The sequence below is a fragment of the Triticum aestivum genome, chromosome 3A (genome assembly GCF_018294505.1).
Source record: "Triticum aestivum cultivar Chinese Spring chromosome 3A, IWGSC CS RefSeq v2.1, whole genome shotgun sequence".
Taxonomy (NCBI): Eukaryota; Viridiplantae; Streptophyta; class Magnoliopsida; order Poales; family Poaceae; genus Triticum; species Triticum aestivum.
In genome coordinates, this window is record NC_057800.1 from 455,931,460 (window position 1) to 456,003,548 (window position 72,089).

Genomic DNA, 72,089 nt, shown 5'->3' on the forward strand with positions numbered 1-72,089 from the left:
GATCGGGTTCAGTTAACAGCCATCGATCGATCGCTCGGGTTCAGTAATGTGTAGCCTGCTGTGCAATTGCTCGGGTTCAGTTAGAGCCCAACGCTTCGCTCGGGTTCAGTTAGAGCCAACACCTCGCACACACGCGCGTACGTGTATGAGAGAGACGCGCATCGCTCGGCCCCCGACCTCCCACCATAACCGGGAACTCCCCGAAATTTTCCTCCCCCTCGCTTCTACTAATCTTACGAGTGCCAAAGGAGATGTTGGAATCATTAGCAATATCATTTCCAGAGCTATTAGAATTCATAAAGAGAACTATAGAAATGATCATTTATCTAATGAATTACCCTCTCTAGGAATTGATCAATCACAAGATGATGTTGAACATGGATACTCTGATGAGGATGATGATGATAGTGACTATGATCTCAATGATGCGATGAGACACTTTGCTCTTATGGCAAATCTTCACGGCTACATGGCTGGAGGAAAGGAATGGGTCCTTGATAGTGGATGTACTGATCATATGACCGAAGATAAAGACATGTTCCGTGAGCTTGCTGAAAACGACGGCCCTCGAAAGTATGTCACTTTTGGTGATAATTCAAAGGGTAAGGTGGTTGGCCTTGGTAAGGTGGCCATCTCACATGATAGCTCCATACAAAATGTCATGCTCGTTGAATCTCTTGGCTACAACTTACTTTCAGTATCTAGACTTGTTGATTTCGGTTTCAATGTCCTGTTTACTGAAGTAGACTGCCAAGTGTTTCGTAGAGATAATCATAAAATGGTCTTTACCGGTATACATAGAGAAGAACTTTACATTGTTGATTTCACTAAAAAGGCTCAACCTAAAACTTTCTTAATTGCTAAATCTTCTAAAGGCTGGTTGTGGCATAGAAGGCTAGGCCATGTGGGCATGCGAAACCTTGACAAACTCATTAACGGAAATCATATCCTTGGCGTTAACGATGTCATATTTGACAAGGATAGACTTTGTAGTGCTTGTCAAGAAGGGAAACAAGTTGGAGGAACTCATCGCGCTAAGAACATCATGACCACAAGAAGACCACTCGAGCTACTTCACATGGATCTCTTTGGTCCAAACGCCTACAAGAGTCTCGGTGGTAACTCATTTGGTCTGGTCATATTTGATGATTTTTCAAGATTTACGTGGGTATTCTTTCTTGATGACAAATCACAGGTCCAAAAGATCTTCAAAAACTTTGCTAGGAAGGCCCAAAATCAATTTGACATGAAGATCAAGAAGGTTCCGAGCGACAACGGAACAGAGTTCAAGAACGCAAATGTGGACACCTTTCTTGACGAATAAGGGATCACACATGAGTTCTCGGCTACGTACACACCTTAACAAAATGGAGTTGTTGAGAGGAAGAACCGGACTCTTATCGAGATGGCAAGAACGATGCTTGATGAGTACAAGATGCCAAAACACTTTTGGGCGGAAGCGGTTGAGACAGCTTGTCATGCAACAAATCGCTTGTATCTTCACAAGCTACTCGGCAAGACGGCATACGAGCTCCTCACCGGTAACAAACCCCAAGTTGGATACTTTCGAGTATTCGGCTCAAAGTGCTACATTCTTGATAACCATCGTCGTTCTAAATTTGCTCCTAAGTCTCATGAAGGTTTCCTACTTGGTTATGGCTCAAACTCTCACACATACCGTGTCTACAACAATTTCACCCGAAAGGTTGAAGAAACGGTAGATGTGAAGTTTGATGAATCTAACAGCTCGCAAGTAGAGCAATTGCCAATTGATGTAGGAGACAAAGATCCCTCGGAAGCAATCCAAGACTTGTCTATCGGCAAGATTCGTCCAATGGAGGTGAAGGAGAGTACCTCGTCCATCCAACTGGAAGCTTCTACCTCACGACAAGGTGAACGAAGAGTTGATACGGAAGCATCCACGAGGGGGACACACCAAGATGAAGAAAACGAGGAAGTGCACCAAGACAAACGTCAACAACCTCCTTCTCCACCACGACAAGAGAACGACAACGCTAACAATGAAGAAGGCCAAGAAGAAGAACAAGATGAAGAAGATGTTCAACCAAGACCCAAGCAAAAGCTTTCACGAGTTCAAGAAAGAATTGCTAAAGATCACCCCGTGGAGCAAATCTACAATGATATCCAAACCGGGAGAATCACTCGCTCAAAAACTCGTTTAGCTAACTTTTGTGAACACTATTCATTCATCTCTCGCATTGAACCTATGAAGGTTGAAGAAGCATTGGAAGATCCGGATTGGATAAACGCTATGCATGAAGAGCTACACAACTTTGAGAGAAATCAAGTGTGGACATTGGTTGAAAAGCCCGACAACAACCACAACATCATCGGTACCAAATGGGTGTTCCGCAAGAAGCAAGATGAAGATGGACAAGTGGTTCACAACAAAGCACGTCTCATCGCCCAAGGCTACACATAAGTCGAAGGTATGGACTATGGTGAGACATATGCTCCCGTTGCTAGACTTGAGTCCATTCGCATCTTACTTGCTTATGCTAATCACCATGATATCACCTTATACCAAATGGACATTAAAAGTGCTTTTCTGAATGGTGAAATAGAGGAGGAATTTTATGTTAAGCAACCTCCCGGATTTGTCAATCCTAAGAAACCTAATCATGTCTACAAACTTCACAAAGCCCTTTATGGTCTTAAACAAGCTCCTAGAGCATGGTATAAATGCTTGACCAAGTTCCTTATTGAAAAGGGTTTGAAATTGGAAAAATAGATTCTACTCTTTTTACTAAAAGGGTTAATGGAGAACTATTTGTATGCCAAATTTATGTCGATGATATTATATTTGGATCAACTAACCCTCATTTTAGTGAAAAGTTTGGGAAGCTAATGTCGGAGAAGTTTGAGATGTCTATGATGAGTGAACTCAAATTCTTTCTTGGTTTGCAAATCAAGCAAACTAAGGAAGGCACCTTTGTCTCTCAAACGAAGTACACCAAGGACTTATTCAAGAAGTTCAATATGCAAGAATGCAAAGGTATGACTACACCCATGCCTACTAGTGGACATCTTGATTTGACCAAAGATGGTGAACCGGTTGATCAAAAAGTTTACCGCTCTATGATTGGTTCATTGTTATATCTATGTGCTTCACGTCCCGATATCATGCTAAGTGTGTGCATGTGTGCACGATATCAAGCTGCTCCTAAGGAATGTCATCTTAAGGCCGTGAAGAGGATAGTGAGATACTTAATACATACACCAAATTTTGGAATTTGGTATCCAAAGGGGGCTTCCTTTGATCTTGTTGGCTACTCCGACTCGAACTATGCCGGTGACAAGGTTGATAGAAAGTCCACTCCGGGTACTTGTCAATTCCTTGGTAGATCTCTTGTGTCTTAGTCTTCCAAGAAACAAAACTCGGTATCCTTATCCACCGCCGAAGCGGAATACATTGCCGCTGGTTCATGTTGTGCTCAATTACTTTGGATGACCCAAACTCTTAAGGATGTGAAACATGTTCCATTACTTTGTGACAATGAAATTGCTATCAAGATTGCTCAAAATCCCGTGCAACACTCTTGAACTAAGCATATTGAAGTTCGTCATCATTTCATTCGAGATCATGTTGCTAAGGGTGACATAAACCTTAAGCATGTTCGCACCGATAAGCAATTAGCGGATATATTCACTAAACCACTTGATGAGAAAGTGTTTTGTAGGTTAAGAGGTGAATTGAACATCATTGATGCTTCAAACTTGGAGTAGGAACTCCATTGGATACATGCAAGACTTGAGCTTACGACTAATCACTTGATATTTCTCCTATGATGATTATCTTATGTCTTGAAAAATTGTGTCTTGCATGTTATCTAACCCTTGTAGGTACTTGGATGAATCTAATTCTATGAGATTGCAACTCACTCACATCTTGAGCAATCTCTACATCACCAAGTCTCTACACAATGGTGGTTGATGACAAGGAAGCCGGAAACCTCTCAAACATATCCTTTGACAAATTCTATGTTGAGTTTCATGATTGTCATGTTGGATACACAAGTGCTCTTCCTTGCGAAAACTAACCCATGTAGGTAGATGAACTCAAAATCCAAAGGGTGCTCCCAACTCTTGATGGGCTACATCAACCTTGAGCAACCCACACAAGTTCAACTACATAATCAAGATCAACACCGCCACCCAAGGTATGTTATTCCATCTTAGAGAAGCTTTACTCCAAGTCATGAGTCAAAGCAACTCGACAAGATGTGAATACATCAAGATACTTAAATGAAAAATGGTAACCCCATTTTGAGCTTAAACGATGAGTACGACCTATGATCAAGTGATCTCACTTGACTCCTAAGTCAATGTACTCTAACATAGGTGACTTTGTCACCGCCCAACTCTAGATGAAGTTCTCTTGTGTTCTTTTCTATGTTCTTCATCTAGATCTTTTAGTTTCCTTTCTTTCTGCATTTTCTACATCCAATTCATTGCAAATCTTTGTGAGATCTTATTTGTCTAGTGAGCTGAGGTGACAAGTGTTTTTCTTTGTGATGAACTCGGTCCCACCGGTTTCATGTTTCCGGTCTAACCGAAGATTTTTGGAGCAACCGAAGCATAAAACTCGGTGACACCGATTTCACTACAGGAAAAACATTTTGCCATTTATTCTTGCTTTATTCTTGATCCAGCTCCACTCAATGAATCTTGTCCTCTGCAAGCGTCACATTTACCTTAATGATTTGTACTATGATTCAAGGATCGAACCCATTCACAAAAAATTCCAGAAGACCCTTCTTGGAAATTGATGTCAAAGGGGGAGAGAGAGAGATCACATCAAAGCTTAATAATATCTCTAGGGGGAGAGATCTCTAGGGGGAGGGAATACTTTAGGAAAGAGTAATCTTCAAGGATCCCAGATGCTTGATGTTCAAGAGGAGAGATGCCACATGTCTTCTTGGGGGAAAGACATGTTCATATGTGCTTATTTACATTAGCTCTGTTCATTTGTTTCTTTGAGCTATGTCTTTCTGTTCCCTATCTTCTCCCAGTATCCCATGCTAGATTCAGGGGGAGCAAGACATCCAAGGGAAAGAAATTTATTAAATTCATTGCATATCTTTCTCTTTGGGGACATGTCAATATCTATCGTGGTACTCTGTACTCACTCTACATGTCATCCCAGTCTTGGTACTCTTGTGGTTTCTTTTGTTTTCTAGCTAGTGGGTGCATCTATGTTATCTAACCTTGTTTACGCAGGCTCATCCCATCCTAGCCAACTCAAGACCACAAGGTAATTATATGCATCATAGTCATGTGTATGAGAAATTGTTGCTGATGTACATACTGTTTGCAAGAAGGACTCATGGGCATGAAGGTACATTTCTCATATTTTCATCACTTGCTCTGATGCATATAGCCAAGATACATGTAACACATTGCTACTCTATCATGGTTATGCTCTCACATGCTTCTATATACCATATTCACATGTTTGCATACATGTAGGGGGAGCCTATGCTTGTTACATGTCTTTCCAAAGCTTTACTTGCTATTCTCTATATCTTTATCTAAAGCTTTGATGTATGTTGCCATCAATTACCAAAAAGGGGGAGATTGAAAGCACAAGTGCTCCCTAGGTGGTTTTGGTAATTAATGACAACATATCTCTTGTTCGACTAACACTTTTACCTAGTATGTTTCAGATAAGTTCAACAATGAAGTGGCATGGACTAGAGGATGTGGAACCCCTTCAAAATGCTAAGGACAAAGGATTGGCTCAAGCTCCAAGCTCAAGACTCTACATTTTCTATTTTAGTGATCCAAGATCACATTGAGTCTATAGGAAAGCCAATACTATTAAGAAGGGATGAGGTGTTTCTTAATGGCTTGCTTGCTCAAAGTGCTTAGTGATATGCTCCAAAGCCCTCAACCACTTTCTCACTTCCACATATGACCTAAACCAAAAGTCAAACTCGGCCCCACCGATTCTTTCTATCCGGAGCCACCGAGTTCAGTTGACATAGCCACTGCCAGAAACCCTAATCAGTTCGGTCTCACAGATGGGATCTCGGTCTCATCAAGATGGGCTTGCAAACTCTCTGTTACCTATTGCAATATTTTTGGTCCCACCGAGATATGCAATCGGCCCCACCGAATTTGCTTGGCCAACTCTCTGTTTCACTTATTACCCAAATCGGTCCCACCGAGTTTGAGTAATCGGTCAAACCGAATTTTGGATTTACCCTAACCCTAGCACATTGGTCCTACCGAGTTGATCCAGTCGGTCCCACCGAAAATCCTAACGGTCACTAGGTTTGCTAAATCGGTCCGACCGAGTTTCTCAATTCGGTCTCACCGAGATTGGTAAAATTGTGTGTAACAGTTAGATTTTGTGTGGAGGCTATATATACCCCTCCACCCACTCTTCACTCATGGAGAGAGCCATCAGAACATACCTACACTTCCAATACACATTTTCTAAGAGAGAACCACCTACTCATGTGTTGAGGCCAAGATATTCCATTCCCACCATATGAATCTTGATCTCTAGCCTTCCCCAAGTTGCTTTCCACTCAAATCTTCTTTCCACCAAATTCATATCCTATGAGAGAGAGTTGAGTGTTGGGGAGACTATCATTTGAAGCACAAGAGCAAGGAGTTCATCATCAACACACCATTTGTTACTTCTTTGAGAGTGGTGTCTCCTAGATTGGCTAGGTGTTACTTGGGAGCCTCCGACAAAGATTGTGGAGTTGAACCAAGGAGTTTGTAAGGGCAAGGAGATCGCCTACTTCGTGAAGATCTACCTCTAGTGAGGCAAGTCCTTCGTGGGCGATGACCATGATGGGATAGACAAGGTTGCTTCTTTGTGGACCCTTCGTGGGTGGAGCCCTCCGTGGACTCGCGCAACCGTTACCCTTCATGGGTTAAAGTCTCCATCAATGTGGTTGTACGATAGCACCACCTATCGGAACCACGACAAAACATCCGTGTCTCCAATTGTGTTTGAATTCTCCAAACCCTTCCACTTACATTCTTGCAAGTTGCATGCTTTACTTTCCGCTGCTCATATACCCTTTGCATGCTTGCTTGATATGTATTGTGCTTGTTAAACTTGTGCCAAAACTCCACTTCAACTTAAAGAAGTTAAAAACTGCAACTTTTGGTACTTAGTGTCTAATCACCCCCCCCCTCTAGACACCTCTTCTCGATCCTTTCACAAAGGATATAACGTATGTTGTCATAACGGTTCGGCCGATAAGATCTTCGTAGAAAATGTAGGAGCCAATATGGGCATCCAGGTTCCGCTATTGGTTATTGACCGAAGGTGTGTCTCGGTCATGTCTACATAGTTCTCAAACCCGTAGGGTCTGCACGCTTAACGTTCGATGACGATATTGTATTATATGAGTTATGTGATTTGGTGACCGAATGTTGTTCGGAGTCCCAGATGAGATCACGGACATGACGAGGAGTCTTGAAATGATCGAGAGGTAAATATTGATATATAGGACGATAGTATTCAGACACTGGAAGTGTTCCGGAGGATACCGGGTACATATCGGGTCATCGAAAGTGGTTCCGGGCATCCCCGGCAAAAGATATGGGCCTGATGGCCAAGAGGGGAAATGCGCTCGCCGCCAGGGGCTTGTGCGCCCCCCATATGGGCCGAACCAGAGGAGAAGGAAAGAGGCAAAGGGAGAAGGAAAGGGGGGGATTCTGCCTCCCCCTTCCTTCCCTCCTCCCTCCTCTTTCCTTCCCCCTCCGGTAAATAAGGAAGGGGGGCGCTGGCCTAGGAGGAACCCAAGTAGGATTCGGTCCTACTTGGGGCGCCTCCTGGCCTCTCCCCTCTCCCTCCCACCTATATATATGTGAGGGCGCCCCCTAGCACACCCCAGACAATTGTTAGTCGTGTGCGGCGCCCCCTCCACTGTTTACTCCCACGGTCATATCTTCGTAGTGCTTAGGCGAAGCCCTGCGAGGATCACTTCACCATCACCGTCACCATGCTGTTGTGCTGACGGAACTCATATCGTACCTCGACAACTTGCTGGATCAAGAAGACGAGGGATGTCACCGAGCTGAACATGTGCAGAACACGGAGGTGTCGTGCGTTCGGTACTTGATCGGTTGAAGCGCGAAGAAGTTCGACTACATCAACCACGTTGAGAAACGCTTCCTCTTATGGTCTATGAGGGTACGTAGACACACTCTCCCCTCGTTGCTATGCATCTCCATGGATAGATCATTGCGTGTGCGTAGAATTTTTTTGTTTTCCATGCAATGTTTCCCAACAGGAGGCCCCGGATGTTCTCTTTTTGTCAGAAACTAAACTTGATGAGAAGAGGATGGAGTGTTTTAGGTGGAAGTTGGTACTGACAAATATGGTGGTGAAAATGAGTGAAGGGCAGAGTGGAGGTCTAGCTTTGTTTTGGAGGAATGGCATTCAGGTTAAGGCAAAACTTAAATCTCGGTATCACATTGATGTAGCAATTATGGGCGATGATGGCTTTACATGGAGATTTACTGGGATGTATGGTGAACCACGACATGATAAGAAGGAAGCAACGTGGAAACTACTCAAAACTATTCAGCATCACAGTGACAAATCGTGGTTGTGCGCAAGGGATTTTAACGAGATTCTGATGGGATGGGAGAAGGAAGGAGGGGCGGCTCGGCCCCAACGTTGCATGGACAGGTTTAAGGAGACTCTAGAGGAGTGTGGACTGCATGATTTGGGGTTTGTCAGGGACCCGTACACTTGTAGAAATCACAGCCAAGATGAAGCAAACTATATAAGAGAAGGCTAGATCGGGAGGTGGCTTCCCAAACTTGGTGTGAACATTTTCCATCGTATACAGTTATACATGGGAATCCAAGGCATTCTGATCACGGACCTTTAATCATTGAGCTCGAGCATGGGAGTAACAGAAGTAGTGGGGTAGGTGGAGGAGATATGGACATCAAATTCGAAGCTAAGTGGTTGGAGGAGGAAGCATGTGAAGGGATTGTGGAGAATGCATGGAAAACCAGCAGTGACATACATGGGCGAGAGGTGTCGGAGGCTCTTAGAGATGTGGCCAAGGATCTAATAAATTGGAGCAAAAATGTTTTGGGTGATTTGAAGAAATGTATTGCTAGAGCAAAGAAAGAGTTGGAAAGATGGAGACGAGCCCCTATCTCAATGGAGCAAGCAAAAAGGGAGCAAATGTTGCGATACAAATTGGAGAAGCTTGAGCAGCAGCGTGACACATATTGGCGTCAAAGAGCACATGTGGGCTAGTTGCAGAAAGGAGATAGAAACACCAAATTTTACCACGCTTATGCTTCAGAGAGAAAGAGAAGAAACATAATTAAAAAACTGAAAGTGGAGGGGGAGAGTGGTGGATGGAGAGGAGGAGATGGCGGTGGTAGTGACACAATATTTCAATAATTTGTTTGCTTCTTGTGAAGGTCATCACATGAATGAGCTTTTGGAGAGGGTCATTCCTCGGGTAACACCGAATATGAAGAGTTAATTACACGATAGTACCACAATTGGGGCCGTGGTGGCGAACTGGTACCAGTTTTGAAAATTTTTACGTGTCAGTACCACGTTTGGACCGAACCGTTGCAAATCAGGATAAACTTCGTATTTGTACGTATTGACGCTGGAACTGACCGCCCGGGCCCGCGCGTCAGATGCCACGCTGGCGAATCGGCACTCGCCTGCTCGCTCAATAGGTGCGGTCCGGCCCGTGCTCCACTCTGCTCCTCCTCGCCGTCTCTGTTCGTCGACGAACCCTAGCTCCCTGCGCGTACAGCGATGGCGGCGGCGCCCCCGGGCGGTGGTGGCGGCAGCGGCGGTGGCGGCGACGGCGATGGCGGCGGCGCAAACCTTCCCCTCTTCGGCATCGGCGCGGCAGGAGGAATCGAGGGGAGATCTCCAATCGAGGGCGGCGATGGCTACTCGAGCTCTGAGTACTCCAGCGACGACGACGAGTTCATTGAGCCCGCACTGTCCATGGAGCAGCGGGTACGGCTGGCAAAGCAATGGGTGGCGAACCCTAGCAATAGCCATGAGCTGACCCACGGGCTCGGCGGCGTCCTGTAAGTTTCTGTTTCTGCCTCTTTTTTTCTTCTCATTTATTTGCTAATTAGGGTTATAGTGTACTGATTAGGCAAATTGCATGTGAATTGTAGTTTATATGAAGACATATGGAATGTTAGGATCCATTTTGACAATAATGATCTGTTAGAGAGGAAATTAAGCTCTTCAGATGTGACATATCTAAATATGGTTGCATTGATGGAAACCCAAGGCTTTAGTATTGATGATTCACTGATGTTTTACATGGAGACCCCAGGAGAGCAGGGCTTGGAATTGGTTGATAGTAATGTTAAACTACAGTTGATCAAGAGGCAGAATGAGGAGAGTTTGGTGCTTAATTTGCTATTTAGGGCTTGTCCACCAGCTGTCAGTGTACCACAGAAGGGTTTTGTACGGAAGCAAAATTTAGATATAACTGAATATTCTGAGCCTGTTGTTTTTGATCTTGCCGATCCTCCTGTTTATGCTGTTGATCAGCAAGGTGTTGCTTATGAAGGTCAGAGTAGCAGTTATATTGCAGCTGTAGGCCCTGCTGTTTTAACACAAGAGAGCAGGAGTGTTCTAAATCCCAAGTTAAAAGAAGTTGTGGAAGAAGAACAAGTTGGCTATGATGGCAGTTATGCATGTTCATCTGAAGGATCTGAAGGGCAGTATGATAGTGACATGGGGGATTTAAGGCCTAACTATAATGAGGAAATGCATGATGTTGAAGACATGGAGATGGAAGAGGAAAATAGACAGAGAGAGGAAGAAGTACAAGAGCAACATGAGGAAGAAACAGAGGATGAAGAATCAGAAGAAGAATTAGAGGATGAAGAACAAGTGCATTATGAGGGTGACACAGAGGTAGAGGAATTATTTGAGTTGGAGGATGATGACCCTATTGTTCCAGAAGAGGAGGAAAAAATATATGTGCCAGCAAAGAAGAAGCAGAAGTTGCAAGTAAGGAGGGGACCAACAACAAGGTCACATTCCAGTGTTTTAGAAGAAGTGCAACCTCATTGGAAACCATCATCAGATGAAGAAGATGATAGTTTATTGAAGGACAGTGAAGATGATGGGTTTGAGCCACTAGCATTTGTGCTACCTCAAAAAAGGAAGAGTAGGGCAAAGAAGAGGCCAGCTAGAGTATGGTACAATGAGGATTTGGAACAACCACACCAACAACTAAAACTGCATATGTGCTTCAAAGATCAACATCAATTCAAAGATGCTCTGTTGAGCTTGCACATCACTCAGTGCAGAGACTTCAAGTATCACAGGAACTCAAATCAGAGGATCATTGTGCATTGCAAGAATGAACATTGTAAGTTCTGCATTGTGGCAGCTGTTATAAAAGGGGAAAACACTTTTGTAATTAAGAAGATGAGGATACAACACACCTGCCCTAGTTCTACTGAAACAAGCAGGGTAAGTGCAAAGTGGCTTGCAAAGCAATATGAGCCACTATTCAGATCTGATGTCAGTACTAGCATACATACACTTATTGATGCCTGCATGGAAAAGTATGGTGTGGATGTGCCCAAGGCTATGGCATATAGGGCAAAAAACTTAGCTGTTGAGGCTGTGTTGGGAGATCATAGGAAGCAATACCCAAGGCTGAGAGACTATGCTCAGACTGTGATGGATACAAACCCTGGGAGTAGAGTTATAGTCACCACTGTAACTCCAAAAGCCACTGAAAAAATCCCACATCCAGGACCAAGATTCCATGCCATGTTTTACTGCATCAATGGAGCAAGGGAGGGATTTCTACAGGGCTGTAGACCATTCATTGGTTAGTTCATTTTATCTTGTACACTACTTTGATGTTGTTAGTTTCAATAGGTTGCACATATAAATGCATTTGACATGTTATGTTTACTTCCTGTTTTAGGTATTGATGGATGTTTTATCAAGCTGACCACTGGTGCACAAATCCTTGCTGCCACTGGTAGAGATGGCAATAACAACATATACCCACTGGCATTTGGCATTGTTGGACAAGAGGACAAAGCAAACTGGTGCTGGTTTCTACACCAACTGAAGATTTGTCTTGGAGGAGAAGTTGGACAGTATGGTCCATATACTATAATGTCAGACAGACAGAAGGTATGTTTATCCACCTTGCTTTGCCTGCTAAATATGTGTTTACATGTGTATTAGACAGTAGCTTAGCTGTTTAAATTGTGTGCACCAGGGGCTATTATATGCAGTGAATAGAGTTTTTCCTAACAGTCATCAAAGATTCTGCTTAAGACACATATATGCAAACTTCCAGAATGCTGGCTTTAGGGGGGAGGACCTTAAGAAGTGCATGGATAATGCCAGTTATGCATATAATGAACACAAATTTAATAAAGCAATGGATGATCTCAAAGCTGAGAGTGTGGAAGCTTGGCAGTGGCTTAGTGCAATACCCAAGAAAACATGGGCTAGGCATGCATTTGACACAAATAGCAAGACTGACTTGGTTGTCAACAATTTGTCAGAGGTGTTTAACAAGTACATCCTAGATCATAGGAAAAAACCAATAAGAACTATGTGTGATGGCATAAAGGATAAGCAGATGGTTAGGTGGCACAGGAATAGAGAGAGTGGAAGGGAAGCTAGATGGGAGATCACACCACATTACAGTGAGAAGTTGGAGATTGAAAAGGAAAGGGCCAGGTACTGCAAACCCATTCAAGCAGGTGTTAACTTGTGGCAAGTAACTAGTGGTGAGCAAACACATGCTGTCAATTTGGAAGTTGAAACCTGTGGTTGCAGAAAGTGGGACCTCAGTGGCATCCCATGTAACCATGCCATCTCAGCAATCAACAAGGCAAAAAGGTTTCCAGAGGACTTTGTAAGCAAATTCTTCAAGAAACCATATTATTTGGCAGCATATGAACCAATGATATATCCTGTCCCTGGTGAGCATGACTGGACAAAGACCCCAGGTCCAGACATAGAACCACCAGCATTTAAAGTGAAGAAAGGAAGAAGGAAAGAGAAGAGAATAAAGGGAAAATTTGAAGTTCCAAAGCCAAAGTCCACCTCAAGAATGGGGACAATAACTTGTAGCAATTGTGGATTACAAGGGCATAAATACACAAACTGCCTTAAACAGTTGAAACCTGAGTTGGCCTTAAGAAAGAACAAACATGTGGTAAGCCCCTTTGTACTAGTTCTTCATTTTGATGTTTCTGTAAATTACCTTTCTTATTTGTAGTATTATTAACTGTGTTTCCTTTGAATTGTTTTCCAAGCCTGCTGGAAGGAATTCACAAGCAAGAGGTGTTGCTCCTACAGCTCCTGCAACAACACCTAGAGCTGCTTCAGCAACAGCTAGATCTCCTGCACCAACAACTAGGGCTCCTACACCAACACCTAAAGCTCCTACACCAACACCAAGAGCTGCTCCACCTGCAACAACTAGGGCTCCTGCTCCAACACCAGGAGGAAGAACTGGAAGTGCTGCTGGTAGAGGTGGTGGAAGTGGTGCTGGTAGAGGTGCAGGAAGAAGGGCTGGTGGTGGAAGAGGATCTGGAAGAGCATCTTCTAGTGCTCAATCTTCTGCTGGGAGAGGTGCAAATTCTTCAAGGCCTTTCTCTGCCCCAAGGCAGTATGGTGCCTCAACTTCTAGTGCTCCTCCACCAACTGATGGCACACACACTGGATGGATGGCCTGGTTCAATGCTAGTAGAGGTGGCAGAAGGTGATGCAAACTTCTGTTGATTCTACAATGTGCACCTGCTACAATGTGGCATGTTATCTTTTGGTTTGATGCCACTACAATGTCTTGTATTCCTGCTACAATGTGCTTTATTTTGGTTTGATGCCACTGCAGTAACTTGTGCTGCTGCTACAATGTGATTTATTTTGGTTTGATGCCACTGCAGCAACTGTTGCTGATGATACATTGTGCTTTGTTTTGCTTTGATGACACAGCACCAACTTGTGCTCATGCTACAATGATATACTATTTAGAGTTTGATGCCACTACAATGTGTTTTCTTTTGGGTTTGATGCCACTAAAGCAACTTCTGCTGATGCCAATGGATATCTTGATGGTTCTGTTGGGGATAACTTGATGGTTGATGGATTGATGCCACTTGGGTGGATAACTTGATGGTTTACGGTGGCTCGGGGTCGACGGAACCACCTTAATCTAACCATTAGGGTTTATGGTGGCTAGGGGTCGACGGAACCAACTTAACCTAACCATTAGGGTTTATGGTGGCTAGGGGTCGACGGAACCAACTTAACCTAACCATGATGGTTTACGGTGGCTCGGGGTCGACGGAACCACCTTAATCTAACCATTATGGTTTATGGTGGCTAGGGGTCGACGGAACCAACTTAACCTAACCATGATGGTTTACGGTGGCTCGGGGGTCGACGGAACCACCTTAATCTAACCATTATGGTTTATGGTGGCTTAGGGGTCGACGGAACCAACTTAACCTAACCATGATGGTTTATGGTGGCTCGGGGTCGACGGAACCACCTTAATCTAACCATTAAGGTTTACGGTGGCTAGGGGTCGACAGAACCAACTTAACCTAACCAACATGGGCTTCCAATGCATGATATAACATAACCATATAATATTCCAGTGCTAACATAACCATCAAATAGTCTTCCAATGCTAACATAATCATCTAATATAAAAATATAAAACCTATTGCAAGAGAAATCATAACTTTTAGTCTACATCTCATGGCACAGAATATCTGATCCATCTTCCAATGCATGATATATCATCATTTCAAGTCTAGCCAACATAACACACAATACTTACTGGAGTTCAACATATTATAGGGTACACAGCAGGTCCATCACAAATACATAGTGGAGTTTGAGTTTAAATGCATAGTTCATCCTTTTCTCACAAAAGGATGAAAAGCATATCTACTACATACATACACAGACATAGTTCACAATTAGTAGAGCCATACACTACACAACCATCATGCCCAAAAGGTCAGCATTACCCACTAGTCTCATATTCATTTTCTTCACTTCTCTAAGATGGCCTGGATCCCCTTGATCTTCTCCTTCAGCTTCTCCTCTGCCTTCATCAGCTCAGCAATCTGAAGCTTCAACTCTAGCTTCTCTTGGGTGAGCTTCTCCTCAGACTTTGTGAGCTCTGCATTCTTCAACTCCAAGTTCATCTTATCTTCACTAAACAATTGCTTGTCTTTAATATGCTTCAACTTCAAGTTCTGGATGACTGTTGCTTGTGCTCTTGTCAGGTTCAGTAGCACTTCATAATTCTGCTTAAGCTTCTCAAACTCTGCATCTTTCTTTGCCATCTGTGCCTTCATATCAGCCAGCAGTTCACTTCTGCATTGCTGCTGATATGTAAGGTTATCCTGCAGATATCTGAAATCCACCACCCTGTCCTCCTGGAAGCTCATAAGTTCATGCACATCTTGGACTAACTTGTCATAGTTGGCCTCCAGCTTGTTCTTCTCTTCTGTCAGATGGTGGATAGTGAAAGAACTTTCAAGATTATCATTCACCCTAGCACTCTTGCTATCTTCAACCATGGCCCACAGCTTCAACAATGCATTTTGCATTGTTGGGGGCCACTGGTGATCAACCCATTCAACAAACCCACAATTCTGCCCTTCCTGCAAAAAGGCAAAAAGATAAAAAAAATAAACATGTTACTTCAGAAGCACAGGTAAATAACTAGTGCAAAGCAATAACACTGTACATTGGTAATAATAGCACCACTAAGCTACACTAGTAATTGAGATGTACCTACCCACTAAATAACAGCATGACAAATTACAGCACCACTCAGCTACAGCTTTGAACTAGATTTTGCTAATCGCTACAAAACAAGAGAGAGCAATCTCTAACTGCAAATTTGGTGAACTGCCAAAGCATATGCAGTACATACTATCCACCTAGATACTGTCAAACCAACAATAATATGACACTATCAACCTATATATGAATATGCCCTTAATAATCAGGCCTTGTACTCATGTTCACTCATGTTCAATATGGCACTGTCAAACCAACAATAATATGACACTATCAACCTATATATAATATCCCACTATCAGCATAGAATTCATACCGGCTCTGCACATGCTAGGAACCTTCTCCCTGTGTCTGTTCCTTCAAATGCGACAAGCCTCTCAGATGCCTTGCCGTGCTTCTCACATGGCGACATCGTTTCCAGCTCAAGCCCCTGGTAATCTGGATCTTCAACGCTGAAAGGGACCTGCCGAAGCTCGTACAATCAAAATGCCCAAATCAAAACCCAGCGAAATCAACCAAATCAAAAAGCCCCAAATCTGAAACCCTAACCCTAGACCTAGCTCAAGGAAAATCACCTGGTTAAGCCCGTCCGTGGATGAGGTCGAGTGCATGTACGGCAGGCTGGACGTGTCCTCACTGCTTTCGTCTTCGAAAACCATGGCGGGCGGCGGCGCTCCGCTCCGGCAAAGCTGCCGGCGGTGACGAGGGCGACGAGAGAGGAGCAAGGAGGGAGGCAGGAGCGAGGAGGAACAGAGTGGAGCACGGGCCGGTCCGGTTCGAGCCGGACCGCACCTATTGAGCGAGCGGGCGAGTGCCGATTCGCCAGCGTGGCATCTGACGCGCAGGCCCGGGCGGTCAGTTCCAGCGTCAATACGTACAAATACGAAGTTTAGCCTGATTTGCAACGGTTCGGTCCAAACGTGGTACTGACACGTAAAAATTTTCAAAACGAGTACCAATTCGCCACCACGGCCCCAATTGTGGTACTATCGTGTAATTAACTCAATATGAATGACCAACTCCTACGAACATATATGGAGATGGAAGTAAAGGAGGCGTTGGATAGTATCGGGGATCTCAAGGCACCTGGTCCTGATGGCATGCCTGCCATTTTTTATAAAAAAATATTGGGCTACAGTGGGTCCGAATGTGTCCCAAGAAATACTAAAAGTTCTCAATGGTGCCCCAATGCCTGATAGTTGGAATGAAACTTGTGTGGTGCTGATTCCAAAAGTACAGAATCCAGAAAGTATGGAAGACTTGAGGCCGATAAGTTTGTGTAATGTGGTTTATAAGTTAATATCCAAGGTGTTGGCTAATAGACTTAAAGGTATTCTTCCAGCGATAGTTGCTTCGAATCAGAGTGCCTTTGTTCCGGGTAGACTCATCACAGATAATATCCTTTTGGTTTATGAAGTGACAGATTATATGCATAAGAAGAGAAGAGGGAAGGAGGGATTAGCTTCTCTGAAACTAGATGTGAGCAAAGCTTATGATCACGTTGAGTGGCATTTCTTGGAGGCTATGATGAGGAAGATGGGATTTGCAGAGCAATGGATCCAACTGATTATGAATTGCTGCAAAACTGTTCGATGTAGGTTCCAGATAGATGGGAAACTAACAGACAAGGTGATCCCGAAGAGAGGTTTAAGGCAGGGAGACCCGATGTCTCCCTATCTATTTTTTTCTGTGCTGAGGCTTTTTCGAGTTTGCTTAACCACGCTGAGAGTAATGGTACTACGGAGGGTGTCTGGATATGTAACCAAGCCCCGAGCTTCAATCATCTACTATTTGCCGATGATTCGTTGATTCTGCTGAAAGTAACTCAGGAGAGTCCACATCATCTGCAAAACATTCTAAATTTGTATGAGGATTGTTCGGGGTAAACAATAAACATTGACAAGTCCTCTATCACTTTCAGTCGAAACATAACAGAGATAGCTAAGAGGGCCATGATGGCAACTTTAGGTGTAACTAAAGAAGGAAGAGGTGGTCGATATCTGGCGCTTCCGGTGTATGTTGGACAGTCCAAAGTTCGCACCTTTGCTTATCTAAAGGAGAGAATATGGCAGAAGCTCCAAGGATGGATGGAAAAGATGTTGTCCAAGGTAGGTAAAGAGGTGCTGATTAAAGCTTGTGCACAAGCAGTCCCTATTTTTGCCATGACTTGTTTTGATCTTACAAAGAGCTTTTGTGAGGAGCTGAATGGTATGATCTCGCATTTCTGGTGGGCTCAATAGGATAATCTGGCAAAAACACGTTGGCTGAGTTGGGAAACACTAATCAAAAGAATACGGAGGACTCAGATACAAGGAACTGCACACTTTCAATTTGTCAATGCTTTCTAAACATGGGTGGCCACTACTCTCAGATCTAGAGTCGTTATGTGTGCATGTCATGAAAGCACGATACTTCCCTGATTTTGATGTGTTACATGTTGTGCCAAAACCAGGAATCTCATATGCATGGCGAAGTATCCTACGAGGGGTGCAAGTGCTGAAGGAAGGTCTGGTGCGCCGTATCGGTGATGGGGAAGGCACAAATATCTGGGATGACCCTTGGCTACCCCAGGATGACTGTAGAAAGGTGGTTACACCAAGGGGACAGGTTGTGCTCCAGAAGGTTTCAGAACTGATCAATCCAATGACAGGTGGTTGGGATGAAAATCTAGTAAATGAAATCTTCTGGCCCCAGGATGCTAGAGCAATTCTTGCCTTACCACTCTATGAAGATTTTGAAGATTTCTGGGCATGGCATTTTGATTTGCACGGAAAGTTCTCAATTAAAATGGCATAGCACATGCTACGTGATATTAAAAACAAAGTAGCATGTAGACAGGAAGGAGAGGCGAGTGGAGGCTCGACGAGGTTTAGGTGGGGTGATATATGGGCAAGCAAATGTCCGCCAAAACTGAAGCACTTCCTATGGCGGCTTGCTCACAACAGTCTCCCGCATAAGCTTAGTATTGATCATCGGGGGATGGGGGTGGACACAGTTTGCCCAGTATGTTCGAGGCAGGATGAGGATGGGGCACATATTTTCTTGAAATGTAATTTTGTCAAGCCGCTGTGGAGAAAACTACAACTGGAGCAGACTAGAGTAGAGCTACTGCACAATAAAGGGCCAAAGGATTTGGTTAGTAAAATACTAGCTCTACCAGAAGAGAAAAAACTTGAATGTATTACTATATTGTGGGTGTGGTGGGATGTAGGAAATAAGAAGAACGCAAGAGAGCCAATGAGAAATAGCAGTTCTGTCATGAAGAGAGTACGAGCCTGGGTGCAAGATTACAAGCTATTTGGGGATAAGAAGGAGGTCCAAAGCGTGTCAGAAACTAGGTGGAAGTTGCCAGGTGAGAACGCCCTTAAAATTAATATTGATGGAAGTATGTCTCGAGAACAGGGTACTGGTGGCTGGGGCTTCATTATCAGAGATGCACAAGGTCAAGCAGTAGGTGCGGGAGCGAGATTCATGCAACATGTACAAGACCCTTTGAATGCGGAAGCGATGGCATGCTTTCAAAGCCTACAGGCTGCCCAGTCGTGGGGATTATCAGAGGTCCATGTGGAAACTGATGCGTCAACGCTTGTGCAAGCTCTAAGCACCACTGATCATGATATGGGAGTGAACGGAATTCTCTTCAGAGAGATTAAGTGTTTGCATGTTTAAATTTCAATTTCTTTCGCATTTCTTTTTGCCCACGGGCTTGTAATAAAGTTGCAGACGCTCTTACGATGTTCAGTGCAGGCTTGGGACTCCCTTCCCCAGCCGTACGGCCGTATGGAGCTCCTGATTTCGTGCACAACTTGATTGCCAGCGATCTTGCTGAGCTCTTTGGTTAATGGAATAAATATGGTTCCATCTCAAAAAAAACATTTACTAGGGCTAGTCTTTGCCTCATCAGCCTGGATAGACAGGCCACACCTGTCAGTTTTTCTATTATACACGGCTCAGTTTCAAATCAGTGTGATTTGTTACTCACTTGCCCCAGAGTTGGTGGTTTTTTGTGTTTTCGGCAAAAGCGGTGATAATCCGTTACCCTAGTCACAAATGTGGTGGTTTCAACAATTAACTCTAACGAAGAATATACATTTCTTGAAGATCTGAGGTCCCCCACCTCTTGGTGCCAAGATGTCATTTGGAGGCGAGGGGACCAAAAACTCTTCCAACGGCGACACTATTAGGGTTCTTGTGTTTTTCTTCGCTTGGAAAAGACACTACTAGGGATAAGCTTAGTAGTGACACGGGTAAAAGCCTAGCAGTTGCGCGGTTGCCGCACTACAGCTAACTGGTTAGTAGTAGCATGGGTCACGCCTTACACTACTACTAGTTACGTTAGCAGCAATGTGGGGTTTGACCCGCGCTACTATAACTAGACGCAGCGCGTGGTTGAACCCTGCGCCACTACTAACTCCGTGTATTTTCTTTCTGCGTATTTATACAGTACTTATACAACAATTGTAGATATTTTTATATAGTCCAATATATACATATATCATCGATACAACAATGTCTCATCATTGTCATAGTGATATAACAATGTCTCATCATTATAATGATATAACAATGTCTCATCACCATCGTAGTGATATAACAACTGATCATCATCATAATGATATAGTACTGTCTCAACATCATCATAAGTTAATCACTAGCTAATTTTTATCATCCTAGGTAAATAACTTTCGAGCACATGACAAGTACTAGGACCTACTCCTCTCTCCTAGGAAAATACAATAAAATAGAAAAAACCCTCCACCTCCATGATGGAGCACAGAGATCCACCGATCTCCAACTTATGGTCTACGCTCATTCACTATTTGCTTCCATTCTTCGATTTTGAGGCATCCATTTGGTTGATTTTCAGTCGAGTATGTATATTTGAAACTGGTCCTCAAAGGGGAAACAATTATCGTCTCACCTTCGACATCCATCAGTAGAGGCACAACAACATTTGGGAGCTTCTGTTGAAGAACATAATAGTAACATAGTTAGCAATTTAGTTTACTTAAGAAGAATGTATGAAAAAGATGGACCAGTAACACAATGGTAAAAATCTTACCATGATATTTCTACAAATGTTAGCAAGGCTCAACCTGTGGACTAGTGGCACATATCCTGTAGAATTTAGGCCAGCTCCATAAATGCTCTTAAAAGACAAAACATCATCAACAAAGGAGACAAGAGAATTCTTCTCCTCCCAGGTTAGCTCTAAGCCAGCAGTGTAATAGGTCTCGTCTACTATCTTCCATGTATTTCTTGACGATAGAAAATAAGTTGTCAATTACAATTAAACAAGTTAAGTAGGGGTAAATAACAACTATTTTTAAATAAGCAATATAGACTATTTAATAAATTTTAGAATCATGTCCAGATCCACCCAAATGTCTTTATCACGTTCAGGACCAGTGACTGCATCATATTGAGGAATGCTAGTATTGAAGGTTATTCTCATACCCTCCTCAAATCCATAAGCCTTGCATAATTCTCTCCAATTTGCACAACCAAAATGTGTGTGACCTACTTCATTGTAGATCTTAGCCTAAAGAATGAAATCATGTTTCGTCTGAAGGTAAGCTATCTTCGTATCCACCTTTTCTATGTCATTGAAAGAGAGCTTCTCTAGGACATAACTTCTTGCATAGTAGGGGATGCACTAGTCGAATTATAAAAACAACATAGAAATTACACGTTAAAGCAAAAAATCTTAAGCATGCTTAATTAAGAAGAAATATGTGTTGCTGAGGTTATATACCACAAAATATTGAAAGGCCTCCTTAAGCGTGAGGGAGAAGCACCTATCATTTTCCAAGTGAGGATTTTCGCACGCACACCTGTCGTCGGTACAGTCATCACACTCGAGGATCCTATCTTCGTCATCCATTTGTTGTGTTCATAATTCAAAGATTAAAAATCAGTGGCAAATACCAAAAAGTCAACACACAGATCACTATTCAACATGGGTTCACCGTCGGTCTGTCGAGTCTCTCTTGATCAACTCTCATCTCTGGTGATGTATATGGTGGTGTATATGGTGGACATTGATATTTCGACCATCGCTGATGGTCGCTACTCCTCCTTCCCCTAGTGCATTACCAAGGTCTAGCACAAGGACAAGAAGGAGAAGCGACCCCCACGACAACAACCGGGATCCTTTCCTCAAGAACATCGATCTACACTAGTACTAACAATGTTGGTGTATATATGGTGGACACTCCCTCACTGATATTTTGACCGTCGGTGATATCCCCATCAGACTGAAAGTAAACCCTAAGCATCGATCAAGATTACATTTATCGAAAGTCATGCTGAAATGTCTAGGCACTCGATATGTCCAACTTTTTAGAAAAAGTCATGGCGAAATCCATGAAAAAATTTCATCGCGGCCTTTGCTAAAAATAGGACATATTGAATGCCCGAAATTTTCCGGAATGGAAATTACGGTGATGGAGTTGTTGGTGAAGATGACGAAGTTGTTGGAATAGATCGTCGTCACATGATGATTGACCCGGCGGCGTTTCGGCGCCACCGGGAGAAAGGGGGAGAGAGCCCCCCTCTTTCTTCTTCTTCCTTGGCCTCCCCCTGGATGGGAGGAGAGTTCCCCTCTGGTCCATGGCCACCATGACGGTGGAGGGGCAGGAGCCCCTCCTAGATTGGACCTCTCTCTGTTCTCTTCTATTTTGCGTTCTCGTTTTTTGACCAAAAACCATTTCTTAAATTTTCGAAGATCCGTAACTCCGATTGCGCTGGGATTTTAACACGATTTTTTCCGGATATTATCTTTCTTGTGGCGAAAGAAGGGCAGCAACCGACCTTCAAGGTGCTCACCACCCACCACGACGCGCCTGGGGAGTCCCTGCGCCCTGGTGCCTTGTGAAGGATGCGGGCCTCCGTTTGCGTTGATTCCACCTCCCAAAAATCACATATATTCCAAAATAATTCTTCATAAAATTTTATTGCATTTGGACTTCGTTTGATATGGATATTCTGCAATACAAAAAACATGCAACAAATAGGAACTGGCACTGGGCACTGGATCAATATGTTAGTCCTAAAAATAATATAAAATGTTACCAAAAGTATATGAAAGTTGTAGAATATTAGCATGCAACAACAAAAAAATATAGATACGACGGAACGTATCAGCGCGCGCTGTGGGTTGCGGGGATGAGCCGAGCCAAAGCTTATTTGTGTCGATCAGGAATGGTTAATTAATCTTGGATTAACTAACGAGTCGCCTGCGGAAGTGCCATTGTCCGAGCCGTTGGACCGTGGGCTGTTCGCGGACTCAGTCGTGGGCCTGAGCCCAGACCCATCTACTCGACGGCCTATATAAGAAGGCTCTGGCCAATGGAGTGAATCATAACTCAGTTCACTCAATCCTTTCCGCACAACCCTAGCCGCCATCCATTGTTCCTCTCTCTGTGCTGCTTCCGGCGATCCCATCCCGACAACCGCGTGCACGGTTGGTCGGGAGAGCAGGTGCCTCCGGAACCCTGTCATTCAAGATCCTGCTTGGGAGAACGTCAATAAGGTTTTTGGGGAGCGTCTCGACGCGACTTCTCCCGATCCGTCCCCGTCGCCGATCGCCTCTGCTTCCACTACTTCCCCTGCATCGACTCCATAGCTGATGACGAAGCCGCCAAGAAAAAGGCCTCGGCCGATGCCGAGGCCGTTGCCGCCGCGGCGTTGGCCTGGCCAACTGGAGGGTATGACTTGTTCATTCCCTATTTGCTTGTTCATGTGTTGGCCATATATATATTGTTCATGTGTTGGCCATATATATATTGTTCATAGATGTTTCGGTTCTTTGTATTGTACGTGCTCACATGCTTAGATATCATTATGAGATAGATATCGTATTTGCCATGTTTACTGTATACTCGTGAATTAGATTAGTCAGAAAAGTGCTAATATTTCCAACAATGCATATGAGTGTCCTTGAAGCCACAGACCATGAGGGCATCTCCTACTCATGGCGCGGCATATTACATGGGCTGGAGATTGTGAAGCAAGGATACATGTGGAGAATTGGCGACGGCACAAGGGTGAATATTTGGTTAGATCCATGGATACCCAGGCCATGGTCAAGGCGGATCATCACACCAAAGGGAACCAGTCTACTAACTCATGTTGCAGAACTGATTTGCCCAATCACAGAAAACTGGGATGAGCGTCTCGTCAGGGATACGTTCTGCGAGGAACATGCTCGTCATATTCTGCAAATATCGCTGCATGAGGGAGTGCATGACTTTATAGCGTGGCACTTTGATTGCAAGGGCAACCATTCTGTGAAGAGTGCCTATAAACTCCAAGTGGAGCTCGGCAAGCAAGCTCGTAATGGAGCACCAGGCTCAAGTTCTTCGGGTGCCGGACAGCTGAATAGAACTGAAGACCAGTCTTGGAAACGTATCTGGAAGCTGTCGTGCCCGCCAAAACTGCAAATATTTATTGGCGCATCAGGCATGAATCTTTGGCCCTGTGTGTGAACTTAGAAAGAAGGGGCATTCCACTGGAGAAATCAAGTTGCTTTCTATGTGGCAGAGGAGAAGAGGATGGAGGACACCTTTTTTTAAATGCAAATGAGTGAAGGAGATATGGAGACAGCTGGGTTTGGAATATGAACGTAGCCAGCTCGAACGCATCAAAGGTGTGCATGCAATGTTTGATTTGCTGTGGGAGCTAGACGAGAAGAAGAGAGTCCTAATTATAACCTTCTGGTAGCAATGGTGGAACCAAAGAAACAAAGTGCGCGAAGGGGAACTGCCTGTGCAAGCAACGGAGTTGGTTAGGCGTATCCGGTGCAATGTACTAGAGTATGAGGATGTTTACACGCCGACAAAGAAGAAGTTGTCGCTCGAGTCATGGGAGCCGCCTGACATACATACGATCAAATTCAATTTAGATGGAGCGTTCGTCACTGGCAGCTCGGTCGACGGATAGAGTGTGATTGCTCGGGATAATACTGGGCATGTACTTGTGGCCCGAGCTGGTAGCATGGAGCATACTAACAATGCATTTGGTGCTGAGGTTAATGCGTTGGCAGCTGCAGTGACCATGGCGCCTGAACTTGGAGCCATCTGAGTAGGCTTTGAGACGGACTCAGAGTTGCTGGCAGATGCTATGAATATCCGGGTAGCAGATTCCTCACTGTATGCAGCAACCATAGAAGACCTCAAATATCAGCTAAAGATGTGGCTCTCCAAGTTTAGTATAAGTGCATGCAGGCGGTTTGCAAAATTCGGCAGCGCATGAGTTAGCCAAAATAAGTCGGATGTGTCTTCCTAATAACTGTATGGAGTGAAACACTACTGTACCGCCTAATGTGGTTGTTTGTGTCTTGGGTGATATGCCTAAGAACGGTTAATCTATAAAGCTTTGCTTTGACCTAAAAAAAGTGAAATAACATTTTTCAAAATATTTGTGGGGCCATGCGTGCAAGCACTTTCCATATTATCTTCCAAGTTTTTTTGTCAAACATGTCTGGATTAACCGAGAATCTAGAAACCCTTACGACATGGTATATTTTTTTCACCGCATCTATATTAATTGTCTCAGCCTCAGTATAATTTTTGCGTAATATTTTTTAGTCTTTATTACACTGTTCATCGTCAAGGACAATAACCATCCACATGTTGCACATGAAATCCACGTTTTTAAACGAGTTAGTTCCAGTAATAATAATACCTGACAGGGTCACACAGCCACCGTAATGAATGCATAGCGGTTTAAATCAAAATCATGTCAACCCCATCGACACTTAATTAAAATTCAATAAGATCGCGACAATATGCAGTATCCCTTTTTGGGGCTTTCAGTGCCATTGAAGGCCCGGTGCCCAGAGATGAAGAAAACTGGAGAGCTGATGCCACCAATAATCCCGGTCCGCAAAAATGCCATGTCCCTGTAGATACGTCTGGATGAGCGACCACCTGAGTCTCGACAAGGAAGGTCGCACCGGTCAGCTGCCCCACCAACCAGCGGCCCACGCAGGCCCCACAGCCGCTGGGCGGCCCAACCTCCCACTGTCCATGCCAGGTGGCCCCACCTCTCCCCGCTGCACCCACCCACCAACTTCTCATTTCTGTCAAGGAGTATTGCTATTTAGGCCCCCCGTCTCCACGCCTCTTTCTACTTCGGTCCATTTCGAAGCGCAGCAAGGGTACCGGAGCAAGCAGGAGGGAGAGGGATGGCGGAGATGCAGCACGTGGTGAAGGTCGAGGAGGGCCGCCCGGCCGCCGACGGCCGGCCCTCGGTGGGGCCCACCTACCGGAGCGCCTTCGCCCGCGACGGCTTCCCGGCGCCCGTCGACGGCCTGGACAGCTGCTACGACATCTTCCGGTGAGCTCTCCTTGCTCCTCCGGGGCCCCTGGCTGCTTCATCCTCTGCTCCACTGATGGCTCCTGGATTATTTCTCTTTTCGATGGCGTTGGTCAAAGGATTGAATCCGGCGGTTCTGTTCACTTCACGCGCAGTGGGTGGGACGCGGAGGATGTTTTCTTCTATTGAGTATTTATTTGTTGTTTGATTTGTCGCTGTCCTTGCTAGTACTGCACGGATACTGGGGTTTGATACTATGCCTGATTCTCCTTTGCCTCCCGTCCAACTAACTACCCGCATGAACCCTATTCTTTATGGCATTTATGTCGGTATGCTTGCGTGTGCTAGCCCTCGGGATCTGTTCCCCACGCCCTCGACAAATAGCCCTAGTACTCTGCATTTATCTGAATTTCCTCTTTGCATTTCGGCTCCGAAATCTTGTTTATTAGTTGCTCTGTTGGTTGGGCAGTTGTATAGACTCACTCTTTAAATGCCTTTAAATTCCGTATCAGTAGTAGTACGCTGTTTCTATGGAGTGATAATTTTCTTTAAAGCAGAGGAATGAAGTTCAGATTACTAGTTCGAACTCAGCAGTACTATTTCCCGCTCGTTCATGACCCTCTAAAGCTGTTAATCAGCATCAAATCGCTGATCCATGCAAACCTGTCATCAAATTGAATTCAGTTTCTCCATAGTCTTGTGTGGGTGGGAACGCTGATGTCAGATTGGTCAGCAGTGTCTGGTTTGTTTCTGGTTAGTTAAACAAGGAAATTTACCGAGCAAGTTGGTTCGTTGCATTTTGACTTGCTACTAAAACTCTTAATTTTGGCGACCTTTTGTCCTAGTGAGCTTATTTAGTTTTGAGTTTCAATGATGTGTGCTCATACACAGAATGGCAGTGGAGAAGTACCCAAACAACAGAATGCTTGGTCACCGTGAGACTGTTGATGGGAAGGTACCATTTGGCCGATTACAACTTATATCCCCTGAAAATATAAAAGCAGCAGAATTCTTGCTAAGGTATGATTTGTGTGCTATAAACAACTAGGCTGGTGCATACGTTTGGAGGACATATAAGGAGGTGTTTGACATTGCAAATAAAATCGGTAACTCTATTAGGAGCTGTGGACTCACTAAGGTTTGCTCTCGTTTCTTATATATTTGCTACTATTCACTCTAATGCTAATTTACTTAAAACATTTTTCAGTTAGGTGCTATGTTTTCTCATCTTGAGTGACCACATGAAATTAAACATTATGTGAACTTTTCATTAGCTCGGGGGAGTCACTTTGATGTTTCATGATTAAGGTTATTTCATGATGACTAATTTTTTTAAGCTGGATAATTTTGCAGGGCAGTCGTTGCGGTATATATGGTGCTAATAGCCCTGAATGGATTATCACGATGGAGGTAAAATCTTGTTCTACTGCATGCAGCATTTAATTCATTCTTGCAACAAGTAACTATTTTCATCTTGTTGGACTTCTGGAGTTTTCCTTAACCATCAAGAGCACTATGTTTGCCATGTATCTCTTACGAACTTAATTCACTTGCAATCTCTATCCCTTGCAGGCTTGCAATGCCCATGGAGTCTACTGTGTTCCATTATATGACACTCTTGGTATATATCCTGACATCTCCATTTTATGACATTGATGGGCTTGCAGTATGTCCCTCTTTCAGTTTTTTTGTTTGTTGCGCATCAGTGAATTATACACTTCATTGAGAAGCGCATCTCGATATTCATATGCTTTGCACTATTTAAGATTTCTGAAATCATGATCAAGCTAAAATCACATCTCAAAAAAAGAATGAAAAGCCCCACCACATCCTTGAAACATGTGGCAAACAAGTAATCTAATATCTGAGCAGAGCACTATGCAATTGAACATTCTTAAGTATGGATCCTTTTCCCCACATTACAAACGATAAAAGAAACAGTACTGATGATACAGTTGAACCTGCTTATTGACGATGCTCTTTCTGTAGGGGCTGGTGCGATAGAGTTTATTCTGTGCCATGCAGAAGTTGAGATTGCCTTTGCAGAGGAGAAGAAAGTTGCGGAGGTTTGTTTCCTTCATCATCTCATATGTAGAATTGTATGCTTGCGATGTCCCATAAACTTCTCTTTTCAGTATTTGGTATTCATGCCTTTGCCTGGGGGATGATGCATGTTGACCCAATGACCCCTATTCGGTCGGTAACTTAGGAAAGTGGAAACACTACAAAGCAGTACATCAACTCTCTTTTATATCCCTAAAGCCCCTTTTGGGTAGCCCAATCCCAGACAAGCCCAGTTTTTTTTGGCTGAGATCCTGGCTGGTTTGGGGCCAACCAAACAAAGGTTTCAAAAGTTTCTTGTTGTCAGTTATGCTCTGTGCAGTTCCATAAGCTGTTTGGATTAATAGAAGCCTTAGTTCGTATTAATAGAAAACATTCCATCTGTTGACACAGCTCTCTACTGTTGAGCAATTACCTTATGATTTTGTCCATTTATGTTCAACACGCCAAAATTATCACAGTTGTGATGCAACCATGTTAATGGGTTTTCTGTTATTAATATCTCTCTTTTATCTCAATTTGACAGCTCTTGAAGACATTTCCCAAGTCAACCGAGTTCTTGAAAAGTGAGTTTCACTTATCCTAGATAGATCTCATCATCTAATACCAAAAGGTTTCCACCTATAAAGCAAATATATTATTTTGTTTGTAGCCATTGTGAGTTTTGGTAAAGTGACACAAGAACAAAAGGAAGAAGTTTCCAAGTATGGGCTCTCAATATACTCATGGGATGAGTTCATATCTTTGGTAAGATAGGTGGTCAGCTTTGCATGTGGATTCTTCTGAATATTGTTTCTTAAATATGAATATTTCATCATGATGTTGTGTTCCGCACTTCAGTATTATGTCTAACTGTATCCTCGCTTTAGTGAATGACTGGATGAGCAAACATTTAACGTAATCTCATTCGTGGAACATCAGAAATAAGGAATCTAATGGTTATTGGCTGCAAACTTGTCGAGTTATTTGTTCATTTGTTGTTACCATCTGTGATTAGATTTCCTTAGATCATTTTTGCTACCTGTGCTAGATCACATAATACATTTGCACTCACAATACATCAAACATGTAAATATTCTAGTTTTCCAAATGATGTAAAACATTTTACTGTGATGATCTTATCGACACAGTTATTAACTATGCACTTTCCTTGTGGCATCTTATCTGCAGGCAGGTGACCAAGAATTTGATCTTCCAGTGAATCAAAGGACAGACACATGTACTATAATGTACACTAGTGGAACTACTGGTGACCCCAAAGGTGTACTGATCTCCAATGCGAGCATTATCTGTCTCATTGCAGGTGTGGACCGGCTTCTTAACTCTGTAAACGAGCGGGTAAGACGCGAGCAGCCATTATGCCATGTAATCTTACCTCACGACCAATTAATATTTAATTTCTTTTTCTATGTGATAATCTCAGCTGGAGGAAACAGACGTTTATATGTCTTACCTTCCTCTTGCTCATATCTTTGACCGAGTTGTGGAAGAGCTGTTTATGTTCCATGGTGCATCTATTGGATTTTGGCGTGGGGTAAGCATCATTATGTGTTCACCTGAATCCTTCTCATGGTTGTGCTTTTGCACCTGTATTGACTATTTAAAATATGGTGCAGGATGTTAAGTTACTAGTTGAGGATATTGGTACACTGAAACCAACTATCTTATGTGCTGTGCCACGTGTTCTTGATCGGATATTTTCTGGTAAGGGTCTGCTTGAGTCGCCTAACATTTCTATCTAATATTAAAATAAGGTTACAAAGAGCTTCCACGTTCCCTGCTGAGAGACTATAATTCCTACACTAATTGGAGGAATAAGAGGGAGACCCGCACTGCTTATTCTTGTGCGGGGTAATGAAATACACGTTCAGACCATTATAGTTGTATAAGAAACATAACTATATGTTTTTGTCGTAACCCTTGCAGTCAGCGCACTTCTAAATAGACATATGTAAAGTGGTGCTGTGCACATGGGAGTATGTTCTCTCACTCCTCATATAGTCATATACCACTTATACACATGTATTGTAATCCTTTATCACTTTAAATATGCTCCATTGGTAATTATCAGATACTCTCAATTAACTTACATGAAAATTTTCATTTCAGCAAACATATCTTAGCATAATTTCAGTAAACATAATTTTAGCATAATTTCATTGGAATCTCCCACCATCAGCCAAGGAACCAAGGTCCTGATGCAGCAGAGGAGATCCCACATATGATAACATAAATGGTTTTGCGATTCACCATAAACAAACGTGCATCTCCATTTTATTTCGTTTGGCATATCATGAATGAATAGATTAACAAAAGCAACTGCCTAGATTTATTAACTCAACTGAGACACCCTCATCCCCAAACAGAGCTAAAAAACACCCCCTTTCCCCTGCTCAGTAAAAGTGATTATCTGTTTAAGACCCAACCTCCAATGCAACCCCTCTACCACATCTTTCCTGTGTCTTGTTTCTAACAAAAACACAAGCTTCCGTCGGTGAGATTGCACGAGGCACCTCATGTCTTGAACTGTCCAGGATGCACCAAACCTGGCAGTTCCAGGAGAACATCACCAGCAAAAGCCCAAGAACCTGTCCAGGATGTACCCTCCCTTCTGTGGTTCTTTTTCGCTGTTGATGCATGTCCATGCATTAACTTGATGTACAGTTCTTGGGCTATCCGTAGTCACAATCTGCTTCTACTGTTCGAAGTTCAAAAGAACTTGGAGCCGATTCTGAGTGCAAATTTTTACATACGGTTCATCCCTTTGCTTTACACTTCTTTCAGGGCTTCAAGCTAAAATCTCAGCTGGTGGTTTCATAAAGAGTACAATGTTCAATCTTGCTTACAAATTGTAAGTTTGCTAACCTCAGAGCAGTTATCTTTTTTGGGTGGAAGTGTGGAATACTTGCTTGCACTGCCAGTGACTCCATGTTAAGTTCTTCAATTATTAAGTGTCCGTAGCCAGTGGTGGACACAGGATTGGGCCAAGAGGAGTGGTATCCTGGGCTAGGAGCTGCTGGTCTCTTGGGATCCAGATTTTTGGGCCAAAACCTGCTTACTTACTCTATAACTTTGGGCTGGATCCAGGATACAGCCCTCCTAGCCCTGGCCCTAGGCTAGCTAGATTCTCATTGCATCATTAAAGGACCTCACCTGTCACAAATCCAAGTATGATGTAGACATTTTGTTTTGCAGCAAGCAGTTTAGAATGATGAGGGGAGCTAAGCACAATGAAGCTGCTGCAATATGTGACAAAGTAGTTTTCAGTAAGGTATTTCAGCATGGCAGTCACTGCTTCTTCATTTTGTATGGTTTTCCCAACTTGCTGCCTTCATATTCTAGAAATTGTGTTTATTGCGATTAAGGTGAAAGAAGGTCTTGGAGGAAATGTCCGTGTAATTTTATCCGGAGCTGCCCCACTTGCCACTCATGTGGAAGAATACCTGAGAGTGGTGACATGCGCACATGTTTTACAAGGATATGGTACATCTTTTACTCTTGGGATACGATTTTTTTTTACTGTTATGATCGTTCAAGTTGCATGATCGCCTGATGTTTCTGCTCTATTTCATTTGGTCAGTAAACTTTATTATTTTACTTGTATGGATTAGATCAGCTGTTTTCTGTTAAAGATGACAGGTATAACCACGTTGTTAGCTTTTGAGATCTATGTTATCAATAAGAAATGCTTACTCATTGAACAGAACTGTATGTTCTTTAGTGCACTATTCTTAAACTGGTTGACAACATAAAAAGAGAGTTGTGTATGTTCTTTTACCTAAATTAGGTCAATCCTTCATCTGCATAAGCTGATGTTTTTTGTTCGCCTTTCTTCGCCAACCTAACTATCACTTCCGGCTTGCTCCTTGATCTTCTTCTATGTTAGGTCTCACGGAAACTTGTGCTGGATCATTTGTCTCGCTACCAAATCAGATGTCCATGATAGGGACTGTTGGTCCTCCAGTTCCAAATATTGATGCCCGCCTAGAATCTGTCCCTGACATGAATTATGATGCACTTGCAAGCACACCTCGTGGAGAAATCTGCATCAAGGGAGAAACATTATTCTCAGGGTACTACAGGCGTGAAGACCTTACAGAGGAAGTTTTGGTTGATGGATGGTTCCATACAGGTACATCTTGCTTTCAGTGTTTAAGTTGTCATCTGTTTCCACTATGTGGTCGCTGCAAAAGTAAAGAATGGAACGTAAACATTTTCCAAATATTCTAGGCCGTAATATTCTACTAGTATTCTAGGCCTCTGAATGTGTGGCATTATCGGTCCACGTGGAAGGGAACATATGGAGGATAAGAGTTCACCCCAGTTAATCTGGATCTAGTTTGCATGTCCTTTCTCACCTTAGCCTGGGTAACAGTATTACGGAGATCACATTGTTTAATAGAAAAAGTTCTAATGAGAAATTCACTCCCGGCTCTAGTTGATGTAGTCATTATACTGCACAAACTATTCTATATTGTGCCTCATCCGAAGTGGAGATTCAAAATATTTTTTTCCTTTTCTGCTTACAGGGGACATTGGCGAGTGGCAACCTGATGGAAGTATGAAGATCATTGATCGGAAGAAGAATATCTTCAAGCTTTCACAAGGAGAATATGTAGCAGTTGAAAATTTGGAGAACATTTACGGTGTTGTTTCTGCTATAGACTCGGTATATAGAGTTCAATTTCCAGGATTTATAAGTTCTTTTTCTGCACCATTGTTCTCCCTCCGTCCCAAAATAAGTGTCTCAACTTTATACTAACTTTAGTACAAAGTTGTACTAAGCTTGAGACACTTATTTTGGGACGGAGGGAGTATGATATAACCGGTCAAAATAGTTTATTCATGCTTCGTTGTACTTATTGTTGCGTTCTATTGTAATATCTGAAATATTTTCTTCAATTTTTCCAACATTTGCCAGATATGGGTATATGGAAATAGTTTCGAGTCATTCCTTGTTGCCGTAGTCAATCCTAACAAGGAAGCCCTTGAGAGCTGGGCTGAGGGAAATGGAACCAGTGGTGATTTTGAGGCACTGTGTGAGAATCCAAAAGCAAAAGAATATATTTTGGGGGAACTTTCAAAAACAGGAAAAGAGAAGAAGGTGATATTGTTAATTGCTTTTTTGTTTTGCTCTTCTTTCTGATGATATTCATGGCTTACTCCAGTGCACAGCCTAACTTTCTACTCATCTTTGTGCAGCTCAAAGGTTTTGAATTCATAAGAGCTGTGCACCTTGACCCAGTGCCGTTTGACATGGAGCGTGACCTGATCACTCCAACATATAAAAGGAAGCGGCCGCAGTTGCTCAAGTACTACCAGGTATTGTTCATCCAATTATTGTTGTGAGCCATGTTCAGCATATGTCATCTACATCCACCTCGAAACATAAAAATAAAAGAAGCATGCATCGTTTACATGCATGGAGGACCTTGTGCAATTTGTTTCTTGTCCCTTTAAGGGCCAGTTCTTTTGAGGTGCAGCTTATGCATAAGCTGCGATGGGAATAAGCCTCACAGAAGCTGCCGTGGAAATAAGCCCATGAGAATAAGCCATCCAGTTCTTTTGTCTGAGCTTATGTTCCGAGTTCTCTGTTGAAAAGTCTACAATACCCCTAAAATGTAATTGTATGACATTTAACTGCATTTTCTGTACATTGTAGCAGCAACTTGGACAACTTCTTTCATACTCTCTTGCATTTGCAAAAAATGCTAGCAGGGCCAAACAAAACAACAATCAAAATGCTAGTGCTTGCATACAAATTTCTGAATGCATTCAGTAGCAACATTCATCCTTTTTTTACAGGAAGTAGAAACTTGGACATGACCAAAAACTAGGTGCACATGAGCAATGCACTTCCTGAATGCAATGCTTGTAGTACTCTACTGGAAAAAATAGACAACAAACAGCCTCATATTAACAGCAAATAGACATCTACTCATTTTCCAGTAGATAAAATTATTCACAAATAGTCAGCAATATGATACAGAAAATGGATCATTCAATTTGACATCTCAATTTGATATGCAGAAAGTCAAATCTCAATGTACAATTTGATTGTGAGACAAAAAAGGTCTTGTAGGCAGTAGCCCGAACACCTTGTGGGCGAAATCGCCAACACGGGAGCTCACTCAGCGGCCGGCCGATGCGGGCTTGACGGCCAGCAGCGGGACGAGTCGCAGCTCCTGCTCGGGCTCAGGCCACCTGCGCCGCCGCCTCGGAGGTCGTTGGTGTCCGCGCCCTGGCGTATCGAAGGCGAACAGCGAGGGCGCCAGAGGAGGTGCGGTGCTTCTGGGCTAACCTCCGTCCATGCTGGCGGCGGCGAAGGGACGGGGAAGGACGGTGACGATGGCTCGAGTGGCGTGCAGCGGTGGATCGATTGCAATAGTGGAGTGGCCGGGATGGAGCCGAGCAGAGGGAGGCGGGGGAGGAGCGCGGCTACCCAGCACCGCCGGCATCCATGTCGGCGGCGGCGAGGTACGCGGCGTCAGCGGCGGCGGCGGCGGGGGGGAAACCCTAGCTCTCCTCTTCTATCACGGGACGGGATGCGGGAGTCGAGCGCTGCCTTTTTTTGTTCTTTTTCTTCGGGGCTGGTCGTCCGGTTTGCTGGCGGTGGCATTTGCTCCGTAAATTCTTGCAGCTGGGAGGGCAAGGAGATGTACCCCTTCGTTTCTTAAGTGATCGCTGCGGGAAGCTCCGGGAAGCTGCCCTCCCACCAGCTTTTTTCCATCGTGAAGGAAGTGGCTGTGAAAATAAGCTGAGCCCACCAGCCCAAAACGAGTTCTTTTCAGCTTCTGGCTTATTTTGACAATAAGCTGCCAGAAGCTGCAAAAGAACTGGCCCTAATTCATCATCTTAGGAACTGGGTGACCTTTTTAAAAAACCATGAGAAAACCAATGCAGTGGATATTTCTGAACTTACTATTTCATCGGCATGACAGCATTGTTTTGCTCCTTCTGGTATTCTGATGCCTTGTACAAACAGGACAGCGAGCAGCGCTAACCTTACTTCATTTATTTGCAGGGCGCAATTGACAACATGTACAAAAGTGCTAAATGAGCTCGTCTAGAACACGTAAAATGGGATTCCCGACACCCAAGGAGCTGACAGAAGTACCAAACTCAATAGTGCTACGCTATATTATTGTGTATATGCCCCTAGCTTGGATCGATGAGTGGTGTAATGTTCTTTCAGAATTTGTTCTGTTTTTAATGTGTGGCAAATGGGCAATGTAGTGGCACGCATAATGGTAGACACCGTTTCCAGTTGTTTGAGCTCTGGAACTGCCATTTTTACCAACGACCGATTAGCAGCCAAGAAACATGCCCCAATTCCAATCTTAAGATACTTGTGATGCTTGGGTCGCCCTTTTTCGTCTTCCCTTGCGTCTTTCTTCAAATACTGTAATACTATTTTTTTTCGTCTGAGCCTGAGGAATCCATTTTGTTGATATAAACCTTCGTGAATACTTATTGTTTTTTTCTTTCTATTCCTACATCTGAGTAGTATCATTGGAACTTATCTGATGCTAAAACAAAGTAAAAAGTTCATCCTAGAAGAGTAGAAGTTAGTTTTTGGTTCAATATTAGATAGGTGTCATCATCATGGACTTGCTTCATTGTCAAGGAACACGCGCATCACGATGGAACTCACTGAACATAGCTTAGAATTAATGATTTTCTTTTTCTGAGGGATAGAACTAATGGTTTTCTGTCGAACATTTTTTTGGAAAGGAGGATAACCCTCGGTCTCGGCATTAGGACGATGCATGCAGCAATATATTATTAATAGAGCAAAATTCAGTTGCCGAACACTATCAAAATGAAAAAAAGTAAAAAAAATAAACTCTGAGGCCATATACCTCGCGACAGTAACTCCCCCAGATAACCACTAACCCTATGATATAAGACACAACATAAACAAAAACACACAACTCCTAGATTAGTCCATCACAAGGTTGAACTTCGGATTCTCATCCCCGAAGCAAAGTTTCAATCCACCACCTTCAGGAAGGACGCGACGCAGGCGCGCGACGTTATAGCCCGATCAAAAATCTTGTGTTTCCACCGGAGTGCATAAGCTCTTCGTTGAAGCTGTATGTATCATCCGCCTTTATCTGTCTACCAACCCCTCGATAGCTGGATACCTCTGGAGGAAGGAAGACAAAGACGTCCCATACTGCCTGCCTCCCGCAACTGTCGCACCACCTTCGATCCAACAACAACAGGCTAAACCTGACACCTCCGCTGGACCACCGTCCTACGTCTCTGTATAAGACGTCGTGCGTAGTATCCGCTGGTAGCACATCCACCGGTGGCTTCACCTACCGACGACAGGCACCGCCCGACAACTCCGAGAGAGGCTCATGTGTCACCCGCCGAGCCGCATCGAACCCGGTCTGTTGATGGAGGGGACATCTCATACCGCCACCAGCCTTAGAAGGCCGTCACCATCTCGAGATTCGGACTCCGAGTCGCCCACACGACCCCGGAGTCCACCGCCGTTGATGAAGAGGCGTCGCCGCCCCGATTCCGGGCGCTACAGGGAGCACCCACCATCGCGCCAGCCGCTGTCATCGCCCATAGAACGACAATCACCGCCGCGATCCTGCATTAAGCATCATCGACGCCACAGGAAACTCCGGCCGCCACGCGTGTCCTGTGACAAGCCCGGACACGGGATCCCAAGATCCGCCGCCACCGGTGCCGCCACAAGGACCCACCACCTGGCCCGTCATCCTTGGCAGAGGGGACGCCACCACCATCATGGTCAGATCCGGGTTAGCCGTTGCCATCGCCACCGCCAAGACCGAATCCGTGCTGGATGACGCTGCCGCCGCCACCGGCCACGCCCAACCTCACCTTCATTTTCTAGCCACGTCCAGCCGACCGGCACGCCACGCCCAATTGATCCACCTGCGTCGCCAAGATCCGCCGTGCCGCTGTGCCATGGATCCGCAAGACGCCGTCGCTGAAGTCGTCATCCCGCAACGCCTGACATTATGTGAGGAGAAGCGGATCCCGCCGCCGCCTGCGCCGACCGGATCGGCGGCGCACGTCGGTGGTAGACTAGGAGTAGCGGCTGGGGTTCGCCCCCTTGGCCGCTCGCGGTGAAGGAAACATGCCCTAGAGGAAATAATAAAGTTGTTATTTATATTTCCTTATATCATGATAAATGTTTATTATTCATGCTAGAATTGTATTAATCGGAAACTTAGTACATGTGTGAATACATAGACAAACAGAGTGTCACTAGTTTGCCTCTACTTAACTAGCTTGTTGAATCAATGATGGTTATGTTTCCTAATCATAGACATGAGTTGTCATTTGATTAACGGGATCACATCATTAGAGAATGATGTGATTGACTTGACCCATCCGTTAGCTTAGCACGATGATCATTTAGTTTGTTGCTATTGCTTTCTCCATAACTTATACATGTTCCTATGACTATGAGATCATGCAACTCCCGAATACCGGAGGAACACTTTGTGTGCTACCAAATGTCACAACATAACTGGGTGATTATAAAGGTGCTCTACAGGTGTCTCCAATGGTGTTTGTTGAGTTGGATAGATCGGGATTAGGATTCGTCACTCCGATTATCGGAGGGGTATCTCTGGGCCCTCTCGGTAATGCACATCACTATAAGCCTTGCAAGAAATGTGACTAATAAGTTAGTTGCGGGATGATGCATTACGGAACGAGTAAACAAACTTGCCGGTAACGAGATTGAACTAGGTATTTAGATACCGACGATCGAATCTCGGGCAAGTAACATACTGATGACAAAGGAAACAACATATGTTGTTATGCGGTTTGACCAATAAAGATCTTCATAGAATATGTAGGAACCAATATGAGCATCCAGGTTCCACTATTGGTTATTGACCGGAGACATGTCTCGGTCATGTCTACATAGTTCTCGAACCCGTAGGGTCCGCACGCTTAACATTCAGTGACGATCGGTATTACGAGTTTATGTGTTTTGATGTACTTAAGATAGTTCGGAGTCCCGGATGTGATCACGGACATGACAAGGAGTCTCAAAATGGTCGAGACATAAAGATTGATATATTGGACGACTATATTCGGACACCGGGTGAGTTCCGGGGGTCACCGGATATTTATCAGAGTGCCAGGAGGGTTATCGGAACCCCCGGGGAAACTAATGGGCCAACATGGGCCTTGTGGGAGAGATAGGAGAGGTCCTAGGGCTGGCCGCCCCCCCCTTGGGAGTCCGAATTGGAAAGGGGGGGGGGCTCTTTCCTCCCTCTCTCCCTCTCCTTCCTTCCCCCATCCCCCTTCCTAGTTGGAATAGGAAAAGGGGAGTCCTACTCCTACTAGGAGGAGGAATTCCCCTCTCCTTGGCACGCCCCAAGGCCGGCCGGCCTCCCCCTTGCTCCTTTATATACGGGGGCAGGGGCACCCTAGAACACACAAGTTGATTGTTTTCAGCCGTGTGCGGTGCCCCCCTCCACCATAATCCACCTCGGTCATAACGTAGCAGTGCTTAGGCGAAGCCCTATTTCGGCATCATCATCATCACCGTCATCACACCGTCGTGCTGACGAAGCTCTCCCTCGAAGCTCTACTGGATCGTGAGTTCGTGGGACGTCACCAGCCGAACGTGTGCAGATCGGGGAGGTGCCATACCTTCGGTGCTAGGATCGATCGATCGTGAAGACGTACAACTACATCAACCGTGTTGTCATAACGCTTCCGCTTACGGTCTACGAGGGTACGTGGACAACACTCTCCCCTCTCATTGCTATGCATCACCATGATCTTGCGTGTGCGTAGGATTTTTTTTGAAATTACTGCGTTCCCCAACAGTGGCATCCGAGCCAGGTTTATGCGTAGATGTTATATGCACGAGTAGAGCGCAAAGGAGTTGTGAGCGTCGGTATATACATATTGCTTGCCGTCACTAGTTCATTCTTGATTCGGCAGCATTGTTGGATGAAGCGGCCTAGACCGACATTACGCGTACACTTACGCGAGACTAGTTCTACCGACGTGCTTCGCACATAGGTGGCTAGTGGGTGTCTGTTTCTCCAACTTTAGTTGAATCGGATTCAATGAACAGAGTTCTTTCTAAAGATCAAAAAGCAATCACTATACTGCGTTGTGGTTTTTGATGCGTAGGTAAGAACGGTTCTTACTCAGCCCGTAGCAGCCATGTAAAACTTGCAAACAACAAAGTAGAGGACGTCTAACTTGTTTTTGCAGGGCATGTTGTGATGTGATATGGTCAAGACATGATGCTAAATTTTATTGTATGAGATGATCATGTTTTGTAACACAATTATCGGCAACTGGCATGAGCCATATGGTTGTCGCTTTATTGTATGAAATGCAATCGCCATGTAATTGCTTTACTTTATCACTAAGCGGTAGCGATAGTCGTAGAAGCAATAGTTGGCAAGACGACAACGATACTTCAATGGAGATCAAGGTGTCAAGCCAGTGACGATGGTGACCATGACGGTGCTTTGGAGATGGAGATCGAAGGCACAAGATGATGATGGCCATATCATATCACTTATTTACATGTGATGTTTATCCTTTATGCATCTTATTTTGCTTAGTTCGACGGTAGCATTATAAGATGATCTCTCACTAAATTTCAAGGTATAAGTGTTCTCCCTGAGTATGCACCATTGCTACAATTCGTCGTGCCGAGACACCACGTGATGATCGGGTGTGATAAGCTCTACAATCACATACAACGGGTGCAAGCCAGTTTTGCACACGCAGAATACTTGGGTTAAACTTGACGAGCCTAGCATATGCAGATATGGCCTCGGAACACTGAGACCGAAAGGTCGAGTGTGAATCATATAGTAGATATGATCAATATAGTGATGTTCACCAATGAAAACTACTCCATCTCACGTGATGATCGGACATAGTTTAGTTGATATGGATCACGTGATCACTTAGATGATTAGAGAGATGTCTATCTAAGTGGGAGTTCTTAAGTAATTTGATTAATTGAACTTTAATTTATCATGAACTTAGTACCTGATAGTATTTTGCATGTCTATGTTGTTTTAGATAGATGGCCCGTGCTGTTGTTCCGTTGAATTTTAATGCGTTCCTAGAGAAAGCTAAGTTGAAAGATGATGGTAGCAACTACACGGACTAGGTCCATAACTTGAGGATTATCCTCATTGCTGCACAGAAGAATTACGTCCTGAAAGCACCGCTAGGTGACAAACCCGCTGCAGGAGCAACACCAGATGTTGTGAACACCTGGCAGAGCAAAGCTGATGAGTACTCGATAGTTCAGTGTGCCATGCTTTACGGCTTAGAACCGGGACTTCAACGACGTTTTGAACGTCATGGAGCATATGAGATGTTCCAGGAGTTGAAGTTGATATTTCAAGCAAATGCCCGGATTGAGAGATATGAAGTCTCCAATAAGTTCTACAACTGCAAGATGGAGGAGAATAGTTCCGTCAGTGAAAATATACTCAGAATGTCTGGGTGCCACAACCACTTGACTCAAATGGGAGTTAATCTTCTTGATTATAGTGTCACTGACAGAGTTCTTCACTCACTGCCACCAAGCTACAAGAGCTTCGTGATGAACTATAATATGCAAGGGATGGATAAGACGATTCTTGAGCTCTTCCCAATGCTAAAGGCTGCAGAGGTAGAAATCAAGAAGGAGCATCAAATGTTGATGGTCAACAAGACCACCAGTTTCAAGAAAAAAGGGTAAAGGGAAAAAGAGGAACTTCAAGAAGAACAGCAAGCCAGTTGCTGCTCAAGTGAAGAAACCCAAGTCTGGACCCAAGCCTGAGACTGAGTGCTTCTACTGCAAAGGAACTGGTCACTAGAAGCGGAACTGCCCCATGTAATGAGCGGAGAAGAAGGATGGGAAAGTGAAAGGTATATTTGATATACATGTCATTGATTTGTACCTTACTAATGCTCGCAGTAGTGCCTGGGTATTTGATACTGGTTCAGTTGCTAACATTTGCAACTCGAAACAGGGGCTACGGATTAAGCGAAGATTGGCTAAGGACGAGGTTGTAACATCCCAAATTTGGAATGTTATACATTAGAGCATCATTGTATATCATGTTTTATTGCATTTTGGTTGATCCTAGAAATTCCACGCAACTCAAGGACCTACGGAGAGAGTTGTGGATTTTGTTATTTTCATATTTGAGATTTTCTCAAATTATGAAAAGAGGATCGTTTGATTTTAATTATTTTCTCTGAAATATTTTTTTATTAAAAATAAAAGAGAGAGGATAAAATGACTTTCTCAAAATAAAGAAATATCACACATTTAATATTAAAATCAAATAAGATTTTATTCGGAGTTTTCTCGCTATTTTATTTGAATTAGGAAAAAGTGTTTTTTTCAAAATTGCATTTTAGGCCCAAATAAATGTTCACCTTGTCCAGCTTATTTTTAGAGGACGGCGAAAATTTATTTCGGGATTTTTGAAGTCTGTTTAGTATTTTTTTTCTTTCTTTTTCTGCGCGTCAAAATTATTTAAAAAAAGTCAACCGACTTAGGGCCGTATTCGGCCAGGACTTCTCGGGTCAGGCCTCTTATAAGCCGCCGCCCCGAGGCCCGTTCAACCCGCTAGCCCCGCCCGAACCCTAACCCTAATCGCCGCTGCCGCCCGCGCCGCCTCACCGCCGCCCCGCCGGAGCCACCCGCGCCGCCCCGCCGCCCCTCGCCGTCTCGCCGGAGGTAGCGCCGCCGCCGCCGGTTTTCTTCGGAAAACCGTGCGTCTTTTTTTAGATCCGCGATTTTTTTATTTTTTTTATTTAGATCGGTTTATTTTTTCCAGTTTAGTTATTTAGCGGACATTCGTCCGTACGTTCGTTTTAGCGAACGGTTTTCGCTCGTTTGTTATAGATAACGAACGTTCGTTCGTTAGCCTGTTCGTCAGTTTTTCTTTTTCTCGGATTTTCTGCGATTATTTTCGGTCGCGATTTCTGATCCGATTTTCGTTCTAGTATAACTTTTCGCTCATTTATCGGAATCAGGCGATTCAAGCGCCTAGAGTTTCGTCTTGAAACCCTCTTTCTGTTTAATCAACTTAAACAAGTTTTTGCTACTGTAAAATTTTTACCTAGGTCCAGATTAGTAAACGAAGCTTGTTTCTCTCGCCGTTTGAGTTTTGTTGCTTCGTTTGATTTGTTTCTTTTTGCAAACCGGAGTTCTTAAGTTGAACTTTCTGGTTAGATCTCTTATTTGAGTTTTACCCGTACTTTTGCTTGATTACTTACTGTATGCTTGTTTGATTGCGACAGAGTACCCGGAGTGCGAAGCGTGCTACATCGAGTCTCTAGGTTTCGCGGATCATCAGCAAGGCAAGTAACACTTTGATCATACCTCTTACTACCCAGTTTTTATTGCATTAGATCAACCCTCAAACATTGCATGGTTAGGATCTGAATTAAATTGTGGGGTTTGGGAAGTAGTTGAGGTAGTACCTATTCACCTGTTTATTATCAAACCCTGGAGTTACTTCTATGTTGCTTATATTGCTATGCTATGCTAGTAGACGTGGATTGGGTTTGAGTGTTTCATGACAGATGTGAGATTGTTAAATTAATGGTTCAACTTAAGGTGGCAACTTTAATACACATCTGGGTGGATTGAGGCACCTGGGGAACCCAGTGATTGCCTGTATTTTTGGAAATCCCGGGGTACCGTGTGATTTTCCTATGGACCGCCACACAGGCTCAAAGGGATCATAAGATTATTCATACTGGAAACTTCTTTGTGCAGCCACATGCCATTATGGGCTCTGGCATAGTTGATTAAGTCGTGTGGACTCTTATAGTGGTAGACTAGCAGATGTAGGGGATGTAGGTGTACCGGTCTACCCATCATAAGGTGCTAACGCTTCTGAAAGACTGTGTCTCGGTCATTCGTTTCTCAAACAACATGCAGTGCAAGAAATCCAACGGAGGAGATCGAGTCTTGTGGGGAAAGTGCACAAACCTCTGCAGAGTGTACAAACTAATCATGGTTAGCCATGTCCCCGGTTATGGACATTTTGAGTATCTAGTTCTTGGATTATCATGTGGATCTCATCACTCTTAATATAATTTGATTGGGTTTAATGATGATTACTTTTAATTGTGATTGAGTTGGGTGAACCTTCTCAATGTTTAAGAACTACCATGATAGTTAAATAAAATTTATTCCTTTGCAGTAGGGAAAAATTGGCTTTACGCAAAAACATATCAACCATACAGCCTCCACCAGCCATATAAGCATATAGTGATACCTTTACATTGTTCATTACTCTCTGGTGTTACCTTGCCAGCATATTCTATGTGCTGACCCATTTTCGGGCTGCAACGTATCATGTTGCAGACTTTTCAGACGATGAGTAAGGAGCCTTAGGTCGTGGTCTTTCACTCAGTGATGCCGTTGGAGTTGATGGACTCACTTTATCTTCCAAGCCTTCCGCTGTTATCGTATTAGATGGCCTTAAGCCATATTTATTGTAATAAGTTCTCTTTTGAGACATTCGATGTAATAAGTGTGTGATTGCCACTCTGTTATAAATCCTTCAAGTATTGTGTGTGTCAGCATTACCGATCCAGGGATGACACTTATACACGGAGATCAGACTGTTTGAGGTATGGTCGCTACAAAGATGGTATCAGAGCACACACTGACTGTAGGACACAACCACTAAGTTAAAACCCTAGATCACTATTCTCTTCTCATTTCTAACTCCTTTCCTTTTTCTACTCTTTAGGATGGCGGACGCAAGGAACAAGTTTGCGCAACCGGATGAAGACGCCCCTTTGGAAGACACTTGAAGGAAGTCACTAGGTACCTGAACATTGGAATACCAAGCTTCACCGGGACTTACAATGCCACTTTACCAGAAGAGGAGCGCCGGATGATTCAAGTTCAAGTTCCAGGAAGAACATTCACACCAGTCACTGAGCCCATAGAGTTTTCTTTTGATGCACCAACCTGGAGTCTAGGAAAGAGTATGGCAGCTCACATCACCATGGGACGCATTGGAGAAGTTTACCACAAGGATCTCAAGGATACTATCTACCAGATTTGTGGGCGCCGAGATGAGCAATGGGAGATGATCAGCACCAGGAAGGATAGATCCATTGCAGCTTTCATCCAGGAGTTAAACCAGCATATTCGTCGCCAGGAGAACCAGATGTGCGCAGGCATGATAGATCTGAAGAAGGCAATGACCAGGATCACGGAGCTTGAAGAAGAACTCAAGGCTACTCGTGAAGATTATGAGGAGGAAATCGTCGTACTAGTGGAGAGGAATGACGATCTGGAAAGGAAGCTAGGAGTATTCATGGGAGACCCCGCGCCAGGAGGAGAAGACGAAGAACCCAAGGAGATTCGTCCGGAGGACTACATCATCATCGACGACACCGATTCGGACCCCGACGATAGCGATGATGACTATGTTGATGAAGCTGGAGCAGATGTCATGGAGTCTTCGACCGATCAATATTTCTAGTTGACCACCAAAACAGTAGTAGTAGTCTACCATGTAAATAGTATAGTCCAAGCACTTTGTAACGATAGTTCTAGACCGATTGTATGCCTTGCTTGATTGATTGAGTGATATGATTGTGTTTGTCTCATGTGCATATGGGTAGTGTTTTCTCACTAGACCTCATTCTATTCTATTCTCTTCTCTCTAAACCCTCAGATGCCTCCGAGACGTGACCCCGGATTTACCTTTCCTCCGGAGCTCACTCAGTTGATCCAGCAGCAGAATACCCTGATGCAGTTGTTAGTTCAGAACCAAGGCAACAACAACAACAACAACCCACCGCCACCACCACCACCAGTTGACAACTTAGCCCATTTTCTGAGGTTGCAGCCGCCGGTGTTTTCCAGTAGCACCGAGCCGATAGTTGCAGATGATTGGCTCCGCAGGATTAGAAGGGAGTTAACCACTGCAGGATGCACAGATGCTGAGAAGGTGCGTTTTTCCGCACACCAATTAGATGGACCAGCAGCCTCATGGTGGGAGAATTACACTGTCACTTATCCTATAGCCACTGTCACATGGGATCAGTTCCAGGAAGCTTTCCGTACTGCCCACGTATCAGCAGGAGCTATGGCCATGAAGAAGCGTGAGTTTCACAACTTACGCCAAGGAGGACGTATTGTTGGCCAGTATGCGGATGAGTTTAGTAAGTTAGCACGTTATGCTCCAGATGACGTTGCTACGGATGCAGCTAAGAAGGAGAAGTTTCTGGAGGGACTGAATGATGAGCTAAGGATCCAGTTGATGGTAGCAAGTTTCAATAACTACCAGGAGTTGGTGGATAGAGCTCTCATGCTTGAAGGGAAGCAGCAATAGATTGATAGCCACAAGACGAAGTATGAACAGGGGAAGTATAATTCTGGAGCCCAGTAGAGACCCCATTTCACCCCGAACTCGGGAGCACTTGTTCATAACCATGGAGGCCACACTCATAATGGAGGAAGTTCGCACAATCATAGTGGCCCCAAGAACGGCAATGGTAATGGAGGAAGTAGCGGACAGAACCGTTCCAACCCGGCAACACCCGCCAAGAAGGATCTAAGCCACATTACTTTCTACAAGTGCCAGAAGACCGGACATTACGCCAATGAATGTCCTAAAGCTAAGAATGGAAATGGCAATGGAAGCTCTGGGAAGAAGCCCAACCCTTTCAACAGGGGACAAGTGAACCACATTAACGTGGAGGAGATTGAAGCCCAGCCAGATGCAGTAATTGGTAAGTTTTTGGTTAAGTCATTTACTGCAGTCGTTCTTTTTGATACTGGTGCATCTCATTCATACATATCGAGGGGGTTTGTGGATAAGTATAACCTGCCCACTAGAGTACTTAAGGCACCCATGCTAGTAACCTCACCTGGAGCTGAGTATATGGCAAGCCATGAATGTTTTCAGATGCCATTGGCCATAGGTAGGCATATTTTCCCCTCCGATCTGATAATTTTGGAATCACAAGGTTTGGATGTGATTCTGGGTATGGATTGGCTATCGATGTATGGAGGAAACATCGATTGTGCCAGTAAGACGATTTTACTCACCACCCCAGAAGGAAGAAGGATCAAGTATGTATCCCGGCATGTGCCAAATAGGACTCAAGTAAATTGCTTATCGGGAGTAGTACAGGAGGAAGTACCAGTGGTGAAGGAATTTCCGGATGTATTTTCAGAAGAGTTGCCAGGCATGCCACCGGATAGAGACATAGAGTTTTTGATAGAGCTTTTTCCAGGCAGAGGGCCAATATCAAAGAGACCGTATAGGATGCCCACACAGGATTTAGAAGAAATTAAGAAGCATATTAAGGAGTTACTAGATAAGGGATATATTCGCCCAAGCTCGTCACCTTGGGGATCACCAATATTTCTAGTGGAGAAGAAGGATGGATCGTTAAGGATGGTTGTTGACTATCGTGGATTAAATGAAGTAACGATCAAGAACAAGTACCCACTGCTGATGATCAATGATTTATTTGATCAGCTGCAAGGAGCTAAGGTGTTTTCCAAGATCGATCTACGATTAGGTTATCACCAGTTGAAGATTCGAGAGCAGGACATACCTAAGACGGCTTTTACCACAAGGTATGGGCTATATGAGTATACCGTTATGTCATTTGGCTTGACTAACGCACCTGCCTACTTTATGAACATGATGAACAAGGTGTTTATGGAGTTTTTGGATAAGTTCGTCGTAGTGTTCATTGATGATATTCTGGTCTACTCGAAGAATGAAGAGGAACATAAGGAACATTTGCGTTTGGTACTTGGCAAGCTCAGGGAACATCAGTTATATGCCAAGTTCAGCAAGTGTGAGTTTTGGTTGAAGGAAGTTGGATTTCTTGGACATGTTATATCCGGAGAAGGAATAGCAGTAGACCCCAACAAAGTTGTCACCGTGACAAATTGGGAAGCACCCACAACAGTTGGAGAGATCTGGAATTTTCTTGGACTCGCAGGATACTACCGGAGGTTCATTGAGAATTTCTCAAAGATGGCTAAGCCCATGACGGGGATGTTAAAGAAGGACACCAAGTTCAATTGGACCGAGGAATGTGAGGCCAGTTTCCAGGAGTTGAAGAGACGCTTGGTTACATCACTAGTGTTGATTCTACCAGATCAACGCAAGGATTATGAAGTGTATTGTGATGCTTCTCTTTGAGGACTTGGAGCCATACTTATGCAGGAGGGAAGAGTTGTTTCATATGCCTGACGATAGCTTAAACCCCATGAGTTAAACTATGCTACGCATGATTTGGAGTTAGCAGCCGTAGTGCATGCGTTGAAGACATGGAGACATTTTCTCATCGGAAACCATTATGAGGTATACACGGATCACAAAAGTTTGAAGTATATCTTCACACAGAAGGAGTTGAATCTCAGGCAGAGGAGATGGTTAGAACTCATTAAGGATTATGACATGAAGTTGCACTATCATCCTGGAAAGGCTAACGTAGTAGCTGATGCATTGAGCCGCAAGAGTCATGTCAATACCCTCATGACCGGAGGATTATCCATGGAGTTAGCAGAAGACCTTCGTGAGCTATGTTTGGAGATAGTTCCGAGAGGTTATGTAGCAGCTTTGGAGATTCAGTCCACTTTGATGGATAAGATCAGAGAAGCGCAAAAGACGGACAAGGAGATTGTCGAGATAAAGGAAAGGACGAGCAAAGGAAAAGCCAAGGGATTTCGTGAGGATGAGCACGATACTTTATGGTTTGAGGACCGCGTATATGTGCCAAAAGATCAGGAGATCAGGAAGTTGATTCTGCAAGAGGCCCATGATTCGCCATATTCAATTCACCCAGGAAATACCAAGATGTATCTGGATTTGAAGAACAGTTTCTGGTGGATCGGTATGAAGAAGGATATTGCGGAGTATGTAGCAGTTTGTGATGTATGTCAGAGAGTGAAGGCAGAACATCAAAAGCCAGCAGGATTGCTACAACCATTGTCTATACCCGAATGGAAGTGGGATAAACTAGGCATGGATTTTATCACGAGATTGCCCAGGACTCGTTCCGGCTATGACTCGATATGGATTGTAGTCGATCGATTGACGAAAGTAGCTCATTTCATCCCAGTAAAGACCACTTACACAGTGCTAAGTTGGCAAAGATTTATATGACCAGGATCGTATGTCTGCATGGAGTTCCAAGGACCATTGTATCAGATAGAGGAACCCTGTTTACCTCAAAGTTTTGGAATCAATTGCATGAAACTCTGGGAACCAGACTAGAGTTCAGTACATCATTTCACCCGCAGACAGATGGACATTTGCCTTATGCAGAGTTCTCTTATAACAACAGTTATCAAGCTAGTTTGAAGATGGCCCCTTTTGAAGCACTGTACGGAAGGAGGTGCAGAACACCGTTATTGTGGGACGAAGTTGGAGACCGATAGTTGTTTGGACCAGATTTGATTAAAGAATCTGAAGAGAAGGTTAAGCCGATTCGCGATAGACTCAAGGTAGCCCAATCCAGGCATAAGAGTTATGCGGATTCGGAACGCAAGGAGACAGCCTACGAAGTCGGAGACAGAGCGTATCTTCGAGTATCACCACTCCGAGGAGTGAAGCGTTTTGGATTTAAGGGAAAGTTAGCACCACGTTTTGTGGGACCATACAGAGTTTTGGAACGTACGGGAGAAGTTGCTTACAAGTTGGAATTACCCGAAGGATTGTCCGGAGTTCACGATGTGTTCCACGTTTCTCAGTTGAAGAAGTGCCACGCGGAGATGGCTGAAATTCCTCTGAGAGATACAGTGCCGCTAGAAGCAATACAATTAGATAGCGATTTGACCTACGAGGAGAAACCAGTCAAGATACTCGAGTTTGCCAGCTGAGTTACACGCAGCAAGGTTATCAAATTTTGCAAGGTTCAGTGGAGTCACCATACCGAGGATGAAGCCACTTGGGAACGAGAAGAAGACTTATGAAAGGATCACCCTCACATATTTTCTAGCCAACCCGAATCTCGAGGGCGAGGTTCATCTTAAGGGGGGTAGGTTTGTAACATCCCAAATTTTCAATTTGGAATGTTATACATTAGAGCATCATTGCATATCATGTTTTATTGCATTTTGGTTGATCCTAGAAATTCCACGCAACTCAAGGACCTATGGAGAGAGTTGGGGATTTCGTTATTTTCATATTTGAGATTTTCTCGAATTATGAAAAGAGGATCATTTGATTTTAATTATTTTCTCTGAAATATTTCTTTTATTAAAAATAAAAGAGAGAGGATAAAATGACTTCCTCAAAATAAAGAAATATCAGAGATTTAATATTAAAATCAAATAAGATTTTATTCGGAGTTTTGTTGCTATTTTATTTGAATTAGGAAAAAAGTGTGTTTTCAAAATTGCATTTTAGGCCGAAATAAATGTTCATCTTGTCCGGCTTATTTTTAGAGGACGGGGAAAATTTATTTTGGGATTTTGGAGTCCGTTTAGTATTTCTTTACTTTCTTTTTCTGTGCGTCGAAATTATTTAAAAAAAAAGTCAACCGACTTAGGGCCGTATTCGGCCAGGACTTCTCGGGCCAGGCCTCTTATAAGCCGCCACCCCGAGGCCCGTTCGACCCGCCAGCCTTGCCCCGAACCCTAACCCTATTCGCCGCCGCCGCCCGCGCCGCTCGCCGTCGCCGCGCCGCCCGCGCCGCCTCACCGTCGCCTCGTCGGAGCCGCCCGCGCTGCCCCGCCTCCCCTCTCCGTCTCGCCGGAGGTAGCGCCGCTGCTGCCGGTTTTCTTCGGAAAACCATGCGTCTTTTTTTAGATCCGCGGTTTTTTTTCATTATTTAGATCGGTTTATTTTTTCCTGGTTTAATTTTTTGGCGGACGTTCGTCCGTACATTCGTTTTAATGAACGGTTTTCGCTCGTTAGTTACAGATAACGAACGTTCGTTCGTTAGCCTGTTCGTCAGTTTTTCTTTTTCTCGGATTTTCCGCGATTATTTTCGATCACGATTTCGGATCCGATTTTCATTCTAGTATAACTTTTCGCCCGTTTATCAGAATCAGGCGATTCAAGCACCTAGAGTTTCGTCTTGAAACCCTCTTTCCGTTTAATCAACTTAAACAAGTTTTTGCTACTGTAAAAATTTGACCTAGGTCCAGATTAGTAAATGAAGCTTGTTTCTCTCGCCGTTTGAGTTTTGTTGCTTCGTTTGATTTGTTTCTTTTTGCAAACCGGAGTTCTTAAGTTAAACTTTCTGGTTAGATCTCTTATTTGAGTTTTACCCTTGCTTTTGCTTGAGTGCTTATTGTATGCTTGTTTGATTGCGATAGAGTACCCGGAGTGTGAAGCGTGCTACATGGAGTCTCTAGGTTTCGTGGATCATCATCAAGGCAAGTAACACTTTGATCATACCTCTTACTACCCAATTTTCATTGCATTAGATCAACCCTCAAACATGTCATGGTTAGGATCTGAATTAAATTGTGGGGTTGGGAAGTAGTTGAGGTAGTACCTATTCACCTGTTTGATTATCAAAAGTAGGGAGTTACTTCTACGTTACTTATATTGACATGCTATGCTCATAGACGTGGATTGGGTTTGAGTGTATTCATGACAGATGTGAGATTGTTAATTTAATAGTTACTTAAGGTGGCAACTTTAATACACATCTGGGTGGATTGAGGCACCTGGGGAACCCAGTGATTGCCTGTATTTTTGGAAATCCCGGGGTACCGTGTGAATTTCCTATGGACTGCCACCCAGGCTCAAAGGGATCATAAGATTATTCATACTGGAAACTTCCGTGTGCAGCCACATGCCATTATGGGCTCTGACATAGTTGATTAAGTCGTGTGAACTCTTAAAGTGGTAGACTAGCAGATGTAGGGGATGTGTGTACCGGTCTATCCATCGTAAGGTGCTAACACTTCTGAAAGACTGTGTCTCGGTCATCCGTTTCTCAAACAACATGTAGTGCAAGAAATCCAACGGAGGAGATCGAGTCTTGTGGGGAAAAGTGCACAAACCTCTGCAGAGTGTACAAACTAATCATGGTTAGCCGTGTCCCCGGTTATGGGCATTTTGAGTATCTAGTTCTTGGATTATCATGTGGATCTCATCACTCTTAATATAATTTGATTGGGTTTAATGATGATTACTTTTAATTGGGATTGAGTTGGGTGAACCTTCTCAATGTTTAACAACTACCATGATAGTTAAATAAAATTTATTCCTTTGTAGTAGGGAAAAATTGGCTTTACGCAAAAACATATCAACCATACAGCCTCCACCAGCCATATATGCATATAGTGATAGCTTTACATTGTTCATTACTCTCTAGTGTTACCTTGCCAGCATATTGTATGTGCTGACTCATTTTCGGGTTGCAACGTATCATGTTGCAGACTTTTCAGACGATGAGTAAGGAGCCTTAGGTCGTGGTCTTTCACTCAGTGATGTCGTTGGAGTTGATGGACTCACTTTATCTTCCAAGCCTTCCGCTGTTATCGTATTAGATGGCCTTAAGCCATATTTATTATAATAAGTTCTCTTTTGAGACATTTGATGTAATAAGTGTGCGATTGCCACTCTGTTATAAATCCTTCAAGTACTCTGTGTGTCAGCATTACTGATCCAGGGATGACACTTATACACAGAGATCAGACTGTTTGAGGTCTGGTCGCTACAGAGGTGACGATGCGCGTGGGAAATGGTTCCAAAGTCGATGTGATCGTCGTCGGCACGCTACCTCTACATCTACCTTCGGGATTAGTTTTAGACCTAAATAATTGTTATTTGGTGCCAGCGTTGAGCATGAACATTATATCTAGATCTTGTTTGATGCGAGACGGATATTCATTTAAATCAGAGAATAATGGTTGTTCCATTTATATGAGTAATATATTTTATGGTCATGCACCCTTGATGACTGGTCTATTTTTACTAAATCTTGATAGTGGTGATACACATGTTCATAGTATTGAAGCCAAAAGATGCAGAGTTGATAATGATAGTGCAACTTATTTGTGGCACTACCGTTTGGTTCATATTGGTGCAAAGCGCATGAAGAAACTCCATTCTGATGGACTTCTGGAATCACTTGATTATGAATCACTTGGTACTTGCGAACCATGCCTCATGGGCAAGATGACTAAAACTCCGTTCTCCGGAACAATGGAGCGAGCAACAAAGTTATTGGAAATCGTACATACTGATGTATGTGGTCCAATGAACATTGAAGCTCGCAGCGGATATCATTATTTTCTCACCTTCACAGATGATTTGAGCAGATATGGGTATATCTACTTAATGAAACATAAGTCTGAAACATTTGAAAAGTTCAAAGAATTTCAGAGTGAAGTGGAAAATCATCGTAACAAGAAAATAAAGTTTCTACGATCTGATCATAGAGGAGAATATTTGAGTTACGAGTTTGGTATTCATTTGAAACAATGCGGAATAGTTTCGCAACTCACGCCACCCGGAACACCACAGCGTAATGGTGTATCCGAACGTCATAATCGTACTTTACTAGATATGGTGTGATCTATGATGTCTCTTACCGATTTATCGCTATCCTTTTGGGGTTATGCTTTAGAGACGGTTGCATTCACATTAAATTGGGCACCATCTAAATCCGTTGAGACGACACCTTATGAACTGTGGTTTGGCAAGAAACCCAAGTTGTCATTTCTTAAAGTTTTGGGTTGTGATGCTTATGTGAAAAAACTTCAACCTGATAAGCTCGAACCCAAATCGGAGAAATGTGTCTTCATAGGATACCCAAAGGAGACTGTTGGGTACACCTTCTGTCACAAATCCGAAGGCAAGATATTCGTTGCTAAGAATGGATCCTTTCTAGAGAAGGAGTTTCTCTCAAAGGAAGTGAGTGGAAGGGAAGTAGAACTTGACGAGGTAATTGTACCTTCTCCCTTATTGGAAAGTAGTTCATCACTAAAATCAGTTCCAGTGATTCCTACACCAGTAAGTGAGGAAGCTAATGATGATGATCATGAAACTTCTGATCAAATTACTACCGAACCTCATAGGTCAACCAGAGTAAGATCCGCACCAGAGTGGTACGATAATGTTGTTCTGGAAGTCATGTTACATGACCATGACGAACCTACGAACTAGGAGGAAGCGATGATGAGCCTAGATTCCACAAAATGGCTTGAGGCAATGAAATCTGAGATGGGATCCATGTATGAGAACAAAGTATGGACTTTGGTTGACTTGCCCGATGATCGGTGGGCCATAGAGAATAAATAGATCTTCAAGAAGAAGACTGACGCTGATGGTAATATTACTGTCTACAAAGCTCGACTTGTTGCAATAGGTTTTTGACAAGTTCAAGGAGTTGACTATGATGAGACCTTCTTACCCATAGCGATGCTTAAGTCCGTCTGAATCGTGTTAGCAATTGCCGCATTTTATGATTATGAAATTTGGCAAATGGATGTCAAAACTACATTCCTTAATGGATATCTTAAAGAAGAGTTGTATATGATGCAACCAGAAGGTTTTGTCGATCCAAAAGGTGCTAACAAGGTGTGCAAGCTCAAGCGATCCATTTATGGACTGGTGCAAGCCTCTCGGAGTTGGAATATATGCTTTGATAGTGTGATCAAAGCATATGGTTTTATACAGACTTTTGGAGAAGCCTGTATTTACAAGAAAGTGAATGGGAGCTCCGTGGCATTTCTGATATTATATGTAGATGACATATTGTTGATTGGAAATGACACTGAATTTCTGAATAGCATAAAAGGATACTTGAATAAGAATTTTTCAATGAAAGACCTCGGTGAAGCTGCTTATATATTGGGCATCAAGATCTATAGAGATAGATCAAGACGCTTAATTGGACTTTCACAAAGCACATACCTTGAATTTTTTTTGAAGAAGTTCAAAATGGATCAGGCAAAGAAAAGGTTCTTGCCTGTATTACAAGGTGTGAAGTTGAGTCAGACTCAATGCCCGACCACTGCAGAAGATAGAGAGAAAATGAAAGGTGTTCCCTATGCTTCAGCCATAGGCTCTATAGTGTATGCAATGCTGTGTACCAGACCTGATATGTGCCTTGCTATCAGTTTAGTAGCGAGGTACAAAAGTAATCTAGGAGTGGATCACTGGACAGCGGTCAAGAATATCCTGAAATACCTGAAAAGGACTAAGGATATGTTTCTCGTATATGGAGGTGACAAAGAGCTCGTCGTAAAAGGTTACGTCGATGCAAGCTTTGACACTGATCCGGATGACTCTAAGTCACAAACCGGATACGTGTTTTTATTAAATGGTGGAGCTGTCAGTTGGTGCAGTTCCAAGCAGAGCATCGTGGCGGGATCTACGTGTGAAGCGGAATACATAGCTGCTTTGGAAGCAGCAAATGAAGGATTCTGGATGAAGGAGTTCATATCCGATCTAGGTGTCATACCTAGTGCATCGGGTCCAATGAAAATCTTTTGTGACAATACTGGTGCAATTGCCTTGGCAAAGGAATCCAAATTTCACAAGAGAACCAAGCACATCAAGAGACGCTTCAATTCCATCCGCGATCAAGTCAAGGAGGGAGACATAGAGATTTGCAAGATACATACGGATCTGAATGTTGCAGACCCGTTGACTAAGCCTCTCTCATGAGCAAAACATGATCAACACCAAGACTCCATGGGTGTTAGAATCATTACAATGTAATCTAGATTATTGACTCTAGTGCAAGTGGGAGACTGGAGGAAATATGCCCTAGAGGCAATAATAAGGTTGTTATTTATATTTCCTTATATCATGATAAATGTTTATTATTCATGCTAGAATTGTGTTAATCGAAGACTTAGTACATGTGTGAATACTGATACGTCTCCAACGTATCTATAATTTTTTATTGCTCCATGCTATATTATCTACTGTTTTGGACATTATTGGGCTTTATTATCCACTTTTATATTATTTTTGGGAGTAACCTATTAACCGGAGGCCCAGCCCAGAATTGTTGTTTTTTTGCCTGTTTTAGGGTTTCGAAGAAAAGGAATATCAAACGGAGTCCAAACAGAATGAAACCTTCGAGAACATGATATTATCAACGAACAAGCCCCGGGAGACTTGGACCCTACGTCAAGACACAAAAGAGGAGGCCACGAGGTAGGGGGCGCGCCTACCCCCCCCCCCCCCAGGCGTGCCCTCCACCCTCATGTCTCCCCTGTTGCTCCACCGACGTACTCCTTCCTCCTATATATACCTACGTACCCCCAAACGACCAGATACGGAGCCAAAACCCTAATTCCACCGCCGTAACTTTCTGTATCCATGAGATCCCATCTTGGGGCCTGTTCCGGAGCTCCGCCGGAGGGGGCATTGATCACGGAGGGCTTCTACATCAACACCATAGCCCCTCCGATGAAGTGTGAGTAGTTCACCTCAGACCTACGGGTCCATAGTTAGTAGCTAGATGGCTTCTTCTCTCTTTTTGGATCTCAATACAATGTTCTCCCCCTCTCTTGTGGAGAACTATTTGATGTAATCTTCTTTTTGTGGTGTGTTTGTTGAGATCGATGAATTGTGGGTTTATGATCAAGTCTATCTATGAACAATATTTGAATCTTCTCTGAATTCTTTTATGTATGATTGGTTATCTTTGCAAGTCTCTTCGAATTATCAATTTGGTTTGGCCTACTAGATTGATCTTTCTTGCAATGGGAGAAGTGCTTAGCTTTGGGTTCAATCTTGCGGTGTCCTTTCCCAGTGATAGTAGGGGCAGCAAGGCACGTATTGTATTGTTGCCATCGAGGATAACAAGATGGGGTTTTCATCATATTGCATGAGTTTATCCCTCTACATCATGTCATCTTGCTTAAGGCGTTACTCTGTTTTCATTAACTTAATACTCTAGATGCATGCTGGATAGCGGTCAATGAGTGGAGTAATAGTAGTAGATGCAGGCAGGAGTCGGTCTACTTGTCTCGGACGTGATGCCTATATACATGATCATACCTAGATATTCTCATAACTATGCTTAATTCTGTCAATTGCTCAACAATAATTTGTTCACCCACCGTAGAATGCTTATGCTCTCGAGAGAAGCCACTAGTGAAACCTATGGCCCCCGAGTCTATCTTTATCATATTAATCTCCCAATACTTAGTTATTTCCTTTGCTTTTACTTTGCTTTTATTTTACTTTGCATCTTTATCACAACAATACCAAAAATATTATCTTATCATATCTATCATATCTCACTCTCGTAAGTGGCCGTGTAGGGATTGACAACCCCTTATCGCGTTGGTTGCGAGGATTTATTTGTTTTGTGCAGGTACGAGGGACTAGCGCGTAGCCTCCTACTGGATTGATACCGTGGTTCTCAAAAACTGAGGGAAATATTTACGCTACTTTGCTGCATCACCCCTTCCTCTTCGGGGAAAACCAACGCAGTGCTCAAGAGGTAGCAAGAAGGATTTCTGGCGCCGTTGCCGGGGAGGTCTACGCAAAAGTCAATATACCAAGTACCCATCACATACCCTTATCTCCCGCATTATATTATCTGCCATTTGCCTCTCGTTTCTCCCCCACTTCACCCTTGCCGTTTTATTCGCCCTCTCTCTCTATCCTCCCTCTCTTTCTCTATTTGCCTCTTTTTGCCTGCTTGCTTTTTGTTTGCTTGTGTGTTAGTTCGTTTGCTTGCCGTTATGGCTAGTCCCTTATCTTCTCCGTTGTCTCCCGAGAATGAAATTCTAAATTTTAAGCAAAGGGAGGGGGGAAATCTAAAAGACGCTTGGTATAGAATTTGCAATGCTCAAAATAGATCTACCAGGAAGCAATCTACTTCTATTCTTCTTCGCAATTTTTATGTAGGCGTTTGTGACGCCCCGAGACCGATGCTCGAGAAGACTTCCATATGTTCTGGGTTTCGCTATGTGTTTCATTTGTGCCTGCCCTTTTATTTTTGCATTGCATCATGTCATCATGCCATCATCTCATAAATCTTTTGCAACTCAACTAAATAAATTGCATGGATCTTCGGTCCATTTAAATCAAGGGAATTCACATGGTGATTCTCTTTATAACATATCCTCCCAATATTAGGGAGCTAAATAAAAATATTCCATTCGTTTGGATTTATCGCAAACACACTTGCAAAATATCCCAATGCCTTTGTTATCTTAATTCTCGGTCTCCAACATGGCCATATATTTCTTTCATCATATTTCGGAGCTCTACCAAAAATCCGAACATTTTTGGACACCTCTATTTCCTAGCCCTTGTTCAAACCATTTGAATTAAACTCAAATGACTTTGAATTAAATCCTTGCAATCATGCCTCTCCTATTTTTCTTAGAACAAGCATATTTTTGTGAGTTTGGGAAAATTATCCCCATGCTCAAAATCCTTCCCTAACCCTCTCTTTCTTTTCCTCTCTCAAATTTCTTTTCTGTTAAGGTTTAAGTTTTTAAAGAGAGAGGGAGAAGAGAGCCCAGGCCAACCTCCCACGCCGGCCCTTTAGGCCCAGACGCCCCCACCTAATCCTAACCCTAGCCCGTTCCCCACATGCACCCTCTCCCTCTCTCGTTCCCGTGGCCGCCGCCACGCCCTCGATGCCATCTATCCCTCTCTCCCCGATCCCCATCTCTCCCTCCTTTTGCTCTCCTTGTAACGCACTAGAGAGAAGCCCCGCTCCCTCCTCCCGTCGCCTCTGCAGCCCCGAGCGCCTGAGGCGTTTTCCCGCTTGCCTCCTCCAAGCACCACGTCTTGCCAGTCTCCTCTGCCCGCGAGGTTGCTGCCGGTGAACCTGGTCGCCATGGCGCCTCCTCGTCGGCAAGCCATCCAGGTCCCGATGCCCCTTCACCGTCGACGACCAACACCATCGCCCGCTGCTTCCTGCCAGGAGAGCCACCGCCTCTCTTTGTCGCCACCAACAGGAGCTCCGTGGTCTTCCCCTTCCTCTCGTCACGGTTCACCTCACCTCCACCTCTGTCCCCATGGCGCTGCAGCCTCGCCGCCTCGGCCTTGCCAGCCACACTGAGACAGAGCCACCGCTCGAGCCTGAGGGGCCTGCCTCCATGTTTTGCCACGCCCATGCCGGCCTATTCCTCGCCCTGCAAATGCTCTGGCGCATTCCTTGCCATCGCGCCTCGTCCTTGCCTCCTCTACCTTGCACCACCATCACCACGGCCGACCTCGCAGGCCACTCCATGCTTCCCCTGGAGGCCCTTGTTTCCTCCTCTACTCGGCCACAAGTGCATTGACCGGCGTACAGAGCACCGGGGCACTGGTTGCCTCTATTTGCAGGTGCTTCATTTTGTGCTTCATGGAAACGTCGCCTAGTACCTCTATGATCACTGTATCACCAAGATCACCCGGTCCAAGACCACCTCAAGTTCGACTACCGCATGGTTACGCCAAGTTCATCTATGAAACGTGTACATCTACTCCGTCAAGACCGGACCGACAAGTACCCCCAACGTCATGTGTACAACGACCGTCGCCGAAGACCCGGGTAGCAAAACATCAAGTACCTATGACCGAAGAATGCCATGTACCTCTCCAAAAAACGAACATGTACCACTACGTCCGGAGACCTCGAACCCGTCAAGTCCGACAACGAGTGTGTACAACTACCGACAACGTGCATGTTGCCAAGTACCCTCTCCGGATCGTCATGTTCGAATACCGATAAACATGTACCACTACCGTCGCCGAGATCGCGAGAACCTCTACCGTCGACCCTAGAGCATGAGAGAACGACTACTTCCACTATGAAAGTCCCGAGAACATCTACTTCCCCTTCTCCGCTTCGAACTTGATCCGTTCCGATAATGCACGCTCCGAAAGGTATAACCGCCGAGACGACCGCCCGTGAACTAATGCATGTGTGATGTATGAGATGCTCGTGCTTGCTCCATGCTCGAATTGTCGATGCACGTTGCCCCTCTTTTGCCTTGTTACCGTCGTCTCGTGGGACACCCGGGATCCGGGATCACTCCCCATCACTCTTGCACGTTTCGCGCACACACACTTGTTCCTTTGCACTAGCATCTCATTTGAGTTGCCGGATCACCGGAATGTTGCCATGGTAACATTTTCGTTTCGCCGCCGTGGCACCCCTTTTCCTTCAGCCATGGCGACAAATGCCTCATATCTTGTCATGTCTACTTTGCCTTAAAACTTGCATAAACTTGCACATGTCATCCACATCATGATAACAACAATTAAAATGTTTAGATTGTTGTTGCAATAAATTACTAAGGCATATGGGGATTTACCGGATTCGTTATTTGTTATATCCGGCCCCATTTAAATTGTTTAGATGGTGTAGTTTTGTTATGCTTCACCTCTTGCCATGCTAACCAACATTTAATATTGTTGAGTACCTAACCGAGAGAGAACTAAATAATTGATGTGGTGTTCTGTCAATATGCAACCCGTTGCATATTGAGCTCCACTTAATTTGTAGTTTTGGTTGTTGCACTTTGCCATGTCATGCATATTTAAACCGGACATGCATCATACTTGGTTGTGCATCATGCCATGTTTATGTGATGGTTGTTTACCATGTTGTTTGCTTCTTTCCGGTGTTGCTTCTTCGGGTTAGTTCCGTTAACGTCGCGTTTGTGAGGATCCATTCGACTACGTTCGTTTGTCTTCTTCATGGACTCGTTCTTCTTCCTTGCGGGATCTCAGGCAAGATGACCATACCCTCGAAATCACTTCTATCTTTGCTTGCTAGATGCTCGCTCTTTTGTTATGCGTATGCTGCAATACCTACCACTTGCTTTATCATGCCTCCCATATTGCCATGTCAAACCTCTAACCCACCTTGTCCTAGCAAATCGTTGGTTGGCTATGTTACCACTTTGCTCAGCCCCTCTTATAGCTTTGTTAGTTGCAGGTGAAGATTGGAGCTTGTTCCATGTTTGGAACATGGATATTTGTTGGATTATCACAATATCTCTTATTTAATTAATGTATCTATATACTTGGTAAAGGGTGGAAGGCTCGGCCTTATGCCTGGTGTTTTGTTCCACTCTTGCCGCCCTAGTTTCCATCATACCAGTGTTATGTTCCTTGATTTTGCGTTCCTTACACAGTTGGGTTATAATGGGAACCCCTTGACAGTTCGCCTTGAATAAAACTCCTCCAGCAAGGCCCAACAGTGGTTTTACCATTTTCCACCTAGCCTTTTCTTTCCCTTGGGTCGGCCGGCTAAAGGGTCATCTTTGTTTAACCCCCCCGGGCCAATGCTTCTCTAAGTGTTGGTCCAACTGAGTGATGTCCGGGGCTACCAGGGGCAACTCTGGGCTGGCCTACCCGACGTCTTGCTCATCCGGTGTGCCCTGAGAACGAGATATGTGCAACTCCTATCGGGGTTTGTCGGCACATCTGGGTGGCTTTGCTGGTCTTGTTTTACCATTGTCGAAATGTCTTGTAACCGGGATTCCGAGCCTGATCGGGTCTTCCTGGGAGAAGAAATATCCTTCGTTGACCGTGAGAGCTTGTGATGGGCTAAGTTGGGACACCCCTGCAGGGATTTGAACTTTCGAAAGTCGTGCCCGCGGTTATGGGCAGATGGGAATTTGTTAATGTCCGGTTGTAGAAAACCTGAAACTTAACTTAATTAAAATGCATCAACCGCGTGTGTAGCCGTGATGGTCTCTTTCCGGTGGTGTCCGGGAAGTGAACACGGTGTTGGAGTTATGCTTGAACGTAGGTTGTTCTAGGATCACTTCTTGGTCATAGTTCATCGATCATGCCTTTGCCTTCTCTTCTCGCTCTCATTTGCGTATGTTAGCCACCAAATATGCTAGTCGCTTGCTGCAGCTCCACCTCATACCTTTTCCTTACCCATAGGCTTAAATAGTCTTGATCGCGAGGGTGTGAGATTGCTGAGTCCCCGTGACTCACAGATTACTTCCAAAACCAGTTGCAGGTGCCGATGATATCGTGCAGGTGTCGCAACCAAGCTCAAGGAGGAGCTCGATGAAGATCATGTTCGTTATGTTGTTTCGTTTCCAGTTGATCAGTAGTGGAGCCCAGTTGGGACGATCGGGGATCTATGTAGCATTTGGGGTAGTCTTCTTTATTTTGGTTCCGTAGTCGGACCTTGATTGTATCTGGATGATGTAATGCTTTATTCATGTATTGTGTGAAGTGGCGATTGTAAGCCAACTATGTATCTCTTTACCTTATGTATTACATGGGTTGTGTGAAGATTACCTCACTTGCGACATTGCTTACAATGCGGTTATGCCTCTAAGTCGTGCTTCGACGCATGGGAGATATAGCCGCATCGTGGGCGTTACAGCGTTACTCCTTGGCACAGATATGTCCTTGATACTATTACTGGAGGGAACTTCTTGGGTAGCCATACTTTTGATTCTTATAATGCTATGATAGATTTGTTTGGCTCACCACCTCTTTTGGTTAATGGAACTGTATTAACTTTGGAGCATGTAATGCAAAGACTTGAAATTATTGAAAATAAGGTTGCTACCGTAGAGTTAATTGAAAATTTGGATAAAAAGATCCACAACCGAATCTCTCAATATGGATCTAAAGTAGGAGTCACTTTGAAAAATATTAAAGAGAAGGAACCCATAGTTAATGAGAAATTAAATCACGATTCCACTAGGATCGATAAACTTGAGGATATTATTACCAACTTGAGAACCGCTTTTTCTTCCGTAAATAATACTCCAAGTCCTCCCACTAAAATTTCCAAGCTTATGTATGTTCCTAAAAATAAGGGTGAATCCTCTAATAAGGAAAATGCGGATATCAAATCTATAAATATTCATCCCAATCTCTTTGCTATCATTAAGGAACCATTTGTTACAAATGAATTTTTCGATCTTATGACTAAAAGTTTGATAATAAATAAAAAGAAAGAAATTCTTAAGGATGGTAGATGCCTCATTGAAGAATTGCCTACCAAGGATGGCAATACCTAGATCTATCCTTGCTTCTTATGCCTAGCTAGGGGCGTTAAACGATAGCGCTTGTTGGGAGGCAACCCAATTTTATTTTTATTCCTTGCTTTTTGCTCCTGTTTAGTAATAAATAAGTTATCTAGCCTCTGTTTTGATTGTGTTTTTTGTGTTTAATTAGTGTTTGTGCCAAGTAGAACCGTTGGGAAGACTTGGGGAAAGTCTTGTTACACTTGCTGTAAAAAACAGAAACTTTAGCGCTCACGAGAACCGCTGCCATTTTTATTTGGAAAGTGTTATTTAGTTAATTATTTTTGAAGATGATTAATAGATAAATTCCTCACGTCCAGAAATTTATTTTAGAATTTTTGGGGTTCCAGATCTTGCGCTAGCTACAGATTACTACAGACTGTTCTGTTTTTGACAGATTCTGTTTTTCATGTGTTGTTTGCTTATTTTGATGAATCTATGGCTAGTAAAATAGTTTATAAACCATAGAGAAGTTGTAATACAGTAGGTTTAACACCAATATAAATAAATAATGAGTTAATTACAGTACCTTGAAGTGGTCTTTTGTTTTCTTTCGCTAACGGAGCTCACGAGATTTTCTACTTTGAGTTTTGTGTTGTGAAGTTTTCAAGTTTTGGGTAAAGATTTGATGGATTATGGAACAAGGAGTGGCAAGAGACTAAGCTTGGGGATACCCATGACATCCCCAAGATAATCTAAGGACACCTAAAAGCCAAAGCTTGAGGATGCCCCGGAAGGCATCCCCTCTTTCGTCTACTTCTATCGGTAACTTTACTTGGAGCTATATTTTTATTCGCCACATGATATGTGTTTTGCTTGGAGCGTCTTGTATGATTTGAGTCTTTACTTTTTAGTTTAACACAATCATCCTTTATGTACACACCTTTTGAGACAGCCATCCATGATTTGGAATTTGTTAGAATACTCTATGTGCTTCGCTTATATCTTTTGAGTTATATAGTTTTGCTCTAGTACTTCACTTATATCTTTTAGAGCACGGTGGTGGATTTGTTTTATAGAAACTATTAATCTCTCATTTCACTTAGATTATTTTGAGAGTCTTAAATAGCATGGTAATTTGCTTAAAATCCTAATATGCTAGGTATTCAAGATTAGTAAAATTTTCTTATGAGTGTTTTGAATACTAAGAGAAGTTTGATGCTTGATGATTGTTTTGAGATATGGAGGTAATAATATCAAAGTCATGCTAGTTGAGTAGTTGTGAAATTGAGAAATACTTGTGTTGAAGTTTGCAAGTCCCGTAGCATGCACGTATGGTAAACGTTATGTAACAAATTTGAAACATGAGGTGTTATTTGATTGTCCTCCTTATGAGTGGCGGTCGGGGACGAGCGATGGTCTTTTCCTACCAATCTATCCCCCTGGGAGCATGCACGTAGTGCCGAGGTTTTTGATGACTTGTAGATTTTTGCAATAAGTATGTGAGTTCTTTATGACTAATGTTGAGTCCATGGATTATACGCACTCTCACCCTTCCATCCTTGCTAGCCTTTTTGGTACCATGCATTGCCCTTTCTCACATTGAGAGTTGGCGCAAACTTCGCTGGTGCATCCAAACCCCGTGATATGATACACTCTTTCACACATAAACCTCCTTATATCTTCCTCAAAACAGACACCATACCTACCTATTATGGCATTTCCATAGCCATTCCGAAATATATTGCCATGCAACTTTCCACCATTCCGTTTATCATGACACATTCATCATTGTCATATTGCTTAGCATGATCATGTAGTTGACATAGTATTTGTGGCAAAGCCACCGTTCATAATTCTTTCATACATGTCACTCTTGGTCCATTGCATATCCCGGTACATGATGTCTACTACACAACCTTCTTCTTGTAGACGTTGTTGGGCCTCCAAGTGCAGAGGTTTGTAGGACAGTAGCAAATTTCCCTCAAGTGGATGACCTAAGGTTTATCAATCCGTAGGAGGCGTAGGATGGAGATGGTCTCTCTCAAGCAACCCTGCAACCAAATAACAAAGAGTCTCTTGTGTCCCCAACACACCCAATACAGTGGTAAATTGTATAGGTGCACTAGTTCGGCGAACAGATGGTGATACAAGTGGTATATGGGTAGTAGATAAAGGTATTTGTAATCTGAAATAATAAAAACAGCAAGGTAGCAAGTGATAAAAGTGAGCGTAAATGGTATTGCAATGATAGTAAACAAGGCCTAGGGTTCATACTTTCTCTAGTGTAAGTTCCCTCAACAACAATATCATAATTGGATCACATAACTATCCCTCAACATGCAACAAAGAGTCACTCCAAAGTCACTAATAGCGGAGAATGAACGGAGAGATTATGGTAGGGTACGAAACCACCTCAAAGTTATTCTTTCCAATCAATCCATTGGGCTATTCCTATAAGTGTCACAAACAGCCCTAGAGTTCGTACTAGAATAACACCTTAAAACACAAATCAACCAAAACCCTAATGTCACCTAGATACTCCATTCTCACCTCAAGTATCCATGGGCATGATTATACGATATGCATCACACAATCTCAATTCATCTATTCAACCAACACATAGAACCTCAAAGAGTGCCCCAAAGTTCTACCGGAGAATCACGACGAAAACGTGTGCCAACCCCTATGCATAGGTTCATGGGCGGAACCCGCAAGTTGGTCACCAAAACATACATCAAGTGGCTCATGGTATCCCATTGTCACCATAGATATCCATGGCAAGACATACATCAAGTGTTCTCAAATCTTTAAAGACTCAATCCGATAAGATTACTTCAAAGGGGAAACTCAATTCATTACAAGAGAGAAGAGGGGGAGGAGAAACATAAGATCCAACTATAATAGCAAAGCTCGCGATACATCAAAATCGTGCCAAATCAAGAACACGAGAGAGAGAGAGAGAGAGAAATCAAACACATAGCTACTGGTACATACCCTCAGCCCCGAGGGAGAACTACTCCCTCCTCGTCATGGAGAGCATCGGGATGATGAAGATGGCCATCGAAGAAGGATTGCCCCCTCCGGCAGGGTGCCGGAACGGGTCTAGATTGCTTTTCGGTGGCTACGGAGGCTTCTGGTGGCGGAACTCCCGATCTATTGTTCGTTCTGGAAGTTTTAGGGTATATGGAGTTATATAGGCAGAAGAAGCACATCAGGGGAGCCACGGGGGCCGCACGAGGCAGGGGGCGCGCCCTAGGGGGGTGGGCGTGCCCCCCACCCTCGTGGGAAGCTCCCGTATCTTCTGACGTGGGGTCCAAGTCCATCAGGTGTGTTTCCTTCCAAAAATAACTTCTCCAGTTGATTTCGTTCAGTTTCGACTCCGTCTGATATTCCTTTTCTTCAAAACCCTGAAATAGGCATAAAACAGCAAATCTGGGCTGGGCCTCCGGTTAATAGGTTAGTCCCAAGAATAAAATAAAAGTGGAAAATAAAGCCCAATATTGCCCAAAACAGTAGATAATATAGCATGGAGCAATCAAAAATTATGGATACGTTGGAGACGTATCAAGCATCCCCAAGCTTAATTCCTGCTCGTTCTCGAGTAGGTAAATGATAAAAAGATAATTTTTGATGTGGAATGCTAGTTGGCATAATTTCAATGTAATTCTTCTTACTTGTGATATGAATATTCAGATCCATGAGATTCAAGACAAAAGTTCATGTTGACATAGAAATAATAATACTTCAAGCATACTAACTAAGCAATCATGTCTCCAACGTATCTATAATTTTTGATTGCTCCATGCTATATTATCTACTGTTTTGGACATTATTGGGCTTTATTATCCACTTTTATATTATTTTTGGGACTAACCTATTAACCGGAGGCCCAACCCAGAATTGCTGTTTTTTGCCTGTTTTAGGGTTTCGAAGAAAAGGAATATCAAACGGAGTCCAAACGGAATGAAACCTTCGGGAACATGATTTTCTCAATGAACAAGACCCGGGAGACTTGGACCCTACGTCAAGACACAAAAGAGGAGGCCACGAGGTAGGGGGGCGCCTACCCCCCAGGCGCGCCCTCCACCCTCATGGGCCCCCTGTTGCTCCACCGACGTACTCCTTCCTCCTATATATACCTATGTACCCCCAAATGATCAGATACGGAGCCAAAACCCTAATTCCACCGCCGTAACTTTCTGTATCCACGAGATCCCATCTTGGGGCCTATTCTGGAGCTCCGCAGGAGGGGGCATCGATCATAGAGGGCTTCTACATCAACACCATAGCCCCTCCGATGAAGTGTGAGTAGTTCACCTCAGACCTACGGGTCCATAGTTAGTAGCTAGATGGCTTCTTCTCTCTTTTTGGATCTCAATACAATGTTCTTCCCCTCTCTTGTGGAGAACTATTCGATGTAATCTTCTTTTTGCGGTGTGTTTGTTGAGATCAATGAATTGTGGGTTTATGATCAAGTCTATCTATGAACAATATTTGAATCTTCTCTGAATTCTTTTATGTATGATTGGTTATCTTTGCAAGTCTCTTCGAATTATCAGTTTGGTTTGGCCTACTAGATTGATCTTTCTTGCAATGGGAGAAGTGCTTAGCTTTGGGTTCAATCTTGCGGTGTCCTTTCCCAGTGACAGTAGGGGCAGCAAGGCACGTATTGTATTGTTTCCATCGAGGATAACAAGATGGGGTTTTCATCATATTGCATGAGTTTATCCCTCTACATCATGTCATCTTGCTTAAGGCGTTACTCTGTTTTCATTAACTTAATACTCTAGATGCATGCTGGATAGCGGTCAATGAGTGGAGTAATAGTATTAGATGCCGGCAGGAGTCGGTCTACTTGTCTCGGACGTGATGCCTATATACATGATCATACCTAGATATTCTCATAACTATGCTTAATTCTATCAATTTCTCAACAGTAATTTGTTCACCCATTGTAGAATGCTTATGCTCTAGAGAGAAGCCACTAGTGAAACCTATGGCCCCCGGGTCTATCTTCATCATATTAATCTCCCAATACTTAGTTATTTCCTTTGCTTTTATGTTACTTTGCATCTTTATCACAAAAATATCAAAAATATTATCTTATCATATCTATTAGATCTCACTTTCGTAAGTGGCCGTGTAGGGATTGACAACCCCTTATCGCGTTGGTTGGAGGATTTATTTGTTTTGTGCAGGTACGAGGGACTTGCGCGTAGCCTCCTACTGGATTGATACCTTGGTTCTCAAAAACTGAGGGAAATACTTACGCTACTTTGCTGCATCATCCCTTCCTCTTCGGGGAAAACCAACGCAGTGCTCAAGAGGTAGCAAATACATAGACAAATGTAGTGTCACTGGTTTGCCTCTACTTAACTAGCTCGTTGAATCAATGATGGTTATGTTTCCTAACCATAGACATGAGTCGTCATTTGATTAACGGGATCACATCATTAGAGAATGATGTGATTGACTTGACCCATCCGTTAGCTTAGCACGATGATCGTTTAGTTTGTTGCTATTGCTTTCTCCATAACTTATACATGTTCCTATGACTATGAGATCATGCAACTCCCGAATACCGGAGGAACACTTTGTGTGCTACCAAACGTCACAAAGTAAGTGGGTGATTATAAAGGTGCTCTACAAGTGTCTCCGAAGGTACTTGTTGGGTTGGCGTATTTCGAGATTAGGATTTGTCACTCCGATTGTCAGAGAGGTATCTCTGGGCCCTCTCGGTAATGCACATCACTATAAGCCTTGCAAGCAATGTGACTAATGAGTTAGTTGCAGGATGATGCATTACGGAATGAGTAAAGAGACTTGCCGGTAACAAGATTGAACTAGGTATTGAGATACCGATGATCGAATCTCGGGCAAGTAACATACCGATGACAAAGGGAACAACATATGTTGTTATGCGGTTTGACCGATAAAGATCTTCGTAGAATATGTAGGAACCAATATGAGCATCCAGGTTCCACTATTGGTTATCGACCGGAGACATGTCTCGGTCATGTCTACATAGTTCTCGAACCCGCAGGGTCCACACACTTAACGTTCAGTGACGATCGGTATTACGAGTTTATGTGTTTTGATGTACTGAAGATAGTTTGGAGGCCCAGATGTGATCACAGACATGACAAGGAGTCTCGAAATGGTCAAGACATAAAGATTGATATATTGGATGACTATATTCGGACACCGTATGAGTTCCGGGGGTCACCGGATATTTATCAGAGTGCCGGGAGGGTTATCGGAACCCCCGGGGAAACTAATGGGCCAACATGGGCCTTGTGGGAGAGAGAGGAGAGGGCCTAGGGCTTGCGGCGCCACCCCCCCCCTTGGGAGTCCGAATTGGACAAGGGGGGGAGGGGGGCGGCGCCCCCTCTTTCCTCCTTCTCTCCCTCACCTTCCTTCCCCCTTCCCCCTTCCTAGTTGGAATAGGAAAAGGGGAGTCCTACTCCTACTAGGAGGAGGACTTCCCCTCTCCTTGGCACGCCCCAAGGCCGGCCGGCCTCCCCCTTGCTCCTTTATATACGGGGGCAGGGGGCACCCTAGAACACACAAGTTGATTGTTTCCAGCCGTGTGCGGTGCCCCCCTCCACCATAATCCACCTCGGTCATATCGTAGCAGTGCTTAGGCGAAGCCCTGTTCTGGTAGCATCATCATTACCGTCATCAAGCCGTCGTGCTGACGAAGATCTTCCTCGAAGCTCTACTAGATCGTGAGTTTGTGGGACGTCACTGAGCCAAACATGTGCAGATCGCGGAGGTGTCGTACCTTCGGTGCCAGGATCGGTCGATCGTGAAGACGTATGACTACATCAACCACTTTTCATAACGCTTCCGCTTACAGTCTACGAGGGTACGTAGACAACACTCTCCCCTCTCGTTGCTATGCATCACCATGATCTTGCGTGTGCGTAGGAAATATTTTGAAATTACTGTGTTCCCCAGCACGCAGGAGCGGTGCGAGGAGATTAGAGCAACTCCAATGGGGCGACCCGTTTCGTCCACACGCGTCCGTTTGGGTCGGCGCAGAAAAAAGTGAAGGCCCAACGTGCCGACCCAAACTCAAATCGTGTCCGCCTGGCGTCCGCGCCGACCCATTTCCGGCCCAAAATTGCGCCTGGAATGCGTCGGTGCGGACGCGAAGCGGACGCGCCGTGCGTCTCCTCACCGTCCGCCGCATCCCCACCTGTAGGCCACCCAACCGCCACCGGTTGTCTTATTTATGACGACCACCGACAGTGGGCCCATGCATCAGCCAGTGGAAGCGTCATTTTTTAACCACACGTGCGGCGAGGGCCGGCCTCATCCACTTCTCCCGTCCATATCTGGCCCCCGCCACTCCCTGTGCTTCCTTGCCGGCGACCGCAAACCCTAGTGCGCATTTCTGTCCTGGTCGCCGGCGCCTGCACATCCCGGTGCACCAAGCGCGATGGCACTGGGAGTACATGCAGCCGCTACCGTACCCTGAGGTCATGCTGCCGCACCATTGGCATCTGGATCCGCAGCGGATCTCGGTGCCGGCGGTTCCGCGGAGCCAGCGGGCGCACGGCGACGAGGTGCGCATGCGCCACGCACAGCTCACGCCAGAGCAGCTTACGGCTGCCAAAGTACGCCACCGACTCCCCCAACTGGGAGGCGTGGTTCGCCCTTGAACACGAGGAGCAATGGAGCTTAGGTGTCGACGCCATCCCGCCTCCGTTCCCACCGCCACCCCCGCAGGTAGAGCCGGAGGACATGCAGGCGGAGGCGGAGTACCAAGCCGCCCTCGAGGAGGCCCTGCAGCACACGCTGGAGGCTAGCTGCCTCGAGGAGGACGCGCACTGGAATGGGCTGGAGCAAGCCGTTGCCCTGTCGATGCCGAGGGACTCCGCCCACACCCTGCTCTTCGTGCTGCCACCGCCACCATCGCTGCCCATCCAGCCCAAGCCGGAGCCGGAGCTGACGCAAAAGCGCTTCCCACCTCCACCCACTTGGCCGGAGGAGGCCTACTTGTGGACGGGCCAGTACCGCGAGTGGGTGAGTGCGCCTCCCATCCACTTCGCCGCGACGCCGGCGCAGGAGGCGGCCCACCTCGAGCGCTGGATGGAGCACTGGCTCCACCAGGAGCAGGCTGATGGCGTGAAGTAGATGCGCTACGAGGCCATGCTCCAACGTGAAGCGGAGGCCCTCCGGCTCGAGGAGGAGGAGGAGCGCGCGCGGCTGGCCACAATGCTGTCGCCCCAGCAGACACTGGAGGACGCTGCCCTGGCAACGTACCAGGCGGCATTTGGGTGGGTCGGGCCTGGTCCGGTCTTCGTTGACCTCACCGACGACGGCGGCGTCGATGACAAGGGCAAGGGCAAGGCCGACGACGTCTAGGGCAGCGTGCGGGGCGGCGGCAGGCGGGCGCAGACTTTTTTAATGTTTAATTAGATTTAAGTGGATTTTGGCCGGCGTTGACCAGCCACTTATGTTTAATTATGTTTATTTCATGCAACTTGTTTTTTTTCCGCCGGCACATTTGGGTCGGCCTTCCCGTTGGGCGGTCAAACCGACCCATTTTAAAATGCGGACGCGCACGTCCGTCTGGCCGACCCAAACGGACAAAGCGCGCATCTGTTTGGGTCGCCCCGTTGGAGTTGCTCTTACGCCTCGAGAGTCAGAAGAGACACATGTGGCATGACCTTTCTGTCGATCATAGCTCAACAATTAGTTTTTTTCACGGAAGCCCTCTGCCATGTATCCTTCATTGCAACACACGACAGTTACTTAGGCCTCCTTTGGTTCATAAGATAGGAATTCTATAGGAATAGAAAAATCATAGGAAGTGAGATGGCATGCATTTCAATTCCTATACAGAAAGAGATGTTTTTTAAGGGAAGGTCATCATGGCAAGCTTCATTAATCTAAGGAAGGAAATACATCGTCTATGAGATTGGATACCAGACAGCCCGGGGGCTCATCCGTCCAACTCATCGAAATCTTATTATAAACACAAAATTTTGCCAGCGCATGCGCCGCTTGATTACTCGAACGAAAACAATGTCTAAAGATGACCTTCCCGGTCGATGATGCCACATCCACACACTCCGCAAATAGTGCCGCTGCTGCATCCCACCACCTGGACTGACCATCGCAGAAATTGATTACATTTTGGGAATCTGATTCAGCTTCCACCCGAGGGAGCCCTAAGGAAATTGCAAAAATAAGCCCATCACGCATAGCCGTTGCTTTAGCTGTCACCACATCCGCCACATGGGCGATATACCTGTGCTACCTCTTGAGCACTGCGTTGGTTTTCCCTTGAAGAGGAAAGGGTGATGTAGCAAAGTAGCGTAAGTATTTCCCTCAGTTTTTGAGAACCAAAGTATCAATCCAGTAGGAGATCACGCTCAAGTCCCACGCACCTCCACAAACAAATAAGAACCTCGCAACCAACGCGATAAAGGGGTTGTCAAGCCCTTCACGGTCACTTACGAGAGTGAGATCTGATAGATATGATAAGATAATATTTTTGGTATTTTTATGATAAAGATGCAAAGTAAAATAAAAGGCAAAAGAATTAACTTAGTATTGGAAGATTAATATGATGGAAGATAGACCCGGGAGCCATAGGTTTCACTAGTGGCTTCTCTCAAGAGCATAAGTATTATGATGGGTAAACGAATTACTGTCGAGCAATTGATAGAATTGAGCATAGTTATGAGAATATCTAGGTATGATCATGTATATAGGCATCACATCCGAGACAAGTAGACCGACTCCCGCCTGCATCTACTACTATTACTCCACACATCGACCGCTATCCAGCATGCATCTAGAGTATTAAGTTCATAAGAACAGAGTAATGCTTTAAGGAAGATGACATGATGTAGAGGGATAAACTCACGCAATATGATATAAACCCCATCTTTTTATCCTTGATGGCAACAATACAATACGTGTCGGTTCCCTTTCTGTCACTGGGATCAAGCATCGCAAGATTGAACCCAAAGCTAAGCACTTCTCCCATTGCAAGAAAGATCAATC

General features: G+C 44.2%; 3 protein-coding genes across 3 annotated transcripts; 2 read left to right on the forward strand and 1 right to left on the reverse strand.

Moving 5' to 3' along the window:
* The first annotated feature begins 10,318 nt into the window (after positions 1-10,318).
* Positions 10,319-13,958, forward strand: LOC123056932 (uncharacterized). Its single transcript, XM_044480146.1, has 4 exons — positions 10,319-11,852; positions 11,952-12,166; positions 12,255-13,205; positions 13,389-13,958. The coding sequence occupies exons 1-4, from the start codon at positions 10,319-10,321 to the stop codon at positions 13,407-13,409; spliced, it is 2,721 nt and encodes a 906-aa protein (XP_044336081.1). The 3' UTR covers positions 13,410-13,958.
* An 863-nt stretch (positions 13,959-14,821) lies between these two features.
* LOC123058417 (uncharacterized) lies at positions 14,822-16,627 on the reverse strand. The gene is made up of 3 exons (XM_044481146.1): positions 16,393-16,627; positions 16,134-16,280; positions 14,822-15,675 (listed from the first exon to the last, which is right to left on the reverse strand). The coding sequence occupies exons 1-3, from the start codon at positions 16,474-16,476 to the stop codon at positions 15,058-15,060; spliced, it is 849 nt and encodes a 282-aa protein (XP_044337081.1). The 5' UTR covers positions 16,477-16,627; the 3' UTR covers positions 14,822-15,057.
* Positions 16,628-25,894: 9,267 nt separating this feature from the next.
* Positions 25,895-35,688, forward strand: LOC123061633 (long chain acyl-CoA synthetase 4). Its single transcript, XM_044484812.1, has 19 exons — positions 25,895-26,158; positions 27,029-27,092; positions 27,186-27,275; positions 27,491-27,547; positions 27,710-27,758; positions 28,127-28,203; positions 28,725-28,764; positions 28,851-28,945; positions 29,369-29,536; positions 29,622-29,732; positions 29,815-29,902; positions 30,983-31,049; positions 31,394-31,469; positions 31,564-31,681; positions 32,085-32,330; positions 32,728-32,867; positions 33,120-33,302; positions 33,401-33,520; positions 35,223-35,688. Exons 1-19 carry the CDS (start codon positions 26,007-26,009, stop codon positions 35,256-35,258), a joined length of 1,977 nt encoding a protein of 658 aa, XP_044340747.1. The 5' UTR covers positions 25,895-26,006; the 3' UTR covers positions 35,259-35,688.
* The last annotated feature ends 36,401 nt before the right edge of the window (positions 35,689-72,089 follow it).

What these genes read in the sequence shown, in the direction of transcription:
- LOC123056932 (XM_044480146.1), top strand. Translation starts at nt 10,319, where the DNA reads ATGGAGACCCCAGGAGAGCAGGGCTTGGAATTGGTTGATAGTAATGTT. An exon ending in GGGCTGTAGACCATTCATTG is followed by an intron (nt 11,853 to 11,951) that starts GTTAGTTCATTT and finishes TTCCTGTTTTAG; the next exon opens with GTATTGATGGATGTTTTATC. An exon ending in TAATGTCAGACAGACAGAAG is followed by an intron (nt 12,167 to 12,254) that starts GTATGTTTATCC and finishes TGTGTGCACCAG; the next exon opens with GGGCTATTATATGCAGTGAA.
- LOC123058417 (XM_044481146.1), bottom strand. Translation starts at nt 16,476, where the DNA reads ATGGTTTTCGAAGACGAAAGCAGTGAGGACACGTCCAGCCTGCCGTAC. An exon ending in CCACGGACGGGCTTAACCAG is followed by an intron (nt 16,281 to 16,392) that starts GTGATTTTCCTT and finishes GAGCTTCGGCAG; the next exon opens with GTCCCTTTCAGCGTTGAAGA. An exon ending in TCCTAGCATGTGCAGAGCCG is followed by an intron (nt 15,676 to 16,133) that starts GTATGAATTCTA and finishes GCCTTTTTGCAG; the next exon opens with GAAGGGCAGAATTGTGGGTT.
- LOC123061633 (XM_044484812.1), top strand. Translation starts at nt 26,007, where the DNA reads ATGGCGGAGATGCAGCACGTGGTGAAGGTCGAGGAGGGCCGCCCGGCC. An exon ending in AGGAGAAGAAAGTTGCGGAG is followed by an intron (nt 28,204 to 28,724) that starts GTTTGTTTCCTT and finishes TCAATTTGACAG; the next exon opens with CTCTTGAAGACATTTCCCAA. An exon ending in GTCAACCGAGTTCTTGAAAA is followed by an intron (nt 28,765 to 28,850) that starts GTGAGTTTCACT and finishes TTTTGTTTGTAG; the next exon opens with CCATTGTGAGTTTTGGTAAA.